The sequence below is a fragment of the Beta vulgaris genome, chromosome 8, assembly GCF_026745355.1.
Source record: "Beta vulgaris subsp. vulgaris cultivar EL10 chromosome 8, EL10.2, whole genome shotgun sequence".
NCBI classification, from domain to species: domain Eukaryota; kingdom Viridiplantae; phylum Streptophyta; class Magnoliopsida; order Caryophyllales; family Amaranthaceae; genus Beta; species Beta vulgaris.
In genome coordinates, this window is record NC_079209.1 from 52,599,031 (window position 1) to 52,671,119 (window position 72,089).

Consider the following 72,089-nt stretch of genomic DNA (forward strand, 5'->3'; position numbering starts at 1 on the left):
GATCAATGGGAATACTTCAAGATTGGGGAGTTTAATTTATCAGCGCAAGGCTTGTTATTCGAATAAGTTTGTGCAATGCAGCTCCTCATAGTTGTGTTGGTTTGATATGTTTTTTTCAAAATTTCAGATCTCATGTTTTTTCGTTCTACTGTCCAAATGGGACATTTACTGTTTTAGTTGTTTTCTATTAGGAACATATTTAATGGTAGTTCCTATATTTGTTTCTTCTACAGTAGCCATGCCTCCTCGACGATAGCCTCATCTTTGGCTCTGCACCTTAGCCCAAATCCGCAACTCGCGCGTGCCCTTCTCCTTTGTCCAGCAGCGCTCTCCTGATCTCTTTTTCGTAGATTATAATTGTTGTTTCCTTCGTTATTATTAGGTTACCGTTGCATTTCCATTTGATCTTGGGCATATCATATTATCCTTCATTGTCCGATGCATGTTTCAGATACAGCCTGAGCGTCAGACTTTCTCCCGCTCTGACTATGGGGGTGTGATAGAGAATATATTTAGGATAATATTTTTTTATTAATTAGTTTAAGATATATTTGTATAAAACCTATATATATAGTTTGGATCCAAATTGGTTATGATTATTATTTTCTAAACATTATATATATTGATCAATGGAAATACTCTAAGATTGGAGTTTACATTATCTAACACTAGTGTTATACTACATAATTGGTTTATTTCACTTATCTACTCAATTAATATGAAGTATACAATTGCCTTTATAGTAGATCTTGTGGATGGTAAGGATGTTTGCAACTTTGAAGGCAAGTAATTCTCATTAGTTACTTTACAACAAAATAGTATGCCGACTTGTTCTTATGTATCGGACTACAATACATCATAGTATGTGTTTGGAACAACCCTCCTAACTATAGACAATAGGTTTATAGTGATCATGAGTATATGCTGTGGAAAAAGTGCAAGCATTCCTATCATCTCAATGAGCCAAACATGGCTGAATAATAGTAGCTGCTAATGCGGGCTAAGCAATGAGTAACTAAGATAACACTGACATGTTAGAGATTTAGCTTAAAGTTTTTTGTTAATATCCTAAAATATTAATTATGCTAGTACAGGTGTATACTTAGTAGTTAGACACAGATAACTTCTGTAGGAGACAATAGGGTAGCTTCTATGATTGACCTAAGAAATATGGGTGACATTTTTCCGTATTATGAATCTCTTACCATGATAACTTGATTAGCTTCTACATCTACATCCTCTAATCCATTTTTAGTATGAGATAATATGCAATGTTAACTTTTTATCACTACCATTATTCTTTTACAGGTAAAATGTAAACTTGATAGATCTTAATATTTCATTTTAAATGTAATACAGATTATGAGGTAGGCCGAATAGTTCTATAAGATCATTTGAGAACATTTCTCCATACAATATCATATGACTGGCCTTTTTTGCAAGCAATGCGTGCATGAATTATTTTAGCGATTATTATTAAATTTTATCTAAATGTAATTTTGAAGGATGTAATTTACAATCATAATTAGTTCTAATTAATAAATATCATGTGGCGTAACTGCAAAATATAAAAATTACTTGATAAAGAAGTTGTTTTTTGTTTTCTTGGTTTTTTTTATCTCTATTATATAAGCCAAGGGAGGAGGTGTGGTGTCCTCTTTTGAAGTGACTAAAATACCCTCTAATAATTTAAAATAATGTGTTTCTTTTTATAAAAAATTGAAAAATGAGAATCAATGAAACTTGCCATATGAGTAGGTCAAAAGTGGAATATGCAATACCATTAGTAACTTGACAAACTAGATTGACACAATCAATTCATGAAATAAATTAGAATCTTCAACCAAAAAAGTTAGCAATATATCGTGATAACTGATAACATAATAATTCATATTTATAAAGTTCAAACAATATGATTTATAATTGTTAAAGAACTATCCTAAAGTCGCTGAAAAGAAAATTATTAACATCTACAAAAGAACCTCAATAATTTACATCACTATCAAAATAATTTTAGATGAAAAAAACATATCCATTTATATATAACTACATACAATTATCGACGCACGCATCGCGTGCATATACAACTAGTTACTTATTAATGGATGTTGGTATATTGTTATTGCATTTCAAAGTCTAGGTAAAATTATAATTTTATGTCTTTGATTTTGTAATTGATTTGAAAAATGCTTTAGTTATGTTAATTTGTTCTTCAATCATAAACTTTTTTCTTTCAATACACATATTTTTATGAGAGTTTATTTTTAGCTACTTTGAACTTCCTTTGATATACATACTTTAGATTAGGAAGGGCTATGATTGAGGAAAATCACAAGATATTAATAGGTAATCTTTTTTATTGAATGAAGGGTTAAAAAGTCTTTTCAAAGGGGACACCATAGCTCCTCTCTTGGCTTATATAATAGAGATCTATAATCTAGAGTTATCTTTTCCCTGCTATTGAAGTTATCTTGTTTTGTAATATTATAAAGGTATTAACTAAACTTTAAAATGCTTCCTTCGTTTTAATTTAGATGTTACATTTTTAAAATCACAGACTCCTATAAAAAATTTTGAGAGGAGAAAGATAGAGAAATTAAAGAAAACAAAAGGGTCTCATGTAATAGGAGAGACAGAGAAGTTATTACCCAAAATGAAAGTGTAACATCTAATTTGAAACTTCTTAAAATAGAAAGTGTAACGGAGGAAGTATTAGTATTATATATATATATATATATATATATATATATATATATATATATATATATATATATATATATATCTTTTTACGTTTAGTAACTTAAACCTAAAAAAATAATAAACAAAAAAATCTCTATTTAGCTAAATATTACTTTGACTAAACAAGATATTAATTTCTATGTCTACACTCTATTGAAGTTATAAACCTCACAAGACCTTACTAGACAAAACTTTAGCTTATAAAACATGAACCAAATAATTAACCATACTCCATATCATGTCTAAATTGACCAAAACAGTAGTAACTTGTCGGAAATTTTGATAGTCGACGATAAATGCCGACAAAATATAGACTACTGCTACTACGCAGTCCTTTTAACAAAGATTTTGCACAATATCGTACCGTACAAAAGAAAGATCCAAATCTACAGTAAATATAACTTGATAATCGAGCTTATAAAACAAATTTAAAGCAATCAATAATAACAACAATAATAATAATTAAATGTTTTGGCGTCACATTTTTAGCAGTATAGCCTTGATCTCATCATCTGCCCAGCAAACCAGGAGACCACATCCTTGGCACGCCCATAAGGTAAAATATAGCATTAACATTAGCATGCACTTCTATCATTCTTTTTTTTTCACATGAACCACTTATTCAAATCATTACATTTCTCAAGCATGCCCTTTAACCCCCCATTTTATCCAATAACCACCCATTTTTATGCATTTTATATATGATCATATGTACATATATATATATATAGATAAGTTGAACCAAATCCATATCAAAACATTGTATTATTCGACTACATATATAGTACATACACTATATAGTATATTCTCTCTATCCTCTCACTAGAAATTTTCTTGTATTGAGAGTGAGGGAACAATATAAGCAACATTTGCTTAGAATCTTTTGTAAACACTCAAAAAAAAAAGTAGGGTTTGATTGTAAGATATGGCTGTTTCTTCTGAAAAGAATGATAATGAAACGGGTCAACCCGTTTCAGCTATCGGGTTTGAGGGTTTTGAGAAGAGGTTAGAGATAACATTCTCTAATGTTCCAATGTTTAGTGATCCAACCGGGTTGGGTCTTCGGTCTTTGACTCGTGCTCAACTCGACTCGTTTTTAGATGAAGCTGCTTGTACTATTGTAGCCGAACTCTCTAACTCAGAGTTCGACTCGTATGTTTTGTCCGAGTCGAGTTTATTTGTGTACCCACATAAAATTATTCTTAAGACATGTGGGACCACAAAGTTGCTTCTTGCTATTGAACCGGTTCTCAAACTCGCTGACTCGGTTGGACTCAGTGTGTCAAGTGTTTTGTACTCGAGGGGTACATTTATTTTTCCAAATGCCCAAGTTGCCCCTCATAGAAGCTTCTCAGAGGAAGTTAGTTACTTGAATAGGTATTTTGGTAATTTGGGATCTGGGCCCCACGCCTATGTTTTGGGAGATCCAACGGTCCAAAATTGTAATTGGCATGTCTATTCAGCATCTTGTGTGGCTGACGTGGATGATCGGAGGGCTGTGGTTACTGTAGAGATGTGTATGACAGGGCTAAATCGGGAAAAAGCCGCCGTATTTTACAAAAAGGAGGGACATTTGGCTAAGGAAATGACTAAAATGTCCAAAATTAATGACATCATCTCAAGTCATGAAATTTGTGACGTTGACTTTGACCCTTGTGGGTACTCCATGAATGGAGTTGATGGTGGGGCCTACTCGACAGTGCACGTGACACCCGAAGATGGGTTCAGCTATGCTAGCTATGAAGTCATGGGGTTCGACTCCGGTTCAGTCCGGTTTGAACCGCTGGTTCAGAGAGCTTTAAGGTGCTTTGAACCGAAAGAGTTTACTATTGCTATCACGTGCCTTGGAGGCGTTGTGGCACGTGATTGGGTAAATCAGAAGAGGGTTGATGTGAAAGGTTTCACGTGCCGAAGCGCGGTGAAGCAAGAGCTGTCAAATGGCGGGTTTGTGATCTATAAGACATATGTAGCTCAATTACCAACGTATGAGGTGCACGTGCCTAAATCAATTATAGCTTTGCCTTGTTGGAAAGCTGTGAAAGTGGCGGAGGATGGTAGTGAAATGGTGGCTTATGGTCGCGTTGTGGGTCGAGGGTTTTTAGATTGGGAAAGTGCAATAATGAGAACGGCTTCATGTGCAAATGTCATTGATAGTCGTCAAATGACATTGGTTGAGTTTTTTTATTCTTTTTTCTTTTTCTTGGGATTTAGAATCACTAAGGCTCATTAGAATATAAGGATGTGTGGTTGTTCACTCACATGCATTAGAATATAAGATTGTACAATAGCAACTCACTCCTGAGTTGTGTTTTCGTGTTGCCACTTTAATTAGGTTTAATTTTGTCATATTCAATGACATTTGATCAAGTAAGTAATTACGAGAAATTCTTTTAATTTTGTGGTATATTTAGCACTCCATTCCCTTCATTTCATAGTATTAGACATTTACTCTCTTTTTTTCGTACTTAGCCCTTAATTAATAAACATATTCAAAATAAAGAAATAATAATTTCATTTGGATTTATCTGTCATAGTACTATTAGTTCAAATTACACTATCAAAGTAATTTGCCTTAGAAATCTGAAACAAACTTTATCTGTTCAAACTCAATATCTAAATGTACATTGTACAAGGTTTTGAAGGAGTTTTAATCAACTTATGATCTCCAATAATGTATTTCTCTCCCATCATTAGTTTAGGTCTTTAAGATAGATCAGGCTCTTTGTATATTGCTGCGGACAATGAAAACTTTTCTTAATTGTTGCGTCAAAGACAACTATAAATAATGGGAGCACAACGCATTGTTAATCTTCCTAGTAATATACTAATATTCTAGACGTTGAGAGTTTGAGAATCTCCATTATGGCATTAACTAGGAGTGTTCGCAGTTTGGATTGGTGTGATTTGGGATGCAACCCAACTCAAACTGCAAATATACGGTTTGACATTTTTCCAACCCAAACCGTACCGCACTTTTGTTCAAATCAACCCAAACCAAACCGCACGAAACGGCTTGGTGCGGTTTGGTTTGCTGTTTAACCTTTTTTTTTTTCTCCGCGGCATTAATTTTGTAATATAAGAGTATGAAAGAAATTGTTAATAAGAGTCCACATAGATATGAAGTTGACTTCATAATTAAACATAAATAAAGATTTATCAAAAGTTTTAAAGTTCTTTGCCTCAAACTTCTTTTTTCAGTTTTGCAGTCGTATGCCACCTTGTCAAGTGTATTTGAATTTTTTTTTCAAAAAAATATATACTCCGTCCGTTTCATTTTAATGATTACACTTTGATATTTTACACTATTCACAAATTTCACTTTGAACATCATTTGTGATTTATACACGGATGAAAATATAGTCATGTGGGATTTTGTTAGATTCATCATAACATGTATTTTTATTAATATGTGCTTTTTATAATTTTTACAAATACAAAACTAAAGATATATGTCCTCAAAGTTTTGCATTGGCATGCGTGAAAAGTGTAAGTGTGTAGATTAAAATGAAACAGATGGAGTATTAAATTGCGGTTTGTGGTGCTGTTTTGGTTTACAAAAATTAAAACCCAACCCAAACCGCAATTTTAAAACCGCAAACCAACCCAAACCGCGAAAAAACGGTTTGGCTTGCGGTTTGGTGCAGTCCAGACCGCACTTTGAATAGCCCTGCCATTAACCTTATTTTGAGTTTGTGATCCGTTAAAGTGAATAGAATGCAATACAATCACTTTCTTTTATTAAGCTGGAGTGAGGCTAATGGAAGTTGTCAAAGGACCAACTCAACCAAAAGGTTAAACTGCTGATGGTTGAGGCCTTAGGAATAGATTTGTACTCTATCACGCATCCTCACGCAAGAGCCCTTTGGGCTTGAAGTATGGATGTAGCACAGCCCTCCCTCATACCTTGCGCTAAATATTCTACTGAGAAAGGAGAGGTGGATGAGTACTTCTCAATGAACTAGTAACTCCAATTCCTAAAGCATGAATCTTTTACATATATGTCAACGGAATTAGAGTACGTAAGAGAATGTTATTAGAGATCAAGAGTCTTTCATATGTCTTTATTGATACGCATAATTATAAGGTTTTACTTTGAAACATTAAACATTGATATTGTAGTGGATTTATAATTAAAGTCTCACATTTCATTTCGAATGTTACGTGCTCAATGCCTATAACTACATGTTGTTAATATTTTTGAATGAGATGATAAATATTGTTGAAACCCATGAAATACCCACTTGTGAGTGTCCCACATTGGAGAAAGAGGAGAGAATAAACCACTTTATAAGACAAGGAGTTACTCCTCCTATCACCAATTGGTTTTAGGATGGAACCTCCTAACTTGTAAGTGGGTTAAACTATCCTCCTCCTTATTGGGTTACCCAGGTCCATTTTCATATAAATCTAAAAAATTAACATGGTATCAGAGCCCGGGTTGCGGGTCTCGTCTAAACTGAGTATTTGATCGCTACTGGATAAGGATTTACCTCGACAGGATGTTCAGCCCCTAAGAGGATTATTACTCTGACCTTTCCAGTTAGCTCTGAATTTCTAAGGACACTCACAAGTGAGAGGGTGTGTTGAAACCCATGAAATGCCCACTTGTGAGTGTCCCACATTGGAGAAAGAGAAGAGAATAAACCACTTTATAAGATAAGGAGTTACTCCTCCTATCACCAATTGGTTTTAGGATGGAACCTCCTAACTTGTAAGTGGGCTAAACTCTCCTCCTCCTTATTGGGTTACCCAGGCCCATTTTCATATAAATCTAAAAAATTAACAAATATGTATATTACAAGTTTGAGAAGAGTGTCATATGTCATACATATTGGAGAATATCATGTGACATTGTTCTTTTGACAACAAAAACACCTTTTAATATATTCGTATAGATACGAGTTGGGTGATCGATAAATGAGCCAATCCTCTAACACAACATCAAATCAAATAAATCACATCTATTCTAATTGGGGTGTGCTATATACAGCAAAAAGAAAAGGCTAAATACAGCAGAACATCTTTAAAGACTAACCTACCCTTTGGGGGGTCATCTATGACAAATGACCCCCTTTTGGGGGGGTCATCTATGACAAATGATCCCGCTTTGGAGGCGTCATTTATGACAAATGACCCCCTTATACGGGGGTCATCTATGACAAATGACCACCCTATAGGGGGGTCACCTATGATAAAGGACCACATTCCCGCCATACCCCTACCGCGTCAAACATATAATATAACATAACACGAAAACTTTAGGCGCCGACTATTATGTTAGGGGATGCGATAGGCCCATTTCAGAAATTTTCCCAACCCTAACACATCCAACTTTATAAATAAATGTGACTCGTTGGCTTGTGTGCACAAGTACTTATGGTAACGTATTTTGCTACACCCCTGTGTACGAGATTTTTTTTTAATTAAAAAAAATAAAAATTAACCATGGTTAAGTTAAGCATAATTTTAAATGCTGTATTTAGCCTTTTTTTTTTTGCTGTATATAGCACTTATGTTCTAATTTCAATTAAGTTTACGCGGATTTGAAATCTACTTAAGATTTATCTACACCAGAAGATCTACCTCATGCATGACGGTCCCACTGCCATAGAAAACCAAAAGAGGTCAATTATGCTCGATCTTTAGCCTTTTGGAAAGAAATTCGTATTCGTACGTTCTTCATCCTTGGAATTCAAAAAAGAAAAAATATTCTATCCTCAATCAAGAAATTAAATTTTGTTGTGTATTATCACGTACCATATCTTTTCCCAAATTTTTCATAGAATTATGGCACCTTGAGCCTACGCAAGTACGCATGTGACTATTTAATTTATATAATATGATGGTTGATTGAGGAGAAGTATTGTTTTATTTCGAGATGATCTATCTTCTTTTAAATATTCTTATATTCCAATTTGTTGGAATGCATGCGTTGCCTTAAATTTGCATGGTTGAAATAATTTAGGTGGTGAAACGTGGATGCTGAATACTACCTACTACTAGCATGAACCAACAAACATATACAAAATAAATAAATATTGCATTATAAATTGTTTTCAAATATTTCTTCTTTAGTTAACGAAGCAATCATTTCCATAGATCTTTAGTTATTCCTTTTACCAGTTACCACATCACCTTGGGCACGCCGTTGATTAAATTATAATGATTCTGTTTGCATTCCACCAAATAAATATTTAAAGATGATTCTGTTTCTAGCAACATCTCAATGAGTTTTTTCATCTCATGATCAGGACATTACAAACTTTTGTATAGTAGTACATAAGTACATAGTGTAGGTCCTGTAGATACAATTCATGGTAAATTTTAGAATGAAAGTATTTTTTTTTTTTTGAGGGGGAAAGAAAGTAGTGCATTAATCCAAGGACAAAGTGTCCATCATAACATACGGAGCCACTTCACTAGGACAATGGTTCTCCCAACATTGTTCGACTCCAAAAGGCACTACTCTAGCGAGATGATGGGCTACAGCATTCCCATCTCTTTTAACATGAAGGAATTTAACTGATTCAAAAACATTACATAAAGAAAGAACATCTCCTAGAATGTTATCCAAATCTGCAAAATAGAGGGTCTCATTTGTCAGCCTATTAGTCACCACCTGAGAATCGGACTCAATAATAACATTCACGAGACCATGAGCCTTGGCCATCCTAGCCGCCATGTAAATTGCTTTGCACTCCGCAATAGCCACGGGCCAGCAGGCCCTGTACGACGCACAGCCGAAAAGCAAACTTTCCCTTGAAAATCACGAGCTACAATGCCCAATCCAACCCATCCTTCTTCCCCGAGGTAAGCATCCGTGTTGAGCTTAATAACTCCCCTAGGAGGCGCACACCATTTCGTCGAGCTCACACAACCTCCCATTTTCGGACCTCCATAGATTCGAGTAGTATAAGAATTGAACTCATCACATTGCCTACCCACACGTTGGACTATGACAGGCACCGGTTGCCTTTGTCCTTCAAACACCAACTTATTTCGTTCGGTCCATACATTCCACGCTAAAAAGCTTCCTCTTTGCACCATCTTAGCATCAAGCTCACTCCATCTCACCACCGTCTCACACATCGTCTCACCCTCCACACCATCAACCATAGCCTGACATCCTAGATCCCCCCACACCGATTTCCAGTGATCGCATGTGAACAAAGCGTGATGAATCGTTTCCACGCCATACGGACACCATGGGCATTCGTCTTGATCACCTAGATGACGGGCCCTAAGTACAGCACGTACCGGCAGTGAATTGGTACATACTCTCCAAAGAAAGTGGCGAACTTTTGGGGATACCTCTAAACTCCATAAAATACCCCATGCCTTATGAACATCATCCAAGTTACCTCCCTTCCCAAGCATATAGGCCGTTTTCACCGAATAGGTCCCATCTTTAGAGTAGGCCCATGTTAATTCATCTTGCAAGCACCTTGAACTCAATGGGATTGCTAGAATGCATTTTTGATCACGTTCCTCAAAAAAAATTTCAATCACATCCGTTTTCCACTCTTTTCGGTCATCATCAATTAAATCTCCCACCAACTCCAGTCCTTCAACTCTATTGCTCAAAACAAAACGGCCATCCTCATCACAAAGCCACGGATCCTGCCACAGATTTATCGATTTTCCATCTCCCACCTTCCAGATCAAACCTTCCTTCACCAAACTTTTCGCACTCCATATACTACTCCAGGAATAGCTATTTGAGTATCCTAACCTCGCTTGAAATATATCTCCGTGGGGATAATATTTGGCACTCATTACCCGACTCAAAAGGGAGTTTTTATAATGTAATAGTCGCCAAACTTGCCTGCCAAGTAAAGCATCATTGAACACCCCAAGATCTTTGAATCCCATGCCCCCCATACACTTCGGTTTACACATCTTTTCCCAACTTAACCAATGCATTTTCCTTTCTGCACCTTTGCCACCCCACCAAAACCGCGCCATAGCTGAATGAATCTCTTTTATAACTGTCATTGGGATCTTATAGACCCCCATCAGATAAGTAGGGAGGGCTTGAATCACAGCCTTGATCAAAACTTCCTTTCCAGCTCTTGACAACAATTTTTCCTTCCAACCTCGCAATTTCTTCACATTCTATCTAAGAGTTCCCGAAACACATTTTCGACCTCCCAGTAATGGTGGGAATGCCAAGATATTTTTGGTGCTTATCAACTTGCCTCAACAGAAGAGTAGATATCATCACTTCCTTTTGCCACAGTTACACCTTTTACTAAAAGATACCTCCGACTTTTCATAGTTAATTTTCTGCCCAGATGCTGCTTCATATTTGTTGAGAATATCAACTATTGTCAAGCATTCCTGGCGGGTGGCTCTTGTAAAGAGAAGACTGTCATCTGCAAATAGAAGGTGAGAAATTTCCGGTCCTTTTCGGCTAGCTTTTGCACCATGAAGTTCTTTTGCATTCACTTTTTGCTGAATCATCTGAGAAAAGGCATCAGCAACCAATATAAATAGAAAGGGAGAAAGAGGGTCACCCTGGCGTAGCCCTCTGGAAGGAGATACCGAGCCACATACTCTCCTATTGATCAGGAAAGAGTAAGTGACAGAAGAAATGCAGCTCATCACCAAATTAACCCAACGGCCATCAAACCCCATAGTCAACAGAAGTTTTCGTAGGAAGCCCCATTCAACCCTATCATAAGCTTTACTCATGTCAAGCTTCACTGCCATTAAGCCTTTCCTGCTATTATTTCTCTTTTTCATAGAGTGAAAAATTTCCAGAGCAATAAGGGAATTGTCTGAAATCATTCTCCCTGGAACAAAGGCACTCTGGTTCTCCGATACTATAGCAGGGAGAAAAGTTTTAAGCCGCATAACTATAGCTTTCGAAGCTATTTTGTACAAAACATTACAGAGACTAATAGGCCTAAACTCAGATACAACAATAGGAGATTTTACTTTTGGGATGAGAGCAATATTAGTACAGTTTACATTCCCAGGGCAAGCAAAGTTATGTAAAATATTACTCACAAATAAAAATACCTCATCGCCAATAATGTGCCAGAACCTCTGATAAAATAGTGCATGCATACCATCAGGGCCCGGGGCTTTGCAGGGATGCATCTGGCTCAATGCTGAATATATCTCCTCTTTTGTATAAGGCTTCAACAAAAAATCATTAAATTCCTGCGTCACTGAAGGGCTCACAAACTTCAAAACTTCCTGCATACTTTCATCGGATGGGTGTAACGACGTAAAAATGGTTCGGAAATATCCAACCACTTCCTCCTCAATATCATCAGCCTCCGTTTTCCACACACCCTCACTACTACGAATCCCCTGGATGTAGTTTCTTTGCTTTCGCTGAGACGCTTTGTGGTGGAAATAGGAAGTGTTCCTATCTCCATCTTTCACTTCCGCTACCCTGGATCTTAAGTACCAATAAGCTTCATTTTTTGCGTGTAAATTATCGAGTTCAAGTTCAATCTCCGCACATTTCGCACAAGAAGCAGCACTTATAGGTTCCTGCTGGGCCTTATGGAGACGTATCTCCACTTTTTCTATCTTTTTCTTCAAATCTCCAAACCCCGCCTTGCTCCACCCTTGAAGACTCCTTGCTACCTCCCTCAAACGGTCCTGAATCACCGCCCCTTCCGCGGCATTCCATGCTCCCCGCAGCACCTCTTCGCACCCTTCATCAAGAAGCCAACACGTTTCAAACTTGAAACCTCTCCCACTCGGTTTTATAGGCCCCTCCCTCATTGCACTCTTCATAAGTATTCATTTGGTATCCTAGGTACATGTAATTTTTCACTCTCACTTGTGAAACTGTCAGTGTTATTGTACATATATTGAATTTTAATGAACAACCATAGCCAGTGGCGGAGTCAGGATATCAAAATCGAGGGGTCACAAAAAAATTGTCGAAGATCGGGTTGTTTTCCCATTGCCTTTGATTTTTTTGATCTAGGTGTATCACTTATCGTGTCCTATATTCATTATTTAATACAAATTAACACATATGAACTAACTATTAAACTATATGAAAATCAATCAATAAATTACCATCATAAAGAAACTAAATTATCATAGAAAACTATAAATTTATTAACACTACCTAATTTATACAAATTTACATCTCACAATTTCAACATTCACAAAAATAATAAACAACAAACTAGCTAACTGCATCAATCACTTATCACACCTTACAAATTCGAAAATTCACACATATATGCAAATATTACAATTAATATCAACCAAATAAGATTTTAAATATACAATTTAGGGATTAAAAAATAAATAATGTAAAAGAATTAAAATATAAATTCTGTAAATAGTTATAAAATAATAATTAATACTTGATGCCTGATGGGATGGCTGCTGGCTGCGGGCTGGTCACAGGTCGAAGGAGGCTGCGGTGTCGGGGCGGTGGCGCGGTGTAGTGCGGCCAACGCCGGTGCTTGAATGACTGGGCAGCGACTCACTCAGTCAGAGTGTGAGGTAAACAAAATTTGAGCGTGAGAATTAGGAAAAGAAGGATAGAGAAATTGATAGTTTTCAAAATTAATGGTTTTTAATTTTTAATATAATTTAAAATCTTATAAGAATTGGGAGTTGGGAAATTGGGGACCATTATAATTAATATATGCAAGTGGGCCAAAAAGAAACCCCAACATTAGCCGTTAGATGTGCACGCCTGCACAGCTGTCTGTTGCTGTGCTGCTATTTTTTTTTCTTTTTTTTTTTTTACGAAAAATCTTTAATTTTTTTTAATTTGAGGGGTCACGTGACCCCGCGTGACCCACTGTGGCTCCGCCACTGACCATAGTCTCTCATTTGTACCTTTACCCCAGTAATGTACAATCAATTTCACTTAATATACAACAATGTAAATAATAAGAAGTAACCACAATTTGTTTGCATGTTCATAAAAATAACAACATAGTTCATATGTTCAATGGAAATTCATTATTGTACAACAGAAAGATTAACAATGTAAGTCACTTGTTCAAATCGAATTCCATCATGCAATCCCATAAAATCGCCAATAACACACAATGAACAATAACAGACATCCAAAGTACAATCCTTGTGATATAATGAACAATGTGATAACACACAATGAACAATACACACATTCAAAATAGAAGTTCAAATATTTCTTCAGATTTTTCCCCTTTGCTCTCAAAAGGGTGGCCAATAGTATTTCTTCACTTTGTGTTTTTGCAATAACCCAAAAAAAAAAAAAACAAAATTTAGTAACTAGAGGATGAAACTTAAAAAACGAAATCATTAAACATGGAAAGAGGACAAATTACTCAATTGTTGGGAAATTGAACGAAATTTGGGGTATTAAATGAAATCTTTGCAAAATTTATAACTAATTTTTGGGATGGTGGAAGATAATTATAGTGGATTGGAAATATGAAGGTTATGGAGGTTATGGAGTTTTTGAATTTTTTGAAGATGAGAAAATATAGAGGGAAATGAAATAATGGAGGTTGAGTGTGGGAAAGTGAGAAGTGGGATGGTAGTTTACCCGCATTTAATGGTAAATAGTAATTGTCAAATCAGTTACTTTTTGAATTTTCGACATGTACACTGAAAGTAAGGAATATACATTGGCTGTCAAATCAATTATTTTTTGCATGTTTATTGGTGTGTTTTATTCTTCTTGCCTTGCGTTTTGGAGCTGGTGTAGGATGCTCATTCTACACCTTATACCAACATCTATTTATTGAAGTAGTGTTGGCCTCCTCGACACTAGTGATTGGTGGCAATTGCCAAGTGGCACATGCAGTAGGAGCCACTGAAGTCAAAAAAATAAGTTCAGGCTTGTTACCATGGAGGCCTGTAGAGACTGAGTTGTCATGGTTGTGGCTTGTGGGAAGGAATGGGTGGTACTAAACTAATAATGCGGGAGCTGAAAAAGTTGGATGGTTTTGAACTTTCGATAGGAAAAAACTCAAAAAGGTATTCAACAAAATAATGGTGCCAAGTGTTTGCAATCAACTATTTCCTCCGTTTCATTTTAATCTACATATTTACACTTTTTATACATATTAATACAAAATTTTGAGGACATATGTCTTTAATTTTATATTTGTAAAAAAATTATAAAAAGTACATATTAATAAAATACTTCCTCCGTTTCATAATAAGTGAAACACTTTCCTTATTTGGAATTATCACAATAAGTGAAACCAAGCTTCAAATGGTAAAAAAAAGTTCACTTTTATTACAAATATACTACTAAAAAGTAAGAGGGGACCACAACTTCAACACGTCTTCGCTCTACTTTATTATGGTCCCAACTTTCTCTCTCTAAATTCCTTGGTAACTCCCCACTTTCTCTATGTTTCACTTATTGTGAAACGAGGGAAGTACATATTATGATGAATCTAACAAGATCCCACATGACTATGTTTTCATCCGCGTATAAATTACAAATGATGGTCAAAATGAAATTTGTGAATAGTGTAAAATATCAAAGTGTAACAATTAAAATAAAACGAAGTGAGTATTATTTTTGGCACTTGTACCTAGAACATATAGGCAGTATAGATGACAATAGACTAGTGTTACTCACATAATGAAAAAATGGTTACTCACTAAAAAAAATTACAAATTTAGTTTATTATTGGAATTTTTGACCCATCTTTAAATTAGTAAAGGATATAATTGTACAAAATCTGAATATTCAATTAAGTATATATTTTTAGCTAAGGATAAAAAAGACATTTCATTGTGGGACACTATAGCTCCCCTCTTGATTTATATAATAGAGATAAGGGGGTTGGGCATGTGCCTAACAAAAGAAAGTCAGCCCAAGTCAAGTAAAAAGGTCGAATCGGATGGACAACCAAGTGAACCCTAGCCCATATTTATTTTTAGCTAGTGGTATGGTTCCATTTGACAAGTTATCATGAAATGCATCAAGATTTTAATTAATGGTAAGCATATAAACTAGAAAAATTTGCTAAAAAAGCCTTTTACGAGTTCAGTTTTGGAAAAAAAAAACTTATAAAGCAGTTTTTGCGAAAACAAACCAAAAAGTTAATTATTTTTGCAAGATGAAACCTGAGACCATTTTCCGATGTTGACCCTTATCTTTCCGGCATTGACCCTAGGAATTTCCCATCTTCCTCCATAATCACCACCTAGCCACCACTACCAACATCTGCCGCCAACCCCCACCACTCCAGCCACCCCTCTCCCCATTTTCCTCACTCATCCACTCTCTCACTTCCCATGGTTCCCATTTTCTTCTCTCGTACCTTTGCTCCTCCTGTGTGTTGTCGCTTCAGACTCTGAGCCCCATCCTTTCCTGAATTACCTCCCTCTTCTTTCTACTTTTTGGGTTTTTTTTTGTTTGAATCTCAACTTCAAACACTTGTTTTTGAAAATTTCAGCTTGAATCTCAAAGTTTTAAACCCAATAATCGAATTTTAAGGTTTGACTCAAAAAAATCGATTTTTGAGTTTTCGAGTTCGACATCTGCTCATTTGTGATTTTTGGTTTAATGTTGAGCAAAAGTTTTCGAGATAGTTTCCATTTCATCTGTGGTGGTAGTGGGTAGTGGATTTCGTGGTGGTGGTGGGAGGTTTCATGGTGTTATGGTCATGTGATGGTGGTGGGTTCAGATTTTATGGGTTGCGGAGGGGGGCTTCGGGTAGCGCAGCGGTAGGGGGTGGACGAAGGGAGAGGAGATGTCGGAGGGGTGAGGGAGGGAAGAAGGGAGATGGGAGAGGGTAGGGGCGAAGGGGGTGGGGGTTGCCGCCTGAGAGGGTTGAGGGAGCTAGGGGTTGGGGGATGCTAGTGGGGTGGGGTGGGCTGCAAGTGGTAGGGGTTTGGTTGGGCTGGGGGTGAAGTGAGGGCTGCTGGGGTGAAATGGGGGATGTAGGGGTGGGGGGCTGGCGGCATATGTTGGTAGTGGTGGCTAGGTGGCGATTATGGAGGAAGAAGGGAAATTGCTAGGGTCAACGCCGGAAAGATAAGGGTCAACACCGGAAAATGGTCTTAGATTTCATCTTGCAAAAATAATTAACTTTTTGGTTTGCTTTCGCAAAAAAATGTTTTATAAGTTTTTTTTTGCAAAACAGAACTCGTAAGGGGTGCGATGGGGGCTGCATAGGTGGGTGGGGGCTGGCGGCAAGTGTTGGTAGTGGTGGCTAGGTGGTGATTATGGAGGAAGAAGAAAAATTGCTAGAGTCAACGCCGGAAAGATAAAGGTCAACACCGGAAAATGGTCTTAGATTTCATCTTGCAAAAATAATTAACTTTTTGGTTTGTTTTCACATAAATAATTTATAAGATTTTTTTTCACAAAACTGAATTCAAAAGTTTTTTTGGCAAATTTTCCTATAAAGTAAGAGAATGATGACTAGCAAGCTCCTACATCCCCTGACGAGGTATAAGGGATCCATACATTTTCCTTCCTCGATGAGATATAGAGGATCCGGTTTGCTTCCTCGATTTGATATAATTGTGCATGATTACAAGTTTTGTTTTGGAAATTTTGTTTAGAGTTATCTTATAAAATATCCCCTTTGTATTTGTTTAGCTTGTTTGTTTTGAGTGCGCGCGTCTGCGAAGGTACTTATTTGACCTTCAATATCTTCATCACAACTGAGTAAAAATTATAATGATTGAATATTACTAAATACTCATCAAAATGAATCAAATAAGACCACACATTATTATACTTTTTACTTATATATTGAGAAAAATTTAGAAGATTTCCTTTAATTGTGAATAATGTGAAAATTTCAGTTGATCAAATTACAAAAATACAAAGAGAAGATACTTTTTGTTTAAAGTACCTTTTGAAATTTATATTTACTCACAATTGCCTTTTATAGCACTATTTGTTAAGTAGCACCTTAATTTGGTTTCTTGAAGAAAAAAGCCTACTTTTCCACGTTGATTTTTTTCGGTAGGGTTTCCACGTTGACTTCGTTTAACCCTCAATTAGTGTTTTAGTTTGCCGAACAATAATAGTTGTCTATATTCAAAATTTAACTACAAAAGTAAAATAGGAAGAACAATAAAAAACAGATGTAGTAGTTATTAGCTATTAATTAAACTTCCCATCAAAAGAAAAGCTACTAAAAAGTGGCAAAAATTTTACTGCGATTCTCAGTATTCTGGCCGTTTTTTTAGGGTACTTATGTGAAGACCTTTTATATATAATCAGAATCCTATTTCGGATTTTATAAACAATTAAGATCTCATCTCTCATTTTATAAAATCATACCAAACATTTTCTTGATTTTGTATAGAGGAATTGTTGATATCTTTGCATGAGTTTAGGTAATTAATAGGTATATATTATGAAATTTGTATGATGATTATTCTATAATAGTACATACATACATGCGTAATTAAGCAAAAAATTATGGAAAAATCATTTAATAATGAAATGTATCATTAGGCAACATATTAAAAAAAAAAAAAAAAGTTGATCAAATGTAACATTATAACATGAAATATTGACACATCATGTGGATGACATTGATAAATGATAACTAATTAAATATTGCATAGAAATCGAAAAAACATTATTTATTTTATCTTCTTTAGATGAGAAGGATAAAAAACACAATATAATTTTACTAATTTACATCATAAGGTATAATGGTTGTTTTTTCATGCCCACCTAGTGAGGTGCACTTCAATTTTTTGAGTTCCTTAAAAGTATCCAATGAGAGAAAAAGAATCGAAAAGCATTGGATTTGCTCGAATTTCATTGTGAGAAAGGGAAAATTCTAATTCTAATTTCAAATTTACTTGTGGAAGTTTGTAAAGAGCATTAGATTGGAAATGGATGCATCTAGCTAGGTGGAGAATTTGTCTGCACAACATAACTTCCACTACGACCTTTGCCCACACATGATAACATGGTTATTATAAAGTAACCAAAATTTAAATCGTTGTGACAGGAAAACAACACATAAAACAAAAGCTAGTCATTATAATCATAATTCATAACCTCGAATTTATAGAAATTGACAATACTCCATATGATCCATTGCCTCCACATGAGACAAGCAAGTAGCACTCTAATTAATTATCACAATTAAGCACTAATTCATGTCATGATCGAGACCTTTTATTCTCAACATAACTTTTTTTGGGTTAAATTCTCAACGTAACTAAATTGACAAAAAACATAAGTTATCAAAGCAACATATATTGATAATTAAACAGGCGGCACAAAATTATATCCCATGAAACCACTACCACCGCAAGCCGTCATCTCACCACCATAAGCCCCCATCTCACTACCACACGCCGCCATCTCCCCACCGTCCTCCACCACTTCCACGCGCTCCCAACAAGGCAAAGCCAAAATCGGCAAAGGCGCATGCATCACACACGTCGGTGTCTCAGCCACAAACGTCTTATACACAATAAATCCCCCACCGGGTAGCTCTTGCTTCACCACACTCCTACACACGAAACCCTCCACATCACCACCACCCATACTCACCCACTCACGTGCCAAACCACCTCCAAAGCACGTGACAGCAACAGTAAACTCACTCGGGTCAAAGCACCCAAGTGCCCTCCGAACCACCGTTTCAAACCAAACCAAACCCGGATCAAAACCCATAGCTTCATAACTAGCATAACTAAACCCATCTTCAGGAGTCACGTGCACAGTAGAGTAGGCCCCACCATCAATCCCATTCATGGAGTATCCACATGGGTCAAAGTCAAAATCACAGATCACGTGACTTGGGATGATGTCATCAATCCCGGACATTTTCGTCATTTCCTTAGCCAAATGTCCCTCTTTTTTATAAAAAACAGACGCTTTTTCTTTGTTTAACCCTGTCATGCACATCTCAAGTGTAACAACATCCGTCCGATCCTCCACGTCAGTAACATCTGAAGCAGAATAAACATGCCATGAACGATTTTTAGCCGTAGGATCACCTAAAACATAGGCGTGGGAACCAGATGCTAAATTACCGAAATACCCATTCAAGTAACTGACTTCCTCGGAGAAGCTTCTATGTGGAGCAGTTTGTGCATCTGGGAATATAAAAGTACCCCTAGAGTAGAGCACACTTAACACAGTGAGTCCCACGGACTCGGCTAGTTTCAGAATCGAGTCTATTGAATAAAGCAATTTTGTGGTCCCACATGTTTTTAGAATAATCTTGTTCGTGTACACAAATAAACTCGACTCGGATAATACATACGAGTCGAAAATTGAGTTCGACAAATTGGATACAATAGTGCATGAAGCTGCGTCTAGAATCGAGTCGAGTTGTGACCGAGTCAAAGACCGTAAACCCGACCCATTCGGGTCAGTGAAAACGGCCGGGTTAGAGAATGTTATTTCGAGACGTTTCTCGAAACCCTCGAACCCAATTCCCGAGACGATTTCCATCAAATCCGAAAATCTGTTTTTTTTTTTCTGAATTAAAAAAAGATTGAAATAGAAACGAAAAAAATAATGATGGACGTAAAATTCTACTCTATTAAATCAGCCAAAAACCACAGGAAATATCAGGATGGTTTCCTCACGCACTGCAAAACAAACAAGAAAAAAAACAACCCACAATAAAATAATTAGGGTCCGCTAACATGAATCGTCATAAGAAATCGTTTAAAAATCGACAAGATAAAAAAAAACATACGTTGGAGTAAGCAGCAGATCGAAATTTCTCAATACCACCGTTAGGTCGAACGTCTTCAATGATGTAATCGAGAGGAGCTTCGTAATGAATTCTACTATTACTACTACTAGACTTCTTTTTACCACCTTTTGACTCCATTAAAACATTCACACTTTTGTTTGTTAATATTTCTTTTGTATATGTTTTCAATCATCCAACAAAAGAACAGAATGCAGATTATAGGAGAGAAAGTTACAAATTTGATGAGGGATTTTTGTTGTTTAATGGAATTGAGGAGAATAAATTGGGGGAAGATTGGGAGATAATGAGAAAACAAGGTATGTTATTTTTTGGTGTGTGGGAGAGAAGAAGGGGAAAGAGGGTGTATTTATAGAACCCTAATAAGGTGAGTGGTTGATTAAAAAGATAACACAAATTATATCGAAAAAAGAGAGGAGGGTTTGAGATGTGGGGTAATTGTTTAGATTCTGTTTTTGGGGGTTGAGTAAATTTACTATATGATGGATTATTGGAATCCTCCTTTTTGGTATGGGAATTGTGATTTGGTTGTGATTTTGTGAACGTGCCTAAGTTAAGGTTGGAGCATCATTGGTATTATGGTAATAAATCCCTAGATCTAAACCTTAAGGAAATTATAATAAAAAGATTGAAATAACAAATATATGAAAAAGGTAATTTGTGGTGGGTTAAGCTTAAGACTAGCCCGATTTAATAATGGGTGAGTATGTGGACGGAGAGAAAATTAATTTTAGGTTAACCATTCGGACTATTTAAAATTTTGCAAAATTTATTTAGTTTATAATGAATTTTAATTTGTATTAATTATATTGTTGGGTAGTTGATTTTTTTTAGTTTTCCTAAGAATGTTTTGTTGTACTACCTTTGTATTATTTGTTCAAATTTTTTGTTAAATGCATCCATTCATTTCAATCTTTTCAATTGTAGCATTAGATCAACCAAACACTTTTAATTAAGTTGCAATCCAAAAGGCGTGAAGATATGTTGAATTTGGGCTGCAACTTAAGGGCCTTTCTCCCCACCTTATTTTCAGTTCAGTTCAGTTCAGTTCAATTCAGCTCTATTCTTTTATAACTATTTTGTTAAATATTATTATTATGTTGGTCTAATTTATTTTACTAATTACGCTTATTATTATTATTAATTTTTATATATTATTATTAAGTATTATTATTATTATTATTATTATTATTATTATTATTTCTATATATTATTTTGTTTATTATAGTTTTACTCAATATTATTGCTATTATTATTATTAGGAGGAACATGGTTTAGGTCAAAAGCACAAATAAACCCACGTTTTTTAGCCCATAAACCAATCAAATCGCGTCAAAACGGTTTATGATGCAATTTTGTGCGGCCCGACCTAGTCATTATTTTTATTACTAAATATTATTATATTATTAAATCTAATTATTGAAATAGTTACTTCTTAGATATTGTTGTTATTATATAATCATCATCCAGTATTAATATATTAATACAAATATTATAAAATAATTATTATTAATTATCATTATTATCATTAATTATTATTATTATTAATTTTTGATTATTAATATTATTTATTTATAACTATCATTTAAAAATATCCAAAATACTACTACTATTATTCATTATTATTACTTATCATTATAATTATTATTTGATATTCATATTATTATTGTTTAAATATTATTTATATATTTATTACATTCAATTTAATTCAATTCAGTTTAATTCAATTTAATTCAATTCAATTCAGTTCAGTTCAATTCAGCTCAGTTCAGTTCAGCTGTTTTATGCCGAAGAGAACAGGCCCTAAAAGTATTTGGTTTATTTGAACATGCGATTAAAGAAATTGAAATGAAAGGACTGAATTAACAAAGTGACCACTTTAAAGGGCTGAATTTGGCAAAAAAATTATTTCGTTTGCTTTGAGAAGAAAACAAGGAACAAGTGTAGCTAATACTTAGTTCATTAGTGTCATATGTGTAGTTCATTGTTGTGAGAGAAACGTAAAAGCATCTATAAAAATATATTAAAAGATGTGCATGACAATGTTGTGGTTGTTCTGTTACTCCACTAGAAATGTCCAATGTATACATAAGTCATGTCAATTAACAAAAGTAAAATAATCTTGCAATATATTTTCACTACCCGTGACCTCTTGCTATTATACATGACACTGTTACCATCTCAACCAACTTGTAATCATGTTTTAAGTGTCTATATTATTATATTTGTACCTTTTAAATGTTGAGTTTTCTTTAATATATTTTAATGGGAATGGAAAAAAATGCATATCAAGTTCGGATAACAATAACAACCCGGGGCAATGTCCGGGCCTAAATACTAGTTATGATAGAAAAACTATATAATTGAAAGAAACGTAGAGATATAAAAAAATATAAAGATAGTAATTATTATCTTAAATTAAGCTAGAACAGCTTTTATTTTAAATATCTTATCATATGACTCATGGCATGCAATCATGATTCAAAGTTGGGATTATTTGATTTATGAAATTGTGTATACATTGTGCATGAATATTAGAATTATAAGCATACATACATTCTTTCTTTTTAACTGTAACCATAAAGGTAAATTAAATAGAGTTTGCTAGTCAATTCAAGTAAAGGATTTCTCCAATCCAATAACACATAGGAAAGCTCGACCCATCTATGATTATGGATATAGAGTTATAGACAACTTGTCAAGCCACGAAAATGGATATCAGGCCCTTTTTGTAGAGCTATGAATGTATCATTCTGCTCTCTTTTCAATTCCTTCACATACAAATATTTTCACAGCCCATTTATGATATTCTTCTTTATGAATGAACACATGTGTGCCAAACAAATATTGTCAGAATTTAGACAAAATCCATGACTCATCATCCCATGCCAGATGCATCTAAATGGTCATTGCTATTTCCTAAAAGTTTTTATTTTTCTAAAAAAATCGTTTTTAGGTAGCGCTAATTTTTCAAAATATTCTGATACATATCAAAAGTTACTTGTATAACCCCATGATAATCCACTTTCAGATGTTTATATTCGTTTATCAGCCACACAAGTAAACCTTGAAAGCTCATATACTTATTTGCTCGTGATACTTATTGCACAAAATGACAAACTTTTTTTGTGTGAATGAGTGAGTAAGCTAGCACACTAATGTAGAAGATTCGATTTCATATCCTAAATACCATATTTACAAGAATTTACCGACTAAATTATATGACATCTACGACAATGAATCAGGTGATTTCGATTTTAATAAGATTAGGTGAATACAACATGTTCTAACGCTACCAAGGATATATTGGCCCAGTGGTTAAGATTGAGGTGCTGTGAACGATAGGTCACAAGTTCGAATCTCCCCTCCCCGGCCCTTATTTGTACTTTGTACCGCCTTCGTGGCTCATATGGATTATAAACATGTTCTAACGCTACATAAGGAGAAGTAATAGTTAGTGTTTAAACGTTTCTTAGTAACTTTTATCTAACTCATTGAAAGTGAAAGCAATAGAAGAAGTATAATAAATCCACCAATTGATGAAGAAGTATTGTTGGGATAAAATTAATAAAGTGCTAGCTCGGCTACGTCTATCAAACTTCCAAAAAGTGTTGTCCTTATTTTTTTCATATACACTAATCACACTAAAAGATTCTACCCTAAACTCTAGCAATTGGTCAAATACTAATTGTGATAAAGAATTGATCTTCTTTGTCCTTTTTTTAGCAAACAAATTAATAAAGGAACAAAAAGGAAAAGAATAACAGGAGAAGAAAAAGAACAACTACATCTACATGATTTAAAGTTGGATCCAAAAAGCAACGGCTGTTAAATTTGTATCATCAAAGTGTTTTGTATTTTTCTATGAATATGTACTGTTCAATTAGTAGGTTGGTGAAAGTAAGTTTAAAAACAAGTTTACTTCGATGGTGAGGCAATTAAACATCCCACCAGATTTCTAGTATTGTTTATGATTACTATTATCTTACTCCACTTCCTACGCTTACTTAAAATGGAATAATTCATCTTCAACCTTAAGGCTAGATTTAACCAAATAAAATGATTTGAGCCAAATCTTTCAAAAAAAAAAAATGATTTGAGCCAAAGTAATAAGTGTCTTACTTCCTCCGTAACAAAATAGATGTTACACTTCGAAAATTGCACTACTCACCTACTACACTTGACAATGCATTTTTTGGTTTCAGATAAAAGCAACTGTTATGGTATGCTATGTTGTTGGAATCGTCTGAATATATACTTTCATAATATTAAATCTTATAATTTTTACTCATACACAACTAAAGTCATTAATGGTCCAAGTACTACATCGACAAACACGAAAGTCAGAGTGTAACATCTATTTTGTTATGTAGGAAGTAGTTAAATTAATTTATTTAGTAATTCCTGTTTAAGAGGAATGCTTATCACTAGCATGTCCAAGAACTTAATTATATATCGTTTTCGTTAATTTTATTTCCAAGATGTCCCTTTAATTTTTAATTTCTTCAATTGTGCATTAAAAAAAAATTTAAAATCTTGATCATATTTTTTAAAAGTTAAACTCATTCATTTATTTGAAGTCATACAACATCTATAAAAAATGTCAAAAACCAACAAATATTGCATATCAGATTGAAATAAATGTAATTCCAATATAGCAAAATCACGATCGTTGAGTAGATCTAACATACTAACACCTTTAAAAATCCTCTTTTTTCACAACACTCTCTGATACATCTTTCTATAAGTGGATATATTAATCTTTTGTAGTTTTACAAACGACTTTGATACTTTGTGGTGAAGCAATCAGAGGGTACAAATCAATGCAATCCGATTGACATACAAGCAAATTTAGTAAAAGTTCAGAAAATTTAAGTTATTATAGCATTTGTAAAAGCTTCCGAAAGATTTCTAGTCATGAAGCTAACAACATCCATATATCGTAGTGTACTAGTGTTCCATAACAAATCACGCATTATATGCGCCATCCATTAATTTTAAAACTTGGTCATACAACTATATAAGTACCAAAAAGTAAAAAAAGATGAGAGAGAAAGGTAGAGAGAGAGAGAGAGAGAAAGAGACTGGGAATTCCAGTGGAGTAGAAGGGATGAAGATGAATGGACCGAAGTAAGAAGGAAATCTACTGCCTCCAGACCTAAAACCTCCATAGCCAAAAAGACCATCTTTGTCGATTTCCTCCCACCTGACATTCTACCTCACCACATTCTGAACCTTTTCACCAGATATGGAGACATTGCAAACCTTGTCTTCCCAACAAAACTCAGACCCAAAACCAACCACAAATACGCTTTTATCAAATTCTTCTCCACACAAGCTTTCCTCAACGCAATCAGTGATGCAAACGGGAGAAAATTGGGTAACTATAGATTGAGAGTAAACCCAGCCAAGTACGACAAACCTGACCCCCATCCAAAAAACCTCAAAACCTATCCTAAATTGACCACCATAAATCCAAATACCATCCCATTGAAACCTCAACCGTCTTTCAGGGATCATCGAACCTACAAAGATGCCACAAATACCATACCCAGAAATCAAGACCAACCCCAAAAACCTTCACCATCTCTGAATCCCCCCCAACCCAGCTATCAAAGCCCAATTGTCCCAAACCAAAACCTGGAACCCAATCCTCTAAACCTTGTCCAAGAAATGAGTAAAAAAAGAATAATGAGCTCTCGGGTGCTTGGTGAAGACACCGAAAGGATAAGAGAACAAATAAATATAGGCGAACTCGATGGGGAGCAATATATTTGGATCAAAGGAAAATCCAATCCAGAGCTGACTGAAATGCTAGGCAGAAGTGTTATTGGGGTGGCAAATTCGACATCCTCATCAATGATTATTTTGAACCATATGCTTTCAGAGGGTGTAAACAGCATTAGCATACAGCCGCTAGGAGGACTCTTGCACCTCCTTACTTTTGAATCTAGGGAAGACAAGAAAGACTTTCTTGAGAGTCAGTGGCTGCAAAGGTGGTTCCTTGAGCTAAGAGATGTGAATAGTTCGACTGCTGCAATCTGGAGAGAAACATGGCTCACAATATATGGAGTCCCAATTACTGCATGGAGCTACGATAATTTTCTTGACATTGGAAGTATATATGGGAAAGTGCTATCAATCGATTATTCTAGAATGGACTACGCTAGAGTGTCAATAATCACAGACTGTTTCTTCATGATCAATAACCCCATCCTCTTCACAGTGGATAATAAAAATTTCAAAGTTCATATTTCTGAAGAAACAATTCTTCCAATGGGACACATGTCACGAAATCCAAGTGACAAACAAAACGATCCAGCTCATGCAAATTTCAGAAATGACAGCAAATTGGATACTGACTCAGACATGGATGAGGATGATCAGCCCAAGGAAGATGAACAGCCACTAGAAAAGTCTCATGAAAAGTCTATCTCACGTGACATGGCACATGAACAGACGGTTGACTTGGGAAATGATGACAATTATAAGCTTATTGTCTCCCCCAATAAAGAAGCACAAGAATTCTCGCCAACGAAAGCTCAAAAGCCACCAAGGTACCCCTCTTCTCCCAGAGTCCATTTAGATTTCAAATCACCTGTGGGGTCCCCGAATAACATTAATTCCTTAGAAAACCTTAATCTGTCCTCATCAGGCCCTTTAGGCCAATTTGAGCCCAATATGGGCCACACTCCTAGCCCAACAAAGCACGAAAGAAGAACCTACCTCTCCCCTGCCTTACTGAAACCTCACGAGCTTCCTAACCAAATGTCCAGCCCAAGATCTTACAAAAATAAACCCAAATCAACTACCCCATCCAAAATCACAAATGAGTTATTGTCTCCTCCCAAATCACAGGGTCTGAACCCCAGCATCCTTTACAATAATCCAACCATCCACCTGTCAAACTCATTTATTCCAATATCAAAAGCTCCTCAAAACTCAAGTTCTCATCAGCCATCTTCATCAAATTCAACTTCTACCCCATCCATTCCTCCTGGCTTTGAAGATTATATTCCATCCCCACTGAAAACCCAAAGAGAACAAAAAAGAATCCGGAAAATCCAAAAAAAGAAAATGCGTAGACAAGCCTCACTTTCCACTCACAAAATCAAACCTCCTCCTTCCTTAACAAACCACAATAACTTAGTAGCCTCTGAAGTCATTGAATTGGGCCTAAAGCTTGGGATGAACTTTAATGGCCCATTATCCGAATTACATGAACAAATCGTGGCTATCCTCGCTAGACAGCAAGAGGAATGGCGTGCTGATCATTGAAATCTCATCCTTCTCACTCATATTAACAATGATTTTATTATCATGGAACGTTCGTGGCCTTGGGGCCAAAGTGAAGAGAAGTGTGCTGAGAAGAATTATTCTGGCACAAGAACCATGGTTTTCCTTTATACAAGAGACGAAACTCGAAACCATATCACCCATTATCATTAGATCAATCTGGAAATGCAACGATTTGAATCTTCACATAAGTCCATCTATTGGTAACTCAGGTGGCTTACTCTCTCTCTGGAGAGAAACGAAATTTCAATGTGAATTTCATCACTGCAATCGGAATTGGATCGCAGTAGGAGGGTATTTAATAGCCTCAAATTTCCAATGTCTTCTCATCAATATTTACAATTCATGCGATTCTGGGGAGAGAGAAGAAACATGGAGATCCATCCGAGAATTTTGCAACAGATCCCAATACCCTTGCCTTATAGCAGGGGATTATAACGAAATACTATCCACAAGAGATCAAGGGAGTTCCTCTATTGATGAATCTAGCTCCGCAAAATTCAGAGACTTCATTAATAGCCTCCATCTCATTGAAATTGCCTCACCTGAAGGTTGGTTTACATGGTTCAGGGGAAACTCACAGAGTAGATTGGACCGAATTTTTGTTCAAGCAGAATGGGTTATGAAATTTCCGTCCCTCAAGATCTCCCTCCTCAAAAGAAGCATCTCCGATCACTGCCCTCTCCTTCTCCAATCCACCCTAGCAGATTGGGGCCCTAAACCTTTCAAGTTCCAGGATGCCTGGATATCTCATAAAGGATTCAAAGCAGTCATAGAAGCTTCTTGGACGAATTCCTCTAATAAGTCACTCATGGACAAACTTAGAGATGTAAAGCTCAATTTGAAAACATGGAACCATGAAGTTTTTGGGAATATTGATTCCAACATTCTTGATCTTGAGGCAGAAATTCAGAAATGGGATAACTTGGCAAATTTCAGAGATTTGGATCCGGACGAAGTCAAACAAAGGGCTAAAGCCCAACTAGCATTATGGGAATGGCTCCATAAAAGGGAGACTTATTGGGCTCAGAATTCCCGAATTCAGTGGGCTAAGATGGGAGACCGAAATACAAAGTTCTTTCACATATGTGCATCAGTGAGAAGAAATAGAAATACCATCTCATCTCTTTTAGTCAATGGAGAGAGAATTTATGAACCTGATTCCATTAAAAAAGAGGCAGTAAAATTCTTCAAAAACCTTTTCACAGAAAACCTTACCAACCGCCCAACCTTTCCAGACTTGAACTTTAAAACACTTTCCCAAAACCAAATCTCCTCCCTAATTGAACCTTTCTCTCACCACGAAATCGATGAAGCAGTTGCCTCCTGCAGCCCCTCGAAATCCCCCGGGCCTGATGGCTTCAATTTCAATTTCATTAAAAATTCTTGGGAGATTATAAAATCAGATTTCTATGCCATTATTCATGAATTCTGGAAATCAGGCACCCTCCCAAAAGGAAGCAATATTGCTTTCATTGCACTGATCCCAAAAACTGATGCCCCATCTGGATTCAAAGATTATCGGCCCATAAGTATGGTCGGATGCGTGTACAAAATAATTTCCAAACTGTTGGTGGGGAGATTAAAAAGAGTTATGGGCTGCCTTGTGGGTCATCAACAATCTTCCTTTATCAAAGGGAGGCAGATTATTGACAGTGTTCTAATAGCCAGTGAATTGTTTGATTCTTGCAAACGTTCGAAAAAACCGGCTATAATGCTCAAGTTAGATTTTCACAAAGCATTCGATTGTGTCTCTTGGTCATTCCTGGATTGGATTCTTAGCCAGATGAATTTCCCACCTAAGTGGCGAATGTGGATATCCTCATGTATCACCTCGGCGGCAGCATGTGTCCTTCTTAATGGGTCCCCTTCTAATCCCTTCAAACTCCAAAGGGGTCTCCGGCAGGGAGACCCGCTATCTCCCTTTCTCTTCGTACTGGTAGTGGAAGCCCTTAATCTCATGATCGGGAAAGCAACATCCATGAATCAATGGTCAGGTATTAAAATTTGCAATAATGGCCCTGTACTAACCCATTTACAATTTGCAGATGATACTATTTTATTCACAACTCAGAATGAGGAGGCACTCTCAAATATTAAGAAGACCTTGATCCTGTTCCAACTTGCCTCAGGACTACAGATAAACTTCCATAAAACTGAAATTTTGGGGGTCAATACGCCTCATAGCTGGCTTCAAAGAATGGCAGAGCTCTTGTGTTGCAAAGTTGGCTCCTTTCCCATCACTTACCTCGGATTACCAGTAGGCGGAAGCATTTCGAGATTATCTACGTGGGAGCCGTTAATTGGAAAAATCCGAAACAAACTGGAATCATGGAAAGGTAATCTCCTCTCTATTGGAGGTAGATTAACCTTAATAAAATCATCTCTTGCCAATCTGCCGATATACTACATGTCCCTCTTCCCGCTCCCGCAGGGAGTAATCGACAAAATCACTCAAATTATGAGAAATTTTCTATGGAATGGAAATGTAGATAAAAAAGTTTTTGCCCTCATTAGATGGGAATTGGTGCAGCTACCCAAACTTTTGGGGGGACTTAATGTGGGAAATCTACTTGCTCGTAATTTGGGACTTCTCTTTAAATGGTTATGGCGGTATTTTCATGAACCCAATGCCCTTTGGCGGCAAGTTATTGAGGCCAAATATAAATACCCACAAGAATTTCGTATGGCTGATTTACTCCCTATTCGTCAAGGAGGGCCATGGAAATCGCTTTGTAACAAAATTCTGCATCACGAGGGTGCGAAAAAACTCTTGATCTCAGGTCCAAGAATGCAAATAGGCAATGGGGAACATACGCTATTCTGGCACGATACATGGGTCAACTGCTCACCATTAAAATCTCAGTTCCCGAGGCTTTTCTCGATAGCATGTCAACCATCAGCAACAGTAGCATCAATGGGTCAAGTTACTGGATCCGGGTGGAGGTGGATGATTCCATAGATGCGGCCCTTCAGAATCCGTGACCAGGAGGAATGGAACTCCCTCCATCAATTGATTGTCCATTTCAGAATTCAAGTTGACAAAGAAGACATCATGGTGTGGGAACCTAACAAGGCAGGTCCTTTCTCGGTTAAATCTTTCCATATGGAGCTGCAGAAAAATGAAATTATGGCCTTGAGAGGGAATCTATGCAAGTCGGCTTCCAGATTATGGAAAGGCCTCGTCCCCTATAAGTTAGAAATATTCTTCTGGTTGGCTCTTCATGAGAAATTAAATACAAAAAAGAAACTTGCTCTCTTACACATCATTCCCATAGAAGAAGTTAACTGTCCTTTTTGCAGCTCATGGCCTGAGGACATAGCCCATCTCTTCTTACACTGTTCTTTTAGCATTGAAATATGGAGCTGGTGGTGGGAAATCTGGGGCTTATCATGGGTATGGCCCGCTTCACTTGAGAAGGCATACGAGCAGTGGTCCTCCCCTATCTGAAGCAAATTCTTCAAAAAAGTCTGGCACGCCATATTTCTAGTGATTTCATGGTCTCTCTGGAAGGAACGAAATAACAGAATTTTTAATGGGAAGTCATTATCTCCCAAAAACCTTCAAATCCTGATCCTAACCCGTCTTTGTTGGTGGATGAAGGCATGGAAAGAATTGTTTCCCTACTCAGTAGATGAGGTTTTGAGAAGCCCGAAATGCCTCCTCTGGAAGATGGAAAGACCATCCCTCAGATCGGTTCTCTCTCATAACAGCCTGAAATGGGTGGTAGGAGCTTCCTCCCTGGAGCAAAATGGATTAATTGGAGGATATCTTCTTAGAGGTGATCACGAAATTCTGTGCTTATTCTCATCCCCCTGTCCTCTTCTTCCTCACAACTCTGCAGTGGTAACTGCTATCCATAGAGCAGTTCAAATTTCTCTTAGTCATGACGTATGTAAGTCTCAGCCCATCAGGATATTAACATCATCATGGCAAGCTCAGCAATGGTGCACTTCCTCCATGGGAGGCCCTCCCAACCTCTCTTTTATACTGAACTTTATCCGCTCTGTCCACAAAAGAGGATTGGTAGTTCATCTAGATTTCATTAGAGGGTGTGAAGAGAATGTCGACATCACTCTCTCCCTCAAAGGTTTAGCTAGATTCTCAAATGTGGTAATGTGGTTGTAATTCTTCTCGCGTTATGTGAGTTTGGCATAAAGTTTTGTTTTGAAATGTACTGATATTGAAAGGATGAATGAAATAGAATAAATTGATCAAAAAAACTATATAAGTACCACGACAGAATTAAGTATATTACTCAAATCTATCAAGCTAAGAATACCAAAGACAAAAGGGTCAATAATGGCATATTACTTAGTCTTCCACATCTGCAACATTGTTCTATCTCCTTGGATGAGGACTCAGCACCACCTCATATGCACACTAATGCATGACTGAACAATTAATATATTCTTCATGTCTTTGTATAAATTCAACATTTTATATGGACGACAATAGTTTTTGTTTCTTTTGAATGAGGACAATAGTTTTTTTTTCTTTTGAAGAGATGATAGTTTCTTAATATCGAGTAGATCTTTGTAGTGTACGTCACTACTGGGTAACAAAGTCACATGAACCGAGTGGAAGAAAGTCATAACTCTACTCAAATCCAAACCTGAAAAATTCTATGTAGACCCAATATATGCCCAGACACATAGAGATCGAATAATCCATACCTTTACCAATACGGGCAATATCCAATAGATTTAGGGAGCGTTTGGTTCGTTAAAAGAAAAGGGAAAGAGTATGAAAAACGGTTACTACAAGGAGAATGGAAAGGGTTTTCCTTTGATTAAAAATTATTGTTTGGTTAGAAACAACAAAGAGAATGAAAAATTATTATTATTTAATAATAATAATATAAAAAATAATAATAAACTTAATATAATAATAATAATAAATAATAATACTAAATAATATAATAATAATAATAATAAATAATAAGAATAATAGATGATAAGAATAATAATAATAAATATTTTTAATAATAATAATAATAAATATAATAAATATTAATAATAATATAAATAATAATCAAAAGAATAATAATTAATAATAATAATAATAATAATAATAATAATAATAATAATAATAATAATAATAATAATAATAATAATAATAATAATAATTGTTACGTAGTGCTAGACTCGTAAATAAATACTACTATCCCCAATAGTAGGTTCTATGATAGGAGACTTGTGCAATAATATGTCTGGACCCAAAACTCGAACATGAGCTCTGCCTTCAGACCTGCAAAAAGGGACCCACCCTCGAGGTTTGGGTGGGTATTTCCCCCTCTGAAGCTTAAGTCATGTATCAAGTGTAAAGGAAACTTTTAGAGAGAAAAAGTAGAGAGAGAGAGAATTTATGGCAGAATAACAGTACATTGCTCTAAAAAACGAACCTTTCCCCTGATTTCAAGGACTAGTTATAGTGTCTGAAATGAATGTTGTACCTTGATTTCACCCTAATTTGGGAGCATCTGATTGGCTAAGCAATAATGCTATGACACGTGGCAATCACTGATTGGAGAGTACACTTCACCTTTTATAAAGCTATTTTTTGTGTATGTTTACTTGGGCCCACACACAGATTGGGCCATAAGAAGAGCTTAATACACCTTTCTTTATCCAGAAAAATGTACTTTACTCCTTATGAGCTTCTGGTTCATGTAATTTACAATAGCAAAGAAGAGTGCCACCTGTAGGGCTGTGATGAGGCCACGTGTCATACCTAGAACCGTTGATTTTTAGGCTACAACAATAATAATGACAGTTTTTTCACTATATACCGCTGATTTTTTTTTTTTTGAACCATATACCCTTCTAACTATTGAAATTCACCATATACCCTTCACTTTTCAAAAATACATCAAACTACCCTTTTGACTAATAGTGCTAGACTTACGTTAGTCATTAACCCCTAATCTCCCTTAAACCTAATTAACTACCCTAAATCCTAAACCCTAAGTAACCCTAAAAACCATAACTAACCCTAAAAGTCCACCAGCCCCCAACCACCCCACCCCCAACAACCTCAGCCTCACTAAACCCTCCTCCCCTCCCCCATAGCTCCCCCTCCCTTTCCCCACAGTCGCGCCTCCCCCTCCCCACAGCCACTCTTCCCCTTCTCCTGATTTCAGCCCGAAATCATGCCCTACCTAACCGCCTCCTCACTCTGCTCCCCTTCTCAAATACAAAAAATTTCTAACATCTTGGTCGGAATTTCAAATCGGAGAAGACGACTTTACAGAGACTTGGATGCGGCTGCGGAGAAGGCCTGGGCGCGAGGGAGGGGCTGGTGGTGTTGGGGGTGCATGGAGGGTACTAATAGGCCTGGGGCTGGGGTTGGGGGTGGGGGTAGGGGAGGGGGTTGACGGTAGTTGTAGGAGGGGCGGGGCTAGTGGGGCTGAGGTTGGGTTGGGGGCTGGTAGTGGGTTAAGGAGAGAGAGAGTTAGGGTTTACTTAGGGTTAGGGTGGGGGTGAGGAAAGGGTGGTGTTTAAGGTTAGGGTATTCAATTAAGGGGTTAGAGTTAGTCCTACAGTTGGATTTAGATTAGTTAATTAGGATTAAAAGGGGGTTTATGGGTTAATGACACATGGAGTCTAACGCCGTTAGTCATTAAGGGTAAGTGAACGTATTTTTTTAAAAAGTGAAGGGTATATGGTGAATTTCAAAAGTTGCAAGGGTATATGGTGCAAAAAAAAATTATCAGGGGTATATGGTGAAAAAACCGTAATAATAATAATAATAATAATAATAATAATAATAATAATAATAATAATAATAATAATAATAATAATAATAATAATAATAATAATAATATAATTATAATAATATGATAATCAGGATTTTTTTAACTAGAATAATACAAACTTTTTTCCGTTCTCTCGCAATAATACAAATTTTTAATTATTTTTAAACAATACAAACTTCACACCAAAATTCCTCCAGTAGGGTAGGTTGAGATGTGACCTTTAAATAGCTAAAATAAAATTTAACAAAATAAAATTCCTTCTCCCCCATGAAACCACTCCTACCCCACCACGAAACCACCCTCCCAGCCACAAAACCTCCTCCTTCCATACTGCCATAGTTGGGTAAGATCACCACACCACCATCAAAATAACCACCACCAGAAAAACTACCACGACTACCACCACCACAAGAGCCAACATTGCACCCAACTCCATTCGGATATTCAATTGACCGGAAATTGTTAAGGTTGGTGGCGGTTGTGGTTTTGGGAGGTGGTGGAGGAGGGGCTTCTGTGGAGGTGCTGGGGGGGAGGACGAAGAGAAAGATTGGTTGAGGGAAGGCTGGGTAGGGTCGGGGGGTTGGGTGGGTGAGGGAAAAAGAATTTTTTTTGTTTTTCAAATATAAATAAAAATTTTAAAAAATCAACCAATAAAAAAGCAACATGTGTCCTTGAGAGTGCCACGTCAGCTTGTTTACCTCCTACAATAAGTTACCAACCGGTATTGCCCTACTGGAGGAATTTTGGTGTGAAGTTTATATTATTTAAAAATAATCAAAAGTTTGTATTATTCTAGTTAAAAAATCTTAATAATAATAATAATAATAATAATAATAATAATAATAATAATAATAATAATAATAATAATAATAATAATAATAATAATAATAATAATAATAGTTGTATGGTAGAGGGATATAGGGTAATCTCAAACCTTGAGGGGTGGTGGAGAATAAATCTAAGGGGAAGGAGGATAATCTTAATAAGAAAAAAGGGTAAAGGATTTGAAAAAAAGCACTAACCAAACACTCACAAAGGGAAACAGGAACTGAATTTTCTTTCCCTTTCTTAAAACCCTCCAACCAAACGCCCTCTTAGTGAGTTTAGGGTCCAAATCAAAATGAATCTCGAACATACTATGAGTTTACGTTTATTTGTTACTTACTTATTATTATATTACTCACTATAAATATTGATTAATATCTTTAAATTCTAAGACAAATCAAACGGTTCAATGCTCAACTAATACCCGGCTTTACATATAAAATGATATATATGCTTTAAAAAAAACATTCTAGATTTGTTATTTATGGCCTTGTGACCTTTACCTTAAGGGAATAAGTTTTATCTTAGATTTTGAATAATATATTCTTTTAGGTTGGATCTGGGTTTCAAAATATTAAACCAGAAAACAGATGCTATTTAAACTTCTAGTCCTAAATCTACCCCAAATCCAATGAATTTCCAGATATTGAACCCATGCATACATCATTAGAAAAGAGTCAAGTCGTCAAATCGAATCCGGTTTCGATCTGTATATAGTCTATGTCCACCCCTCCATAAAAAACTAGTGATAAGAATAGTAGACAATAATAGTATTAATGGTCCCTTCCTTTTTTTTCTCGCTACAGTTAGTTTACACTAACACCACTTTAGAGTGGAGAGTTTGTTTGTAAAAGACCGTCTACTTTTAAATTAAATTAGGCAATGGTGATTCCAATATCAAAAAGAGAATTAGTCCAATAGTAACTAGGTTAATTGTTTTCGGTGACTAATTTAATTTATTTAGTGACTAGGTCTACTTTTATATTAAAATTAAACCGTCTCTTTTAATAATTTTTGTAGAGTGGATGTGATAAATATACTTCTACAACCCAAGGACTCAAGGAGTGTTGAAAGGGTATCCGAATCCACCGGCATAGAAGCATAGTTGCATCATGCATGAGCATGGTTATCGTAAAAGCGGACCTCTTGCGTCTTTCTTCTTGCGGAAAAGAATTATTCCAAAATAAATAACACAAAGTTTTCATATCATCCACCTAATATATAAACTTGATAAATTATAGATTGGATAGATGTAAACAATGTGGCCCATCAAATATGGTAATATTATTATGCGAAATGCGATTCTATTTCCTTGGTTCTGACCTTTCATAAAATTAGTAAGGTACTTTATGCTATAGTCCACTCAAAGTGACTCAACAATAACCATTAATACAATGGCATCATATATTCATATTATATGCTATAATGCTAAGTACATGTGATAAATATACTTCTATTTATTAGCCACTAGCTTGGTGATATAAAGCTCCTAACAACCCCATTACCCCAACTTCTTAAGACAAACAAAGAGCGTGCGTCAATGACGTTCGCACTAATCTGGCTTATGTTTTATTCCCATTATATCAAAGTTAGTCCAGTATTCATGGAGATAATTGGTCACTGTCTACTTTTATACCACATATATGGATAGGAGGACTTATCTTCTTTCGGTGCTTTCTCCATTTTTTTTAAAGTGACACAGAGAAAAAGTGGGAAGTATCGTCAAAGAGCGTAGAGAGAAAAGTTAATTAAGATCACTTATGTTGAGAAAGTGTTTAGGCTAATATGTGTTTAGAATTAAAAGCTTGTGTTTATCATTCATCAATTGAGGGTATTTATACAAGAATTACTAAAATCAATTGAAAATAGTAGGAGTAGCTCCTCTAACTTATATTGTGGTACTTTTTCTCCTCTTTCTCCAATGTGGGACAACTCACATATGCACATACATAGGGACTTGTTTAACTAATTAAATTTGAGTGTTTGATAAAGTAAATAGGTGAAACAATGATGGCAAAAATATAATATATGAGAAAAGTATTCTTTACTAGTTTAAGCTATGTGTCACTTATTGTGACATTTTCCTAAAAGAGAAAAGTGTCACTTATTGAAAACGGGAGAAGTAAAAAGATTTTGCTTTTGTTACATGCAGCTTTTAAGAGCTAAGTTTATGTATTAAACGAATTTTACAAAGTGATGGGAGTATTAATTTTGGAATTCATGACAAAATCACGTTTTTACAGGTCTTATTAACGTTCATGGCTAGCAAAACTAACACGGTCCAAATTAAACGAAATTTGCAAAGTGATGGGAGTATTAATTTTGGAATTCATGATAAAATCACGTTTTTCCAGGTGTTATTAACGTTCATGGCTAGCAAAACTAACATGATCCAAACTAAACGAATTTTGCAAAGTGATGGGAGTATTAATTCTGGAATTCATGATAAAATCACGTTTGTACAAGTGTTATTAATGTTCATGACTAGCAAAACTAATCCGATCTAAATTAATGCCTTGAATCTTTGAGGTTTGTACCTTATAATATATTTTGAGGTTGTGGAGTCAAATACGGCTAGAAGAATTTTGGGTGAAAATTGCCGGTGTCCTTCCTCTTTTTAAATGATCTTGCTTGTTAAATTAGATCTGTGTGAGCCTGTGAGGTTCCAATTCGATGAGCATCTCTCCTTACCATACAACGAAATACATATAAATAAAATAATAAAAGAAATAGATAGCATAACCTTGGGTCCTTGGGCCCTTGGGGTCGAACAATATGTTCGGTGTACATGCCTAATAGTACTTGGACAAATACAGATTTCGGGATAGGTTTGCTACATGGGCTGGTGCAAATTTGGTCCAGTTGTGTAGATCATCTTTGGGTTGGTTAAAAATCGAGTATTGCAATATGTGGTTAGAGTTTAACAAAATGGGCCAAACTGTTGAGAGTTGCCGATCAGTGATGGGCTGCATAAGGGAAATTAGATTCTAAGTTTCTAGTCAGTGTTAGTTTTTATAAAGGAAACCAATGTTGAGCTGTTTTAATGCATTACTTTAAGAAAAAAGTTCCTATGTGGAAGAATTTGAAGGTGTTGCTATTCTTGCTAATACAAATACGTAAGTTTCGTACTTAGGCCTGTTCTCTTCGGCATAAAACAAGTGAATTGAACTGAACTGAATTGATTGGAGCTGAATTGAATTGAATTGAATTGAATTGAACTGAATTAAATTAAATTGAATTAAATTAAATGTAATAAATATTTAAATAATATTTAAACAATAATAATATGAATATTAAACAATAATTATGATGATAAGTAATAATAATGAATAATAATGATAGTATTTTGGATATTTTTAAATGATAGTTATAAATAAATAATATTAATAATTAATGATAATAATGATAATTAATAATTATTATTTTATATTATTTGTATTAATATTAATACCTGATAATGATTATATAATAACAATAATATCTAAGAAGTAAATTAATATTACTATTTTAATAATTAGATGTAATATAATAATATTTAGTAATAAAAAGATTTATTGGATTGGACAGCAAAAATTGCATCATAAACCGTTTTGATGCGATTTGATTGGTTTATGGGTTAAAAATGTTAGTTTATTTGTGTTTTGACCTAAACTTTATTCCTCCTAATAATAATAGTAATAATAATGAGTAAAGCTATAATAAACAAAATAATATATAGAAATAATAATAATAATAGTTAATAGTAATGATATATAAATAAATAATAATAATATGAGTAATTAGTAAAATAAATTATACCAATATACTAATAATATTTAACAAAATGGTTATAAAAGAATGGAGCTGAACTGAACTGAAAATACGCTGGGGAGAACAGGCCGTTAATGGAGTGAAGTAAGTAAGACCATTTTTCCCTAAAACAAAAAGTAAGACCATATTCTTGTCACCAAATCTTTAAAAAAAAAGTAATTATTTAAAATGATTATATCATTTTTTGTGTATGCAGTTTAACTTATTAATATTAGCATTTTTTGCATGCTATATGGTAAGTTATGCTTGCTGAAATCTCTACTCTAATAAAAAGAATGGGCACGTGCGTATCATGTAACATGTTAACGTTTTTTTTTCTCAATTAGTTATTCATCAGTGTTACAAAAAATTTGATTCGAACATACATTAATAATTATATTTTATTATTTTAAAATACATTTTTCTTAAATCAATCTGTCCATCATTATTCAAATATACTTCCTCCGTTCTTTTTTTACTATAACAATTACCATTTTAGGTGGTCTGACAACTATTGCAACAATTCCACTTTTGGTGTAAAAAGCAACTTTAGTTGACATTATTATACTTTATCTTACTAAACTCTCATTAATTATTCACCTTTTACTTTATAAAGTGATCATTCGCTCTCCTACTCTAGTAAATTAAAGGGTACCATTATGCTTAATTTACCCACATTTTTCATTTCCTTGAAAATTGTGCCCAAACCCAGTGTTGCAAAAGAACGGAGGTAGTAGTATCAAGAGAAAGAAATATACAACAAAAAAAGCTTGTGTCCAAATAAAGTGAAAGAATTTGTATATCAGGTTCAATCGTTGAATATTAATAAAGTGAAAGACTTTGATTTATATAATTGAGATCATCGAATAATAATCAATATTTAGGTTTTATAATATTATCTGTATAATTATTAATGTGAAATTGAAGTTTTTTGTGTTTCTTATAATTGTGACAATCAAGTTATTTTGTCATTTTAATTTTTTATCAAAGTTTTTCATACATATGTAAGAAGAGGAAATCATTCTCCTTAGTTTAATATTTAATTGAAATTTCGAATTCAATTTCATTGTTAACTTGTTCAATATTTATGGTAAGTAGGAAGAAGAAAGGATTATTTAATATATATGACATTTTAAATTCATTAAAAGTACATCAAGCTTTTTGTAAGGGGTACACCCTCTTCCCCCCCCCCCTTTTTTTTTGCTAAGCAAGTGATTATATTAATTGGAGCAAACATTATAACCTACAAGGCTACAACCAACAAAGAGGAAGCGAACCAACTAGGTTGGACCCCTTTAACTCAAAGTTAGTTCACAAGCTAACAAGTAATTCATACAACTCTAACACTTTTACATCAGTTCAATGCAGGTTATTAAACCATAATTGGTCTCTTCTAGACACCTTTTGTGGCATCACAGCTAGAATCCTAGCTCTAACAACTCCTTTAACTTCTTCACATGTTCTCTAAATGCTGCTAGGCACACAAGCTTCCCAATATACTTTATTTCGAGCGTGCCATATAAAGTAGAATAGAGCAGTAAGGCTGGCCTGAATAAGATCTTTCTGAAACTTAGATCTGCCACTATTCTTCACCCATCTCAAAAGTTGTTGTAAGTCCAATGTTGTTGCCTGGATGTTCAACCAAGCTTTGATATGTGTTAAGCAGTTGGTACTGAATTCACACCTGAAAGAAAGGTGGGCATGATCTTCTATAATTGCATCACAAATCAAACATTAAGCTGAATTACAAACTCCAAAACTTGTCAATCTTGCTGTAGTTTGCAGTTTCTGTTGCATAGACAACCACATTATAAACCTATGCTTAGGGACATTGAGCCTATTCCATACAATAGTACTGCATCTGACTTTCTCAGTTTCACCTATTAACTTCTCATAGACTGATTTGATTGAGTAATGGTCCATTTGCACCAAATCATCTTGTGTGAGAACTTGCTTCAATTGCTCCTTCACCCTACAAATCTTTTTCCGGTATCAACTAGCCCCTGCATTAGGCTTATAGCTCCACCAATCAGCTCCTTCAATATACACAGAATGAATCCACTTTAACCAAACACTATCCTGTTTGGTTGACATAGCTCATACATACTTTCCTAGACTTGCTATGTTCCATGAAACTATGTCTCTGAATCCTTATCCTCCTGCATTTTTATGAGCACACAATTTCTCCCAAGCTACAACTCCTATTTTGCTACAATAAGCATGGTCACTCTCTCTTCTAGTGAGGGCTTGTGTGTGTAGGCTCAATGATATATTTGTGAAGTACTACTTTGTAGATTGTACATTTGTATTTTTATTTTTTGATTAGGAAAGATAATTGGTCCGAAGACCAACCCCTGCTAGACTAGTAGCCTCCTGGGACACCATCTCAGAGGCTGGGTACAAGGCTAAACAGTACAAAAGTAAATTCCCCAACATCATGTTAGGATGAGGATTTGAACCCTGAGCAGTGCCTTGGAATTCGGGTTGGTACTCCACTGAGCTACCACCCCTCCCTCATATTCTTCATTTGTATGAGTTGTGTAAGATGATCTAATGAAGTAACTAGTTTTTAGGTCCACGCTATGTTCGGATAATTATAGTTTTTATATATTAATATCTTACTTTGAAATTATAACACCAAATATTATTTAGTTTAGTGGTTAAAACATTAATAAATAGTAACTTAAAGTCATGAAATCAAATATTATAGCATTTTCTAAATATTTATTATTATATGTAGAGTACTTGAAATAATTAAACACTTTAAGGAAGAGAGTCACGTGAAACAGTTCCTTGATTAATAACGTCTTTTATTATATTAGTATAAATTTACCTTCTAAATATTATTACTACGATTTATTGGGTGATTGTGTTGTCCTTTAGTATGTAGCTTCATGGAAGTTACATTATGTACTACCAAGAAAAACCATTTTACAAAACCTATATTCCCTATAAAATTTATATAAATCTAATGTTCCAATATGGAGTAATACGTTGAACTCATAGAACCACGAGTTTGGCCACTTGTTAACAAAACCCTTTAAATATGGTTAGAAAAGATGAGTTAGAGAGAGGAAAGTTTAGTAATGGTCATCACTCATCAGCGGGAGAAGATGACAAGTATTCTGATAAGTGATAACAAACGCAAAATGGTTGGAAAAAGCCAATTATATCAGTCTGCAAGCTCCATATCCACAGCACAAGTTTCAGGCTTTTAGTTATCGTTACACGTCGTAGCAAGATAAATCCAAACATGAAAAGAATGATAAAGAAATGGGAAATATATATTGCGCCCTCATTTTTGAATTAATGCGGTTTCATAATTGTATAAGATATAGGATAAGAAAATCAAGTGGGAGGTCGTGTCTAGTCTACTTCCCTAATTATGAGGTTGGGTATTCGATTTTTACTCACTTTCACATTTACTATCTTCAATTTATATGTGGTGTTAAGGGTGAGGTATAGGACATGCTTAAGAGTTTCATGGTTCCTATTGAAGGTCCAATGATACCGATTACAATAGGTTAAAATTGATTATTAAAGTGAAAATATAAGTTGTTTTTTTTTTTTTAGTAAATTGTCCCTTCTCTATCCACAATAATATATAGAATTATTTGTTAAACTGGTCTCATTCTATAATCAAATCAGACTTCGCTCCTTAGTTTACTATCAAAAACATGTCAATAAAAAAGAGAACGAATAAGTCATTTTATTTTTATTGTTGTGCTTTTATATCATTATGATTCAACATATGGTTACTATTATGCTTTATATCATTATGATTCAACATATGATTACTATTATATACTAGCAATTATAGATGGGCATGGGTAGAGTTGGGCATGGGTAGAGTTGGGGAACCCGACCAGATCTTATACCTAGATCCTACAATTTTAGTCGAACCTAGATTCGGGCCCTATCCCTATGGGTCTAGAAAATCTGGATCTAGACGAAGATCCTTAGGGTTTGTAGGGTCTAGAATCTAGCTTATTTACGTTATTTTTGTCAAATTTTCAATACCATTTTTATTTCTTGACTTTTGATAGTGTTTATTATCAGTAGAGTTTGGGGTATAGGTCTAGGGTCTTGGGGTCCAAATGGCAAAAGTTCAAATTTCATGATAAATAATTAAATTTCTCTAAAAATATGAAAGGCAAAAAAAATGTTAAATAACTTTAGTGTTCAAGTATAGGATCTAAGTAGGATCTGGGTTTAGAATATTAACAGACTATACCCTAAGAAGTTTACTTGGACCTAGACCCAGATCCTAAAATTAGGGACAGGTTTAATAGGGTCTGATTAGGGTCTTGGACCCATACCCATCCCTACTAACAATATCGTATACAAATTTAACAAAGAAGTTATAGAATTTTGGTTTATTAGTAGATAGTTTTTCATCTAATCTTGAAATGCTATGTTATTTGTAATTTTGCGATTGTATGAGCTTGACATGAAATCAAGCTCATTGTAAGAGAAAAACTCCCACACGTGTATCCTATAATCAATATCATTTTGTTATAATAGAATACGTGAGGTTCACTATTTCCTCTAATTCTAATGGCGTTCCTAATAGTTAATAAATTAGTCTCTAGCTCCCATTTATATAATTACTAATATATTAAAAGGTGTTTTTAACTAAAAAAAAAACATCACGTGGCATTTTCACTTAGTTTGTTTTACAGTTTTACTACACATGATTCTATACAAAATAAAAGATGCTTTGTATACTATTTGATTCCATGACCTTCAAATTTATATGCTAAAGTCTTAACAACTAAATCAAATGATATTTGGTGACATCAATTTAAAGTAAATTCTTAATAATAAAAAACTATAAGTATCTAGGGCATAACCCGGACCTACAAAACTGTTTTATACTAATATAATGTTAACATTTTTTTCACCTTACTCAAAAGACACTTTTGATGGTTGTTATATTGACTAGCATTTATTGATAAAGTTTGCTAAAAGTTCGTATTGATTTCATAAATATAGATATATTAATCTAACAATAACAATGGAAGATCCTACAGAATGATATTTATATTCATATATGGTATAAGATTTGATCACATGACTTTAAATTTAGATATTAAAGTCTTATTAACTAAAAAATCAAGTAATATTTGATGCTATGATTTAAAGAAAAATACTAATACATGAAAATTATAATTACGCTGAACATAGCTCGGATCTGAAAACTAGTTATTTTACTATAAATCTGCTTTCAAACCCATTCAATACATGGAATGCAATTAATTATAATATATACTAGTGATACTCTCAATAATAAAAATATCTCCATGAAAATAAGACCGTCTTAAAAATTTGGAGGCCCCTGTGCATAAATTGTAAAATTATAACCCAAGCTTTATTTTGACCCTAAATATAAAAAATTTATGCATAAATTGTAAAATTATAACTATGCATTCTACAAAGTATATCATTGCTAAACTATTTTTGACAAAATAAAGCTTGGGTTTGAACAATATGGCTAGAGAATCATTAAAATCAAAACTCTTACGGCCCGTTTGGTAGTTGGTCATAAATGGTGGGAATGGGAATGAATTTGTGTGTAAATTTGTGAAAAATATCATTGTTCATTCCCATGGTAATGCTAATTTATCCTAAAGTGTCCACTTTCCTTCTTGAAATTTCATTCCCATCCAATACCACATTGTAGGTGGTAATGAGTGCTAATGAAAATTGTTCCCCTTGAAGACAAAAACACAAGTTTATGAGTGAGATTGCTTGCCCATAGAGAAAAAATGTCTCCCCATGGAGATTTTAAAGGTACTTCCCTAATAAAATTACACTTAAAATTCATTTTCATTACCGCAATTTATTAACGACTACCAAACGGGCCGTTAGGGTATAAATATTGGTAGTCGTAAGGGGAGTCTTAAGCAAAGGCTTTGAGAGTCTTTAGCAAAGACTATGCATGCAATAATGTTGAAAGAAAAAGATGAGAGTCTTGAAGTGAGTTTGATAATCAAAGATTCCATCCAAGACTATGACATGTAAAGAGTTAAATTTCTAACCACTTAAAAGTTAACATTTATCTTTTTTTTCTTTTTTTTTTTTGTAAAATCAATTTAATATATAGTCTGGGGAGAGCCTGAGGTATAAAGTATAGAATTAGAATGATTTACAGTGAGTCTGTAAAATTAAAAAATAATGGAAAACTAATGTGACACAGTCTGAAGTTTGAAGTTAAGTCTGAGAGACCCTCTAAACAGCAGAGCTCTATACTGTTAGTCACTTTGCACGCCTAATTAGACGACCCTGCATGAAAACATTCTCTAGATATATATACATGATAATTTAATTTGTAGATAGTAATAGAGTCAAAGCAAGGTGTTTGTTCTTATAATCTTATCCTTGAGTTCCGTAATTAGTTGAATGAAGATATATTGGTTTTTTGTGTCCAAAAAAATAATAGAAGATTTATTGGCCTTTGTTCTTATCTGCAAGGAGCATTGTTTTTGCATGCCATGCTGTCAAATAATGGCGTGTGTGTCATCTTGATGTTCTATAAATGAGACATGGGAAGAAGCTATTGCATCAACATTCATCCTAAACTTATTATTCATCTCTTCCCTTCTTGAGCTTACTTGCTTTGTTTCCACCTACATAAGTTTACTTTGCTTTAATTTCCTTTTTCCTTCAGTTGGCAACGCATATTAGGTGCAGCAATGGCTACAACTTTCACAGTGCCTTCAATGGTAAACATGCATGCACATTTTCTTTACTGATTTTTTAGTTTAAATTTGTTAATTTGATTCCACATTTAACATTGTTGCAATTCCTCCGTTTTTTATTAATCGCTACATTTAGAAAGTCATACATATTAAGGAATAGAAGAGAGATAAAGATAGACGACAAAAAAAAACTCATTTGATGAGGATATAAATAGAGATAACATATTCCAATAACTAGATATATCACCATTAATATAAAACTCCTATATAAGAGAAATGTACCATTAATAAATGAAGCGTAATCCCCAAAGCATATCTTTAAACTAAATATTTTTTATTATATATTAGTAAAAAAATTTAACGATTGAATATTAGTAATGTACTAATTGAGACGAAGCAAACAAGACCTCGTATAACTATATTTTTCTTATATATTGAAAAAAATTGAGAAGATTCTCTCTAAATATTAATAATGTCAAGATTTTAAATGAGAACGATAAAAAAAACAAAGGGAGTATTTGCTATGCAAATTCAAATTTAATTTAAATTATAAATTAAAAGCGGGCACTAAATTAGAATTAGTGCAAACATAGGGCGTAAAAAGGAAAAATTATGTCCAACATTGTTACACTACATGAATAATTTGCTAATCATCACTCTGATGGTCAGTTTATTACGTAAGCGGTAATAGATGATCACATAACGTGATGAACTTTAGTGGAACTATGTAAGAGAAGTATCGTGTTAATGTTTATGATTATGCAAGTTTATCTTGAATATGTGTTGTTTATCACAAATTTTCATTACCACCTCTCAAAATGATAGTGAAACGTTGTATAGGAAAAAGATTGATAGAGAATTTATAACACTCCGTCTCTTTGTTTTATTTTTTATTCTTGATCCATTGGAGCCACAAAATACAAAGAAGGAGAGGGGGATTTGAACCTGTGACCTATCATATATACACATTATCTCAATCTTAACTATTAGGCCAAAACATTCTTGATATAACACTTCGTCTCTTTATAAGTATAATATAAATAAAATAGATATGATGTAGAATTTCCTGTATGATATTCATAATCATTTCCTATATATTATTATCTAATAAAAAGAGATGGTAAGCTTATAACTAAGCATAAAATTATTAAAGAAAATTAGAATAAATATGGTATACCCTTCATTTTTTGCTTGTGATTGGGAGTACATGTTTGTTCACAATATTCAAGAATAAGCTTAAACTTTTACAAGAAATTACTTTTTAAAACAAATGCAACAAGAATATACTTATCCTAAGTGAGTAGTAAATCATTACACTTCTAAACTATTAATTGATTAGTAGTCCTTGAAGTTTGAAAAGAAGTTAAATGGATATAACGATAGAGAATTAAATTTGGAGTTTAAAATAAACCAATAAGCATTGTTTGTCGCGGGTGTATAATAAATTAATTGTGATATCGCTTGATTGTTATTTAAAATAAATCACTCTTAAGTCAAAAAATGCTCACTGTAATATAAGGATAACTTTGTACCTTATATAAGTCACTTTGATATATGTGAAAAATGACACCTTTAAGACAGGAAGTTATTCCATTCAACATTTTATCTTAAAAGGATCATTTCTATTTAAGTGATTTATTCACAACAAAAAATTATTCATTTTCACACTAATTTATTGTGTACCCGTCTCATTTAAAAATGTGTGAAGATAAAATTACAGGCCCTTATAGATGTGTGGTAGATGATGGTAATCTTATGAAGAAAATCATATGTCAATATCTGTAGTAGTGGATGCTAACCTCAAATGAATATTATATTTTATATGTTCATGTCTTAAAGATATACATTGAGCACAATAACATTTTAATTGATAATATCTATATTACAATATGTTAGTAAACGTTTAGGATTAAAGTGAAGTATCTAAATAATGCAAAATCAACGTGTTATAATCTTTAGATCAGATGAAATGTTTTCCTTTATAAACTTTAATTTCATCACATGCATGGACATTGACACGAGACTTGCTTTATAAAAATTAATTTTACCAGCTATCAAACACATTGCTAGTGTTAACAAGTTTTCTTGAATTATATTATTTACAAATAAAATATGTTTGCCCAAAATAAAATTCAATAATGGATTTGACACAAAACGAGTATTGGTAATTAACATGCATGTAATTGTATTCATTCTCTATGTAAGGTCTGATTTTACTTTTGGATCCTTTGTTTATTGATTGAATTCGTTATTGGTATCTTCATAGATTCATTTCAAAAAATTATTTGATAACATAAAATTGAATGAATTATATAAAAGCTTTCAAAAAGTACTCCCTAGATAAAATTGACCAGTTCATCATTTTGTACCATGTTACATATGTGGACAGATAATGGAGGAAGAAGGTCGATTTGAAGCAGAGGTAGCAGAGGTGCAATCATGGTGGAACACTGAGCGATTTAAGCTAACTCATCGCCCATACTCGGCCCGAGACGTAGTATCTCTTCGTGGCAGCCTGAGGCAAAACTATGCATCAAATGATATGGCCAAGAAGTTATGGAGGACCCTTAAGAGTCACCAAGCTAATGGCACAGCCTCTCGAACTTTTGGTGCTTTGGACCCTGTCCAAGTTAGCATGATGGCTAAACACCTCGACACAATCTATGTCTCAGGGTGGCAGTGCTCCTCCACCCATACTTCTACCAATGAGCCTGGCCCTGACCTCGCTGACTACCCCTACGACACAGTCCCTAACAAGGTGGAACACCTCTTCTTCGCGCAGCAATACCATGATCGAAAGCAAAGGGAGGCTCGTATGAGTATGTCTCGCGAGGAGAGGGCTCGTACACCTTATGTGGATTACCTTAAGCCTATTATTGCTGATGGTGATACTGGTTTTGGTGGTGCTACTGCTACTGTTAAGCTATGTAAGCTGTTTGTGGAGCGCGGTGCTGCAGGGGTGCATATTGAAGATCAATCTTCGGTTACTAAGAAGTGTGGTCATATGGCTGGTAAGGTTTTGGTTTCTGTTAGTGAGCACATTAACCGGCTTGTTGCTGCTAGGCTCCAATTTGATGTGATGGGGACTGAGACCGTGTTGGTGGCAAGGACTGATGCGGTTGCTGCTACTCTCATTCAATCTAACATTGACACTCGCGATCACCAGTTCATCCTTGGGGTAACCAACCCGGCTCTTCGTGGCAAGGGCCTCGCAGCTATCCTCTCTCAAGCCACTAATGCTGGTAAGCAAGGGCGGATCTATTATTTGGTTTTGTGTGTGTTTGGATTCAATTTTTCTATCTTATTATTTCGGTATCATTTGTGTGACACCTTGTCTTATTAGTTGATTTTTGAAAATGTCTAGTGCATTAAAGTGTGATGGGTCTTATAAACTATTATAATCAATAAAATAAAGTCGTATGTAAGCTGTATACAAATTGTCGGACAAAAGATTTTGATTTGTCTTTTAGAGAAAAAGAGGAAATGAAAACAGCTTATAGTATAAATGTATAAGCTATTCAAATACATTTTGAAGTATAATTATGTTGTTCAATTTGAAATCTTGAATTCGCTCGTGCAGGTAAGTCGGGGCCTGAGCTACAAAAACTGGAAGACGAGTGGCTAGCTGCAGCCAAACTGAAGACCTTCTCTGATTGTGTAATTGATGCAATCAAGGGGCTAAGTAACATCAACGAGATGGAAAAGACTAGGAGACTCAATGAGTGGATGAACCACTCAAAGTTTGAAAAGTGTTTATCCAATGAAGAAGCAAGAGATGTTGCAGCTAAGTTAGGTCTCCAAAACCTGTTTTGGGATTGGGACTTACCAAGGACTAGAGAAGGGTTCTACAGGTTTAAAGGGTCTGTAGATGCTGCAATTCTACGTGGATGGGCTTTCGCTCCCCATACCGATATAGTCTGGATGGAGACCTCAAGTCCTGATTTGATGGAGTGCACCAAATTTGCTAGTGGGATGAAGGCGAAGCAACCAGAAACGATGCTAGCGTACAACTTATCGCCTTCGTTTAACTGGGATGCGTCTGGAATGAATGATCATCAAATGATGGACTTCATTCCTAAGATTGCTAAGCTTGGATTTTGCTGGCAATTCATTACACTTGCTGGTTTTCATGCTGATGCTTTAATCATTGACACTTTTGCTAAAGATTTTGCTAAGAGGGGTATGCTGGCCTATGTTGAAAGGATTCAAAGGGAGGAAAGGAGCAATGGAGTCGACACTCTCGCACATCAGAAATGGTCCGGTGCTAATTACTATGATCGCGTGCTTAGGACTGTTCAGGGTGGTATCACCTCAACTGCTGCCATGGGAAAAGGCATAATACACTATCCTTACTCATTTTAGTTTTTGAAAGTATACATGGTAACCAATACAACAAATTGTTTTTTTAACATAACTCTTAACTCATCGGGAATTCTTCAAATACTCCTAAACTCGGAACATCACAATTTTGCTGACTTTAAAGTTTCCGAAATCAGGGTTATTTTTGAAGATATCGAAATAACGAAAAAATGATTTTTCATGAGCGAAGTTGATTTTTGGAAATGGCTAAGTCAGGGTAGACTGTAGAGCACAAGTTTATCATAGATGATTTTACTTGTATAATCTTTTTACAGATTTATATTTCGTGTTAATAATTTGTTCTTTGTGGTGGTTAATTTTGGCAGGGGTTACTGAGGATCAATTTAAAGAGACATGGACTAGGCCGGGAGCGAGTTCGGATATGGGTAACGGAACTGTGGTGATTGCTAGGCCAAGGATGTAAGGCGACATCACAAGTATGGGTGAAGAGATGGGGAGGAGTTGATAAAGAAAAGTATGGATAGTAATAATTGAGTACCAGTTCCATATCAAATCAGCAGTTTGTTAAATCATTTTTCAATTATTGGCTATATGATTTAAAGCCCATATTGATTAGAAGGAAAATAATGTTCCATGTTCCTAAGTAATTTCCGATTGTTTGGTTCTGTTTTCAAGTGTAAGATGGATATTGGAAATGCTAAGCCCATGTATGATCATTATTACATGTTGGCAATTCGGATAAACAAGTCTGATTCGTGTTTGGTTTCGTGTTGATTTTGTGTTAATTACAAAGGATTAGATTATACTTCCTCCATTTCTTTTCAATAGCTTTACTCTACCGTTTTACGTTTGTCAATGTAAATGTTTGAACGTTAATATCTCTAAATTTACATTGTAAAAAGGATTTTTTGTGGGGGAATGATCAATTAAATTAAAATAGGTTTTTGCGGGAAAACAACACTTAAAATTTTTTTGGAGGGAAGGACCAAATAAAATACTTCCGTTGGCAACTAAACACCACATTACAGTTTTCAAGCCAAATTGTTAACTTTCCGTCGTTGATAATTGGTTTTCCCCAAAACCTCGGTTTTTTTTTTTTGTTTTGTCAACTCACATTCTTTGTTTTCTCCTCTTTCTTTCAGGAGATCCCATGTTTTTCGTCTCTCTAAAATCTTCATGTCGTCGTCGTTTTCTTCTCCTTCTTACCCACTTCTCCATCTTCTCACTAATTAACACACACTCTCTCTCTCTTCCTCTCTCCTCACTTACTCACATTGTTCCAGATTTTCGTTTACCAACAACAAGCCTGATTTTCGATTTGGGTCACCCGTTTCTCCTCTACGAACTCGGACGAGTGCACTTGCTCCGAGCTCTCTAACTACTACTACCCGCTCTGAGGTTCAAGATAAGAACTTTAGCTTCAATAAGATTAGGGAAATTGGGGAAATTAGGGCTTTTAAATAGTATGAAGGGAGAAAAAAGACAAAACAAAAAAACGAGGTTTTGGAGGGAAATAAATTGTCAACGCCGGAAAATTGATAATTTGGCCTGAAAAATCATAATATGGTGTTAAGTTGCCAAGTGAAGTATTTAAATTGAACCTTCCCTACAATAAAAAAAATTATGTGGTGTTTCCCGACAAAAATCCTATTCTAATTGGTCCTTCTCCGTAAAAAAAAACCCTTATAAAAATTATAAAATGTTGATATTCCAAAAGTACAAATCGAGATAAATCAAACAAGATTTCATGACTATAATTTGCAAATAGTGTGGAAACTCAAAGTATAACCATCGAAAACAAATGGAGGGGGTAGTTACTTCATGACTAACCGTAATCGACATGTCATCTGTTTCTGGTTTATTCGTGTCCGTGTGGTATTGTGGTTTCATTCGATAAGTTTGTTTTGGGTGCAAACTGTGCTAGTGTAGAATCGATGCTAAGCACACTGCACATGTGGGCAATGACATAGGAAATGTTCGCAACTGCCAAACGAAAGCTAACCCATGATTCCATGAATGTGGCCACAGAACAAACTCTACAATCGATGTGAGCCTTAGGTCGGTCTGACATGACTTTGCTGGTTGGAAAAGAAAATTCTAACTGTTAACAATGGTAACAGAATCTTGTTACTATATACTTATTTAAGGGGTTGCATAATTAATATTGCCACTGATGAAAATTGGGTTTTATCTTACCGCTGGTTTGGTAAGAGACCATAAATAATGAGAACGGTAATTAGGGATGGGCAAGGGTAGGGTCTGGGTAGGGTCCAGCCGGACCCTAGACCCGGACCCTAAATTTTTTTGCAGACCCAGACCCGGACCCGGACCCTAAGGGTCTGAAAAAATTGGACCCTGACCCAGACCCTTAGGGTCTGAAGGGTCTAGAGGGTCCAGGCTTAAATTCTTTAATTGGCCAAATTTTCAGCATTATTAATATCAATAATCATCTGAAATTCGCATGACACAAACACAAAAAATCGCATGAAACAAACACAAGAATTTGCATGAAACAAACACAAACATATAAATTGAAAAAAAGAAACAAACAAAAACTCATAAACTGAAAAAAAATACGAAACAAACACAATTCACAAACATATAAACTGAAAAAAACAAAACAAACATACAAACTAAAAATAACGAAACAAACATAACTTACATAAGAGTTCAGAATGAGTGTTTTGGTGTTTTAGTTTAGCTATTAGTCTTTTAGAAAATCAGTTTGTTTTTTTAAAAAGAGTTAAAATGTATATATTAAATATGTTTAGGGTCTAAGGGTTGGGTCTGGGTAGGGTCTGGGTCCAAATTTTAAGACCCGGACCCGGACCCTAAAAAATTTACTTGGACCCAGACCCGGACCCGGACCCTTAGGGTCTGAAAAAGTTGGACCCAGACCCTTAAATTAGGGTTGGGTCCAACAGGGTCCAGGTAGGGTCCTGGACCCATGCCCATCCCTAACGGTAATGCATTATAGTATAAATTTGTACTACAAATACAATGTTATTACCTATGGTACTGCTACTTCATCCCAAAATATCCATTTTTTTCTTAAAAACTCATTACCATCCATTACCACTTGGGAAGCTGATATTGGGTGGTAATGGAAATTTATAAAGGGAAACCCATGTTATGTGATAAAGTTATCATTCCCATGGTCATTGACATAAAAACTTTTTTACACATTTACACTATATTTCGTTATTATTACAGCTATGTATGACCATTAACCAAACGGGTCGTAAAAGAAACAAGCAATTGCAATGGACAATTACTGATTTCATTTCTAAAACAAAGTTTTATAGCATTGGAAATTGTAGCAATTGGTCTCCTGCCACATTGTGGATATAGTTATATCGGCAACTTTTTATGCAGTGACGCAGTCTTGTTGCTTACTTCTCTGTTGCTCCTTTTGTTGATCTCTTGCTGTACAAATCTCAAGATACGATCATACGAGCCTGCAATGACCTCTTATCTTCTCCAAACTCATTCAATCATCTTTCGACAACCCAACAGTAGATGAGTGAAGCAAGAGTTATGATCTAACAGAGCCTTATTCAATAGCAAGTTAGTTACTCAGGACTTGTGAAATTGCATACTTCTCATATTATTGTGTAGTATATATATATACATTATTGTGTAGTATATATAGATTATTGGGTTGCGATCAAATGAGAATACCCCTGTTAGAACACATATTTATATAAGAACACTTTAAAATTTAGAACACAAACATATTTTTTTAGAGCATGAAAATATAATCAATACATATACATATATACATGTTCTGAAATATGAAGCTTATGTTCTAAAATATTGAAAGCGTGTTCTGAATTATTTCAAACATGTTCTGAATTATTTCAAACATGTTCGAAATTACTTTAATTATGTTCTGAAATATTTCAAGTATGATCTAAATTTTTTCAAACATATTCTAAATTTTTTCAAACATGTTCCATATTAATTTAATTATATTTTGAAATATTTCAAGTGTTTTCTAGATTTTTTCAAACATGTTCTGAGATATTTTAATTATGTTCTGAAATATTTCAAGTGTGTTCTAAATTATATTCAAACATGTTCTAAATTATTTCAAACATGTTTCAAAGTATTTTGATTATGTTGTAAAATATGTCAAGTGTGTTCAGAAAATTTTCAAACATGTAATGAATTTCATAACATAGATTACATCATTTTAGAACATGTTGCTCATTATTTTAGAACATGATATACATTATTTTAGAACATGATATACTTAACCTTTGTTTTTAGAACATATTCAACACTTTTTAGAACTTATGCAACACATCTATTAGAACAATAATTTATATAACGGTTTTTTCACCAGTTACGCCTAAGGTTTCACAAAATGCACCAGGTATCCTCGTTGTTTCGAAAATTGCATCAGATGCCCTTGTGATTTGCATAGATAGCACCAAGTACCCTTACTAACTAATGGTGTTAAGTTTCCGTTAGCTTTTATGGTTAATTAACCCATTTAACCCTAATTAAACCATAATTATATCTAATTAACTAACTAAATCCTAACTTCTAACTCTATCCTAATATTAACCCCCTTAACTTCAAACCCTAATCCCACCACCACCTAGACCTGTCAATCAGACCAATCGGATCAGATTCGGACCGGACCAATTCAGATCGGACCGTTTTCGGATCAAGTTACATTCGGACTGGGATCGGACCGTTTCGGATTGGGTCATCGTTCGGACTATTATTTCGGATCGGAATCGGACCGGACCAATTCAGATCGGACCGTTTTCGGATCAAGTTACATTCGGACCGGGATCGGACCATATCAGATCGTTTCGGATTGGGTCATCGTTCGGACTATTATTTCGGATCGGAATCGGACTACGGTGGAATGAATGGAATACTTATGCTAATGATATTTTTTTATATAAAAAATGGGTAAGTTTCGGGTATTTCAGTTCAAAGTATAATAGAAACCAATAATTTCGGATCGGTTTACCTTCGTGTCGGATCAGTTTTAGATCGGATTGCATCGGTTATGGATCGGGTAAGATTATATCGGATCATTCGGATTTCAGATCGGGATTCGGATCGGGATCGTTTCGGATCGGGACCGTTTCGGATTCGGATCAAGGTTCAGACCGTCTCGTTCGGGCCCAGATCGGACCACGGATCGGATATTTCGGACCGAATTTTCGGATCAGGACCAACTTTGCCAGGTCTACCACCACCAACCCTCCCCCACCTCCACCCCCGCAGCACCCCCACCCCACCCCCTCCCCATCCCCCACACCATCCCCACAGCAGCCCACCACCCCCAACCCACCCCTCCCCCACCCCTGCAGCAGCCCACCACCCCCATCGAATTTTGTCGAATTCCCCCACCCCCGTCGATTTTTGTCGAATTCCCATCCCCCACCCCCGTCTATTTCAACCAAGCGACCCTACCGTTGCCGGGGGAATAGGGGTTCTCTTGTGTCGTGTGTATTTTTGATAGAGGAGAGGGGAATCCAACAGGGGTAAGGGAGGTGGGGGTGGTGGGGGAAGGGTGCTGCTGTAGAGGGTGGGGAAGGAGGGTTGGGTGCTGGGGTAGATGAGGAGGGTTGGGTGTTGGGGTGGTGGGGGAGGTTTGGGGGTTAATATTAGGGTTAGGGTTTCGGGATAAAGTTAAGGGTTAGGGTTTAGGATTAGAGTTAAGGATTAGGATTAGAATTTAGGATTAGGGTTTAGGGTTAGGGATTAATAATGGCAAAATGGTAAATAAAGCTAACGGAAACTTAACACTGTTAGTCATTAAGGGTATTTGGTGCATTTTATGCAAAACACAAGGGCATCTAGTGTACGTATTTTTGAAACAACGAGGGTACCAGGTGTATTTCGTGAAACCTCAAGGGTACCTGGTGAAAAAACCGTTTATATAACACTACTATGATTTTTAGAACATGAATTTCCAAAGTTTAGAACATGAATTAACAAAATTTAGAACATGAAATAACAAATTTCAGAACATGAAATTCAACCTAAATAAAATCGAACTCTAGAACTTTTGATGAAGAATCTGTTAACCTTGGTAAGAACCTTTACTGAATTCATGGAACTTTGTTGATTTATAAATGAAATTTTTTGTTGAATTTTATCTTGAATTTGGTGGAGTTTTTTTAGGAGAGAGAATGGGTATTCTTGAGTAGTGAAAATTGTCATCTTGAGAAAAGAGAACAAACATGAATTCATTTTAAATAAGTTGAATCTTTTATCAATAATTTCGTTGCACTTGCGAAGAACTTGATTGAAGTTGAACATGGAGCCTCAACTAAGTTTATTTCAGTAAAGAAAATGGGTGTTCTTGAGGAGAAAGAATTTAGTCTTCTCTAGAGGAGAGAGAAACGAAATAAATTTGTAGTTAATGAATGCGAGCCAAATACATTAAAATTCAGAAAATTTAATGAAGAGTTTAATCAATTTTGTAAAGAAATTGGTTGAATTTGAGTTTGAAACTTTAATGGAGTCTTTTTTAAAAGAAAACATAATTTCGAACATATCACTTAATTTATAGAACATAGGATTCTCACATAAAAGAATGTTCTCACCTAAATGAGGTGTTCTCACAAGAGTCTTCCCTTGACACGGGTCAGGATCTAGTGAGAATGAGTTATTATATGAGAACATATATCTTATGTGAGAACATATTTATGTTCAGAACATACACAACTCTTTTTAGAACATATGCAACATTTTTTCAGAATAATAATTTTTAGAACATATGCTATGATTTTTAGAACATGAACACGTATTTTTACGTAAGAACCTAATCAACACATATACATATATACATGTTATTAAATTTCAAGCGTATGTCCTAAATTATTTCAAGTATGTTCTAAAATTATTTTAAGTGTGTTCTAAGTTTTTTCAAGTATGTTCTAAATTAATTTTAGCATGTTCTAAAGTATTTCAAGTATGTTATACATGATTACAAGTACATCCTAAATTAATTACAATAAAATTTTAGAACATGTACACCATTATTTTATAGAACATATACACTATATCTTATATCATATATAATAACTTTTAGAACATATGTCATACTACATATGTTGTGAGGCAAACTCATCTTATTTCATCTTATCTCATCTCAACAAGCTTTAAATTGCTACTTAGCAATAACTAATCATCATCTACCATATCAAATGATCGAAATCATGTATAATCAACACAACTATAGCAATTATATTAGAACACAAATTTTCAAAGTTAGAAAATGAAATACAAATTTTAGAACATGAAATACAAAATTTTAGAACATGAAATCCAACCTAAATAATATTGAACTTCAAAAATATTGATAAAGAATTCATTAAACTTGGTAAGAACCTCTGTTGAATTCATGTCACTTTGTTGATTAATATATGAAGAACTTTGTTGAATTTTATCTTGAATCTGGTTGAGTTTATTTGAGGAGAGAGAATGGATATTCTTGAGTAGTGAAAATGTTCATCTTGAGAAAGAGAACAAACATGAATATAATCCAAATAAGTTGAATCTTTTATGAAAAATTTCGTTGCACTTGTGAAAAACTTGATTGAAGTTGAACTTGGAGCTTCTAAGCTAAGTCTACTTAAGGAAAGAAAATGGGTATTCTTGATGAGAAATAATTAGTCTTTTAGAGGAAAGAGAGAGATGAAATAAATTCATAATTAATGAATGCAAGCTAAAAAGATTGAATTTCGCAAAATTTAATGAAGAATATAGTAATATTTGTGAAGAACTAGGTTGAATTTGAGTTTGAAACTTTAATGGAGCCTTTTTGAGAAGAAGACATAATTTGGAACATATCACTTAATTTATAGAACATAGAATGTGTTCTCACATAAAAAAGTGTTCTCACGTAAAAGAGGTTTCTCACAAGAGTCTTCCCCTATATATATATATATATATATATATATATATATATATATATATATATATATATATATATATATATATATATATATATATATATATATATATATACACACACGCCTGTTGTAAGGTATAAATACGTTTTATGACATCTTGATGGCATAAAAATATAACCCACAAAACCCCGGCCAGTTAACCAAATTTACATAAGAATCAAGGTTGGTCTAATTGGTTGAACACCCTCTTTCCACCCTTGTAACAAAGGTTCGATTCTTGCTCCTTTTAAAGTGAGATCTCTAATACCCCTACGCAAGGGATATTCATCTTACCTTATAAAAAAAAAATCAACTAAATTTAAACAGGTAGTCTTTATTCTACTTTATGTCCCTCCGAATTTCCTTTATTTTTTGTCGTACTACGGGAAAAAGAGATACGAAACGACGTAATTATTTTTGTTAATTGAGGGCACAATTATAAAAGAGGATAGATACCAAGTCCTTCCTTTGTTCTTATATAATTGAGATTACTCTTATGACTTGTGAAAATGAGATTCTACTTTTTCATGTACCTTTTAAGATTATTGGTTCCAACAAGATAAAAAAATGCAACTATCTGCTCTGACTGAAAAGAAAAATCCATTTCATATACTGTACAATAATTATCCTTATAAAAAATAAAGTAATCCCAAAATTGTAAGTAACCTATAATATACTTCCTCCGTTTCTAAATAAGTGCAACATTTGCATAGTGTTTATTATTCACAGTTTAAACTTTAATTAGCTTTGGTGATTTAAATTTTAGGAAAAACATAGTCATGTGGACTCTTGTTAGATTTATCTGAATGTAAATTTTTTAATATCAACTTTTTATAATTTTTACTTATTGATAATTGAATATATTAATGGTTAAAATAATGCATTGGCAAACGTGAAAACAAGAAGTGTTGCACTTATTTAGACATAGAGGAAGTATTACACGAATTATTAGAATAGGCGGTCTAATTTTAACATAAAATTAGACGAATTTAAGACTGAATTTTTCTAACAAGTGCATTCCATTTCACTCTAGCCCAACATTATCCTGAATTTTTCTTTTCTCCTTCCTTTTTTTTCTCGATTATCGAACTATAACTTAATAAGTAATCCCTAATAATTTTTTAGATAAGTAACCCAACCGAGGACAAATGTAACCCCCACAACTTATAATAATTCTTTTTATGTTAATAAGTAATCATAATTATTATGAGTAAACCCTGATATATTTTAATTAGTAACCTCATAATATAATAGCTAATCTTGTATGTGAACTAGGTGCACTATTAACTCTGGTATGACTGCCTCAATATAAGATTTTGTGATGGCTGAAAATTAGGTGAAAGCATCTTGGAAGACTGAAGATGGCCCACGCTTCAATGCTACCATATTCTGCAAGGCATCAAGCCCGCCAAACACCAAATCAGTTGGTCTACACAAGAGCCAAACCGCTGAAATATGACGCAGCCCATAATCAACAACGACTCTCCAAGCCCACAAATGTCAGTCAAACAAGGCAAATTGAACACGGACTAAAATAATCCCTCTTTTTCTTAAAAAGAGTTTGTCTTGTAAGAATCCGCCTACTTTTAAAATTTAAAATTAGGCAATGGTAAGTCCAATATTAAAAAGAAAATAAGCTCAATAATTACTAGGTTAATTTCTTTCGGTGACTAGTTTAATCCATTTAGTGACTAGGTCTACTTTTATATTAAAACTAGACCGTCTCTTTTAATAATTTTTGTCTTAAAAATGGCTTCATTTGACGTTTTAGGATTTTTAAGACATTGCTTAAAAACGTAAATATCTCCAATTATATATTCAATGCGCATAAATTTATAAATTAATTTTATTAAAATATAAATTAAATGAATCTAAGAAGAATCCACATTACTATATATTTTTTAAACCTTGACCCCTCGTGTATTTTTTAAACCAAGAGATTCACAAATCACAACTAGTTAGAAAGTGAGGCTTCAGCCACTTGATCTAGTCGTCTCCCGTTGGAATAACCAAATTAAAATAGTTATACTTCCTCCGTTTTATTTACTTGCAACACTTTCCATTGTTGTTTTTCCTTTCTCTCTATCTCTCTTCAATTGGGCTTTCTTTTTTTTCCCTCTCTACCTCCCTCCTTTCCAAATTTTACATTGTAGTTGATGAAAAAAAGTGTTGTAAGTAAAAAAAAAAAAACGAAGGAAGTACTAAGATTACTAACTCACCTGAAAACGTCTATATATAGGTCGTAGCTAGTTTCTCATGCATCACGACATAAAAACATACTTTAATGCTTTTTTCCTTCTTTTTTTTGATTTGATAAGAACTTTCATGCTTTTGAGTTTTATGGACAAAAGTAGTCCTTGCCAAATTTTAAAAAAAGATAACCCAATAAATGAAATTTATGGTAAATCAGTCATTTCTATATCCTATCAAACATCACATCCTCTCCAATAGTGCAATAACACAGATAGGAATCTTGTCAAACTTTACACAAAAATCAACCTATAAACTTCTGTAAGATGAGCATATTGCTTAAGCAATACAGGTTCCTTCTCCACTAGTGCCATTCATTCTTTCCATTTCTAAGCATCATGATCTTTAACTAGCTAATGTTCACTTATAGTTTTCCTCCATTTGTGTTTGTGGTCCAAGTTATAATATTCTTCAAGCTCGATACATGGGAATGTCAAAGAGGAGAACACACAGAACAATGAAAGTCATATAATAAAGGAATGAGATTCTGGAAAAGGTTATATGAATTATCAAGGCGGAAAAAACAGGAACATAATCACATATGATATACAAAAATTATTAAAAGAGACGGTCTAGTTTTAATATAAAAGTAGACCTAGTCATTAAATGGATTGAACTAGTCACCGAAAGAAATTAACCTAATTACTATTGGGTTTATTCTCTTTTTAATATTGGGTTTATCGTTACCTAATTTTAAGTTAAAAATAGACGGTCTCTTACAAGACAAATTCTATGATATATCATATGATACTTGTTTTTTAATAGTAGTCTTTGGGTGCACAATGTGTGTTCCTTTTATATGGCTTAGGTTACGGACCTTAAAAATATCTTATAATTGTTCCCATCTTTTCATCTTTTGCTAGGTTTTAAGTCTTTCCAGAGCATCTACAATGGTAAACTACAATTACTTGTAACTTGTTATGCCACATTAGATTTTACAAACTACTACAATTTCAAGCTACAACCTCTCCAATAGAAAGCCACAATCACTTGTATCTTTTGTAGGTTCTGTTTGCCAAAATGTGCCTAAATAATAGTAATAATATAAATAAAAAAGAAACATGCCTAGATTATCGTGAAATCACGTAGCTTTGTGATTAATGGTTAAGAAAAAAATATAGTCATGTAAGATCTTATTTGATTCATCTCGATAAGTACTTTAAGAATATCAACTTTTTTTATAATTTTTACAAATGCAAATTTAGAAATATTTATATTCAAAAATTACATTGACAATTTTGAAAAGGTAAAATGTAACTATTAAAAATAAATGGAGGTGGTAGGCATTACTCATCATTAGGACTTGGATAATTAATGTTGCATAGCCTCCCTTCTCTTTTATTTTTAAGGGTAAGAAGAAGTATATATTTATCCTATTGAATCTGATTTTCTCTCAGGGTAACTAGAACTTGCAATAATTGAAGCCTCTTAAGTATAGAGATAAATGGTATGTGGAATCCTCTCCCTCAAAATATCCCTAATGGCAAATTCAGGATTTTGAAGTGTGGTACACATATATACTTTCTTCCTTTCAAAATATTTGAAAGTTGAAAAGTTTTGACTTGTACACTATTCAACCATCCATGACCAAGTTGAAAACATAAGAAAAGACATAGTCATGTTGAAGGTTGTTCCTTTCTTTTACACAAAAATAAATAAATAAATAAAGACTTTTGGTAAATCATGTTGATTATTTCAACCAATAAAATTAACTTAAATAAACAAAATTAATCAATAAGATTACAACAAAGTAAATCATTAAGGGCCCGTTCGGTATTAATGTGGTTTTCTGTTTTTTTATTTTCAAAGTCATATTATATATGTCCTATAATGAATAAAAAAATAAGTCAAAATTTATTAGGAATATGATGATTTTGAAAACTGACAACTAAAAAGTGAAAATCACGTTTTTTTGGTTTCATGTTTTTTATTTTTAATTTTCAAAAAAAATGAAAATTGAAAACAAAAAACGATAACAAACGGCCCCTAAATTATAAGGCAAACTTTTTGTATAAGGCAGGCAACACCTTGAACAAATGGTGTGGCCAACTAATAAAAGGCCCAAGTTAGGCCTTATAATGAAGCCCGCATCTCCTAAAAAAAGCCCAAGTGCGAATTTGTTTTCAGAGGGGTTACTTTTCGTAACAGTGGTTACTTTTGAATTCGTTTTTCAGATGGGCTACTTTTTGTAACAGGGGTTAATTTTGTTAAATCAAGGTTTTTTTTTCTTCTAATTTTTAGGCGTTACTTTTACTGAAACTAGGAGTTATTTTTTTTGAATACTAAGGGATTACTATACTGAAACTAGAGGTGATCCCGGCCCGGGCCGCGGCCAAAAAAATTTGCCCATTGGCCGGGCCGGGCCTAAATTCGGGCCGAATTTTTGTGTCCAAAGCCCGCTATTTCGGGCCGGGCTTAGCGGGCTTTTGCGGGCCAAAACGGGCCGGGCCAAAAAATAGACTAAAAAGTCGTTTTTAGCTTGCCCAAAGCCCGCCCAAAAACAAAAAAAAAATGACCGAGCCGGGCCCGGCCCGCGGGCCGAAAAATTCTGCCCAAAACCCGGCCCAAAAACGGGCCGGGCCGGGCCGGGCCAAAATGATCACCTCTAACTGAAACTAAGGATTATTTTTTGTAATGCTAAGGGGTTACTTTTACTGAAAGTATGGGTTACATTATGTAATTATAAGGGGTTACTCATGCAGTAAATAGGGGTTACTTTAATTGAAACTAGGGGTTACTTTTTCAAATACTAAGGGTTATTTTTTTGCAACATTGAGGGGTAATTTTTTACCAAACCATTTCTCAATCTCCCTCCCTCTCTTTGATCAAACCATGGAACCACCACGTCCTCCTCCCATCACCACCACAACCACCGATTCAAACAACAACCACCATCACTAGCCTCTCAACTCGCTGATTCAAATGGGAGGCCTGCACTTCCATAACCGCACCACCATCATTTGATCGCGAAGGAGGTTCCTATGGCCTCATCAATTGGCGAAAAGGCGACACCAAAATCGCTGGAAACTTCTCTTCAATCGTTGTTGAAGTTCTCTAGCGCCTGCAATCTTTAGTCTCCGGGGAAATCACAATTCGCGAACTCAAAGAACTTCGTGAATCTTGTCGGAGATCTCCATCAACGACGACGACTACTCGTGGTGCTCCTCTTCGTGGTCCGCCATTGCAGCTTTAACGGTGGATGAAGTTGAGGAGAGAGAAAATGAAAAATGGAGAGAGAGACAAAGAGAAGGGAGTGGGATTTTTGTTGGGAGAAGGAGAGAGAAGATGGCAAATGTGAGAAGAAGATAAATTGGGGCGGGGAAGGAGGAAGAGGAAGAAGAGGTGCAGTAAAGAAGTTGAAGATTTGAGGAAGGAGGAAAGAGGGAGAAAGGAGGACGGAGTATAAATTGGCTGCACAGTTGTTATGTGTGGCCTGTTTTACCAAAAACGAACTGAAATTATAAAGATTTGAAATAGTAATTTTTTTAGACAACTTAAAAAATCTATATTATAAAACAAAGAGAATAGCTTCATAGTTTGGCTTCAAGTCCTAATCTACATCAAAACTCACCAAATTTTCTGTCACCATCAATTAACCAATTATAAATTAGATAAGTTAGTCAAATTAGTATTATTCTCTCACTTTTAAACTCTTCTACATATTCACTTTAATCCCCCTTTTTGAAATTTCAAGTTATATTCAAGTATATACTTTGCTCACAAAAGTGATCCTTAAATTTGACATCTTACCGACAGATAGACTAACCACACTTTGCTCACAAAGAAAGTTCCTCTCACTCTTAAAAAAAAAAAAATAGCTCTTCTTGCTTGTCATTTAAAAAACCTTGTACCTTAAATCCGACGGTCCATATTTCATCTTCATCGTCCAATACATAATTTTCTACGAATGTCCATACAATTTATCTTAATAATTTTCCGATCTTCTCAAATTTCATTCGTTGACCCACCTCAGATCTAGGCTAAATTACTCAAAAATTTCTCTAAATTCCTATCTTTTTCATAAAACCCATCATCCAAAATCTACGATTTTGAGGATATTTGCTCTTGGATCTGTCAATCTGTAAGTTTGAATACTTCAAAGTTGTAATCTTTTTATTTGATTCATTCGATTATATTATATAGTTTTGAATTATTATTGTTGATTATATTGTTAGTAGTTAGTACTATAGACAATGGATAGTGGGTATTCAGCTGTTCCTAAAGAAAAATTTGTTGAATTACAATTGCAAAACAATGATTCATCAACACTTATACCAGTTGCTAGTAATGGGTATACAAAACCATCAAATGGGGTTGATCCATATGATGGTAATGTTGACATTGATGATTCTGAATTTGATAATTATCCTAGTTATCCGTTGATTGTTGGTGGGATTGGTAAAGGATCAGGGGTTCCTGGTGCAGTTTTTAATCTTACAACTTCCATTATTGGTGCTGGGATTATGGCTTTGCCTGCTGCAATGGGGGTTCTAGGGTTAGGTTTAGGGATGGTTTTGATAGTTGTTATCGGGGTTTTGTCGGAGATTAGTGTCGAATTGCTGGTGAGATTCGCGGTACATTGTAAAGCAACATCGTATGGAGAGGTTGTTCAGTTTGCCCTAGGCCGTCCTGCGAGGATTTTGTCCGAGATTTGTATTATTGTGAACAATGCAGGGGTTTTGGTTGTTTATTTGATCATTATTGGGGATGTAATGTCGGGTTCATATCATCATATTGGGGTGTTTGATCAGATGATGGGTAATGGGGTTTGGGATAAGAGGAAGCTTGTGATCTTGGTGGTTTTGATCATCTTTTTAGCACCGTTGTGTGCGTTGGAGAAGATTGATTCCTTGAGCTTAACTTCAGCTGCTTCAGTTGCTCTTGCGGTGGTGTTTGTTGTTGTTACGTGTTCCATTGCACTTGTTAAGGTCATTGAAGGGAAGATTGATCCTCCTCGAATGACACCGGATTTTAGTTCTAAAAAGGCGATTGTGAATCTGCTGGTGGTGATCCCAGTGATGACGAATGCGTATGTTTGCCACTTCAATGTTCAGCCTATTTATAATGAGCTTGATGGACGTTCTCCTCAAAAGATGAATCGCGTAGTAAGAATCACAACACTTGTCACTGTTGTGATTTATGGTTTTACTGCCTTTTCAGGCTATTTGCTTTTCGGGAAGAATACTGAATCTGATGTTCTCACCAATTTTGATACAGATCTTGGAATTCCTTACAGTGCTGCCCTGAATTATATTATTAGGATTGGATACATATTGCATCTTGTTCTTGTTTTTCCAGTTATTCATTTCTCTCTTCGGGAGGCAGTTAATGACTTGTTTTTTAGCAATTCACCTCTTCATGAGAGTAGGAAAAGGCTTTACATACTAACTTCTGTGTTGTTGGCCCTGCTGTATCTTGGTTCAACAATGATTCCGAGCATTTGGACTGCTTTCAAGTTCACGGGGGCGACATCAGCAGTATCATTAGGTTTCATATTTCCATGTCTTATTGCGTTACGGCTGAATGGACAAGGGCAAAGTTTAAGCCATGGAGAGAAGTTTTTCTCATGGACCATGTTGATAGTGGCTGCAATAGTTGGTATAATTGGAGTAATTGGCAATGTTTACGGGCTCCAAGACCATTCTTAGAGATTAATATCAAAAGTAGGCTTCTTTTAGTTGATACTCTTTGGAGGTGATGAGGAGATCTATACAGGTTAAATCGGATCTTCTGCTGTGGAAATTGGAGGATCCCTGGAAGTGGAGAGTGTATCAATACATCATTGAGTTTGTCCATATGTAAAGTGTTCCACAATGGGCCATAACAATTGTTTACCCATTACTGCATTATGCAGGTGGATCTAAGCATAGTTTTTTGCTCGATATTGGAGGTCGTGATTGACTGTCTGAAATCGTTCGATCATTGGATGGCTCGACATGGAAGGTGAGACTCTTAAGAGAACTGCTGCATCGCGAGGATTTGGAGGCTCCTTCTATTTAGGCACACATTCTTAGCACTAGTGCGCAGCAGTTCTCTTGAGGTCAGCTGTGATGGACGCGCGCTGTACTAAATGCAGTCAGAGTCACAGGCTCACAGCAAAAAAAGGTCATCATACTGTGAGTCTGTGACATATCCGCAAATACAGGGTTTGTTCTACTATTGAGGTCAGCTTCTTATGCATGCATATCGTGCACTAAACTAAAGTCAATGTTTAAATTATTAGGATACTCTAATTAGTGCGTAGTGCACAAATAAGTTTGATTCTTTCGTATATGGAGTATTAGCATTATTGTCTGCCAAACTACTGAATTCTTGAGTGACAAATTTATGACTATTCTTATCAGTTACTTTAAGGGTATCTTTTAGGTAATTGTTAGGATAGTATCTTTTATGTAATCTTACCATGAAAAATTTGTACTTAGTTTAGCTGTTTAGGAATGTTCCTATCCTCTTATTCTTTCCTATTCTTGGTAAGTTTCTCATGTATCATGTATATCAGTTACTATATATATATGTTGCAATACAGTAAATACAAGGCTGAGTTTTTACAACTACCAAGGAAATTAGGCCATCAACAACATAGACCTTTATCCTAGCTAGCTAGTTGCTGGTGTTGCTAAAGTATAGACATTCTCTCAAAAAATAATGTATAAACATTCTCAGCATTTGGAAATATTCCCAGCAACGTCAGTATCTGAATAGGTTGATGTTGAGTATACTATTAGGGAATACGAAGCTATAACTCAAAAGGTTCCCCAAATAAGAATGAAGATATTGACCTTACTATTATTTCAATGGAGGATTTGAGCGATGGCACAGTCGCATGAGGAAGAGGGACATAGAGGAGGGGAAGTGAAAAGGTCGTGTTGCCTTTATTTAGGGAGATTCTCAATGGTAACTCTGAATTCTAGCTTTTTCTCGTTGGTAGTCAAATATAATGGTAATTTTCAATAGTAACCCTGTATTTATGGTTATACTTGAGAAAATCGTATTGATAGTCATTTGTTGTTATAAAGAGTTGGTAAAAGGGTTGTTTATAAACTAATGGAAAATTTTAAAAAAATTACCTTTTATAACCAACTTTTTTAAAAAAAATTATCTTTTAATTTATTCTTTTTCAAAAAACTACTACCTTGCATTAAAAAAATTCTTTCAATATACTACTATTTTACTTTTATAATTAATATTATTCGATAGATGAGAGTCGACATAGGTCCCATAGGTGTTGCTGTCGGTGGAGTAGCGAGAAATGAGGAAAGAAAAGCAATTAATTGGTGATTCAACTATTGTGATTTAACCCCATATATGTTAAAATAGGAGTATATTGAAAGAAATTTGATATATAAGGTAGTTTTTCAAAAGGAAATTAAAAAAAGGTAGTTTTTTGGAAAAAGTTGATTATAAAAAGCAATTTTATAAAAAATTTCCTAAACTAATTAAGATTTTTTTAGACTAGAAGGATGTTAGTATAACCATAAACATAGTAAAATTAAGGATGATGAGCTAGCTTATGTGGTAGAGCACTCCCCTCTAATCTCTGAGGTCATGATCGATGCTTTGCATGCATTACCAGCCAACATAGTAAAATTACCGTGAATTAAATTAAGTTTCGCTATGAAAGAGAAAAAAAACCAGAATTCATGGCTATCATTGACAATTTCCCTTTTATTTTCCATTTTTAGAAATTTAGGTTTGAACTCAACTTTTTATGGGATAAAAATGTTCTGATCAATCTGGACACTAAAACTATGAAGACGGGTCATCAGGCCCGTCATTAATAATATTTCCTAGATAGCCCATCTGCCCATGTTTGGTAGTGTAATATCATTAACCCTTCTTCATTAACATGTACGAATAAGTTTAGGATTATAAAAAAAAATTGAAAGAGACACTATTGTGTAGCACCAAAGAAAAAAAATATCTCCACCTTTTTTCGTTTGCGGAGCCTTTGGTGTTTAATATATATATATATATGTTATACAAAAAATATTATATTGTTACAACAAATCTAACAAAATTCATCATAGAAAAATTTCTCCTAAACACAAGTAAAAAAAATGATTTCGTCCTTGAAAGCCCAATGTGGCGAGTAAATAATAAAATCCCATTCATTAGTAGTGGTAGTTGTAGCGGTAGCTGAAACAGTATTATGTAATAACAATAGTAGTAGCAAGAACAATAGTATTAGTAGCAAGAGGAGTAGGAGCAATAGTAGCAACAATACTAGCAGTAGCAAGAGCAGCAGCAGTAGTAGCAGTAGCAGGAGCATCAATACGAATAGCACCAGCAGCATAAACTTGTAAACCTTTGTAAAACAGTGAATATGATAATTTTTTTTACTTATATGTTAATTTATGATTCAGTTACAGTTGATAGTTTTTGACCACATAAGTCAAACCGTAATCAAATTTGAGATGGAATAAGCTAATAGAAATAATGTTTCACAAGGAAATTGGAATTAAAATGAGAAACATGTACTTTGGTGGACAAGACTGGTTTACAATGAACAGTAGTAGTAGCTGGCTCGTGAACTGTTCGAATTCGGCTCAAAATTTTCATAAATCGAGGCGTAACTAAGTCGAAGTAATTTTAAGCGATTTTAATTTTACATACACAGATTAACTAGAAATTTTTTCTAAAAATGTTCAAAAAAAAGTAGCAAAAATCTTATAACAAAATTTTACTAACATGATTTTCAAACACAAAAAGGATTTTGAGAAGTTGAACTAGAACTTTAAGCAGGAAAACGTTCAAGATAAGGCTCGAGTTCGAGTAAAAGTGTTATGAGTCGATCCTAGCAACCACAAACTCAGGCTCGGTTCAGGTCGTGAACACTTTTTAGATTATCTTCTTTATCAACCAAGGCTCCTTGCTTTTTAGATTATGTTACTATTTTGCCACTAAAATCTTTCAATTTCCGACATTTCTATAGTGGTCATAATAAATATGGCCATGAAAAATCTAATAGTTTAAGATGATTTTGAATCTATATTTCAAAACATAAATTTATTATGAACCGCTAGATTTTCATTATCATATTTATCAATGACCAGTAGAACTCCATAGAATTTTCAATTCCAAAATACTTTACCCAAGTTCCTTCACAATTTACTTATTTTTTATTTTTTAAGTATAATATTACTCACCAACTCCAATCATATTACTAGTGGACGAAATAACAAGGTTTGTCTAACTAAACTATTTGAGTCAGGCCTAAGGGGATACAGCCATACAAGGGGGTAGATCTGGGCATGGGTCGGGTCGGGCCTGTTCACAGACTCGACCCGTGGGCTTGGAGAAATGACGGGCCGGGCCCGATCCCGTGAGTGTCGAGCTGTGTCGAGCTTGAAATTTCCAGATTTTGTCGATGGTCGGGCTCGTGCCTTCTGCGGGCCTGGCCCGTGTTTTATGTATTTTTGACAGTTTTAGGCTAAAAAACAAATGAAAGAAGCGTTCGACCCGCGGGCCGGCCCACGTGGGCTCGTGCTGGTGCGGGCCTAAAAAAATTTCTTAACTGTGACAGGCCCGCAACCCACGTAGCGGACAACGGGCCGGGCCCAAATCTGGCCACCTCTAGGGGGTGTTTGCATTTGGGGAAAACTTTATTGAGGCGGAAGTGATTTTGCTCATCTTAGGGGACCATGTATCTAGAGGTGTAAGTGGATTGGATTAGATTGGACTTTGTCAAATTCAAATCCAGTTCAAAAAAAATTAGACTCGAGAAATTGAGTCCAAGCTCGATCCAAATACTTTTTCAGTCCAGTCCAGTTCGATAATTTTTCTTGAGTTTGAATCCGCTCCAATCCAGTCCGATTATTATATTATTTTCATCCTCCGATTTAGATTCAATGATTCACAACGTTTTCTCATAATTGAATTTGAAAATTTCAGCTCATTATATCCATTTCATAAGATAAGTCACATACATATATTTTATTATATATATATATATAAATATTAAACATATATACATTATACATAAAATATTAAATATATATATAATATATAAAAATATTTTTGGATTGGAATGGACTTATTGGACTCCAAAGAGGGTGAGTCCAAATCCGGTCCGAAAATATTTGGACTCGAAAATTTGAATTTGAGTCTAGTCCAAAAAAAAAATCAGTCCAGTCTAGTCCAAAAAAAATTCAGTCAAGTCCAGTCCAAAAAAAATTCAGTCCAGTCCAACAAGTTTGGATTGGACTAGATTGAACTCTAGATTTTTCGCAGTCCGCTTACACCCGTACATGCATCGACCATATGAAGTTGTTGGAGGACGATGTTGAGGCTCACCTAATTTAGTTAGCCTGCAGTAGCCCGTCTCGCAATGAAAGGTCACTTGAGGCTCACCTCAAGCCCGGCCATGAGCATGTGCATCATAGGCCTCGGCACAGGTCATATGTATTAATTGTTATTGTAAGTATGTGTAAAGTTATATTTGTTTGAGTAGTTAAGGAATTAGTCTGCGTTGTTGGCATCTTTGTTAATTACTGTGACATTAGAAGTTCGAATCCGCCACGGATTATAACTTTAACAACATATATATACTAATATATTAAAAGGTGTTCCTAAGCAAGGATCTACGTCATGTGGCGCTATCTCTTAGTGTGTTTACTTTATATAAAGACATAAAAGAATAAAAAAAAAAAAAGTGGAAAATGCATCTTATAAAATTTGATCCCATAACCTCAAGCTTATACACTAAAGCTTTAACCAAACTAAGTAATATTTGGTATTATATTTATGAAGTAAAATGTTAATAAATGAACATTATAATTACCTTGGCAGGCCTAAAAACTAGTTATTATTAAATAATAGTTCATGTTTACCGACTAAGGCCCGTTTAATGATGATTATACAGGGCCTCCATAACGCTTGAAACGGTCCTGGCTCACCTGACTAGAGTCAGTCTTCCTAAATAAAATCATACTACTATAGTTTCATATTTCATATGATTGAGGCTCGCCCAAGGCCTTCGCAACAAAATGATTTCATGACATGTAACTAGCTTACTAGCCATTCATCACCCACTAGGTCACTACCAAACTTGTACAACCTTATAAGTTGACGTTGTATGCCCTTGACTCTTACCACCATGTACTACACTACTACCCCTTATTAGAAAGCATATTTGCTAATCCCACAATATCATTTCCGCCATATCGACAACAAGTGATCTTAAGAACTAATTTGAGCAAAAAATTTGGTAAAGTCTCCTTTATATTAAGGACCACACACTCATAGTAAAAAAAAAAAAATAGTATATGTTATCTCAATAATGCTAACGAACCTCCATCAACAACACTACATCTTTGAAACAACAAGGTGGTCACGATTCTTGAAATTGATTCCCACAAATATAAATCACATTTTTGCCCTACAATATTAAGGGGTATAAAAAACAAATTTATAGATATCATTAGCATAATATACTAATGCCAAAAAACAAATCACATATCTAGATTTATATACCAAGAAATTACTTTCTCCACTTTTCAATTGATGCATTATTTTACCGTACGCACTTGATAGTTAACAACACACAACTTTCATCAATATTTATTATTACTTCTATAAATTAGAAAAAAATTATTTAAAGACATACCTATGAGATAAACCCAACAACAATTAGATAGACAATTAAATTGACATTTATCTTTATATCTTAGTAATAAATAAAGCCAATATCTATACTAATATATTAAAAGACATTCCTAAACAAGAAACGACGTCACATGGTGCTTTTTCTTAGAGTATTTAACTCCATTTAATCCTTATACAATAAAAAATGTGTTGTATAAGATTCAACCCGTGATCACAAATATATAT

At 34.7% G+C, this 72,089-nt stretch overlaps 5 protein-coding genes across 5 annotated transcripts; 3 read left to right on the forward strand and 2 right to left on the reverse strand.

Moving 5' to 3' along the window:
- The first annotated feature begins 3,197 nt into the window (after positions 1–3,197).
- On the forward strand, positions 3,198–5,133 carry LOC104901754 (S-adenosylmethionine decarboxylase proenzyme). The gene has a single exon (XM_010689357.4). It carries the CDS (start codon positions 3,665–3,667, stop codon positions 4,967–4,969), a length of 1,305 nt encoding a protein of 434 aa, XP_010687659.2. The 5' UTR covers positions 3,198–3,664; the 3' UTR covers positions 4,970–5,133.
- Positions 5,134–9,384: 4,251 nt separating this feature from the next.
- LOC130589941 (uncharacterized) lies at positions 9,385–12,483 on the reverse strand. Its single transcript, XM_057391595.1, has 3 exons — positions 11,109–12,483; positions 10,938–10,990; positions 9,385–10,854 (listed from the first exon to the last, which is right to left on the reverse strand). The coding sequence occupies exons 1-3, from the start codon at positions 12,481–12,483 to the stop codon at positions 9,385–9,387; spliced, it is 2,898 nt and encodes a 965-aa protein (XP_057247578.1).
- A 6,194-nt stretch (positions 12,484–18,677) lies between these two features.
- LOC104901756 (S-adenosylmethionine decarboxylase proenzyme) lies at positions 18,678–20,914 on the reverse strand. Its single transcript, XM_010689360.4, has 2 exons — positions 20,376–20,914; positions 18,678–20,265 (listed from the first exon to the last, which is right to left on the reverse strand). Exon 2 carries the CDS (start codon positions 20,123–20,125, stop codon positions 18,926–18,928), a length of 1,200 nt encoding a protein of 399 aa, XP_010687662.3. The 5' UTR covers positions 20,126–20,265; positions 20,376–20,914; the 3' UTR covers positions 18,678–18,925.
- A 24,697-nt stretch (positions 20,915–45,611) lies between these two features.
- Positions 45,612–50,854, forward strand: LOC104901757 (isocitrate lyase). Its single transcript, XM_010689361.4, has 4 exons — positions 45,612–45,786; positions 48,152–49,004; positions 49,343–50,095; positions 50,448–50,854. Exons 1-4 carry the CDS (start codon positions 45,757–45,759, stop codon positions 50,543–50,545), a joined length of 1,734 nt encoding a protein of 577 aa, XP_010687663.2. The 5' UTR covers positions 45,612–45,756; the 3' UTR covers positions 50,546–50,854.
- Positions 50,855–63,701: 12,847 nt separating this feature from the next.
- On the forward strand, positions 63,702–66,811 carry LOC104901758 (amino acid transporter AVT6E). Its single transcript, XM_010689362.4, has one exon. It carries the CDS (start codon positions 64,454–64,456, stop codon positions 65,906–65,908), a length of 1,455 nt encoding a protein of 484 aa, XP_010687664.2. The 5' UTR covers positions 63,702–64,453; the 3' UTR covers positions 65,909–66,811.
- The last annotated feature ends 5,278 nt before the right edge of the window (positions 66,812–72,089 follow it).

What these genes read in the sequence shown, in the direction of transcription:
- LOC104901754 (XM_010689357.4), top strand. Translation starts at nt 3,665, where the DNA reads ATGGCTGTTTCTTCTGAAAAGAATGATAATGAAACGGGTCAACCCGTT.
- LOC130589941 (XM_057391595.1), bottom strand. Translation starts at nt 12,483, where the DNA reads ATGAGGGAGGGGCCTATAAAACCGAGTGGGAGAGGTTTCAAGTTTGAA. An exon ending in CCTTCTATTTGCAGATGACA is followed by an intron (nt 10,991 to 11,108) that starts GTCTTCTCTTTA and finishes GGTATCTTTTAG; the next exon opens with TAAAAGGTGTAACTGTGGCA. An exon ending in ATATCTACTCTTCTGTTGAG is followed by an intron (nt 10,855 to 10,937) that starts GCAAGTTGATAA and finishes ACTCTTAGATAG; the next exon opens with AATGTGAAGAAATTGCGAGG.
- LOC104901756 (XM_010689360.4), bottom strand. Translation starts at nt 20,125, where the DNA reads ATGGAAATCGTCTCGGGAATTGGGTTCGAGGGTTTCGAGAAACGTCTC.
- LOC104901757 (XM_010689361.4), top strand. Translation starts at nt 45,757, where the DNA reads ATGGCTACAACTTTCACAGTGCCTTCAATG. An exon ending in CTTTCACAGTGCCTTCAATG is followed by an intron (nt 45,787 to 48,151) that starts GTAAACATGCAT and finishes ATATGTGGACAG; the next exon opens with ATAATGGAGGAAGAAGGTCG. An exon ending in CTCTCAAGCCACTAATGCTG is followed by an intron (nt 49,005 to 49,342) that starts GTAAGCAAGGGC and finishes TCGCTCGTGCAG; the next exon opens with GTAAGTCGGGGCCTGAGCTA.
- LOC104901758 (XM_010689362.4), top strand. Translation starts at nt 64,454, where the DNA reads ATGGATAGTGGGTATTCAGCTGTTCCTAAAGAAAAATTTGTTGAATTA.